Source organism: Ruditapes philippinarum, unplaced genomic scaffold (genome assembly GCF_026571515.1).
Source record: "Ruditapes philippinarum isolate M1 unplaced genomic scaffold, ASM2657151v2 ctg1336_1_1_1_1, whole genome shotgun sequence".
NCBI lineage: Eukaryota > Metazoa > Mollusca > Bivalvia > Venerida > Veneridae > Ruditapes > Ruditapes philippinarum.
The window spans coordinates 66,047-138,135 of record NW_026858572.1 but is presented as its reverse complement, the minus strand read 5'-3'; the positions used below and the strand labels follow the sequence as shown (position 1 = coordinate 138,135).

At 32.5% G+C, this 72,089-nt stretch overlaps 3 protein-coding genes and 2 long non-coding RNA genes across 11 annotated transcripts in view; 3 read left to right on the top strand and 2 right to left on the bottom strand.

Annotated features, from left to right (window-relative positions):
- Positions 1-945, bottom strand: part of LOC132753624 (sperm axonemal maintenance protein CFAP97D1-like) — a 13,645-nt gene extending 12,700 nt beyond the window's left edge. Inside the window, exon 1 of one of the 3 annotated variants that reach the window (XM_060744116.1) lies at positions 717-945. In XM_060744116.1, the coding sequence (XP_060600099.1) occupies positions 717-833 (117 nt within the window). In that variant the 5' untranslated portion in view covers positions 834-945. The remainder of the gene's footprint in view (positions 1-716) is intronic. The other 2 variants (XM_060744117.1, XM_060744118.1) reach the window with 2 other exon arrangements.
- Positions 946-14,062: 13,117 nt separating this feature from the next.
- On the bottom strand, positions 14,063-15,403 carry LOC132753627 (uncharacterized). The gene has a single exon (XM_060744124.1). The coding sequence runs from the start codon at positions 15,401-15,403 to the stop codon at positions 14,063-14,065; it is 1,341 nt and encodes a 446-aa protein (XP_060600107.1).
- Positions 15,404-20,745: 5,342 nt separating this feature from the next.
- Positions 20,746-42,010, top strand: LOC132753622 (A disintegrin and metalloproteinase with thrombospondin motifs 18-like). 5 transcript variants are annotated; one of them, XM_060744112.1, is made up of 23 exons: positions 20,746-20,851; positions 23,519-23,614; positions 24,175-24,217; positions 24,668-24,822; positions 25,195-25,281; positions 25,829-25,938; positions 27,115-27,246; positions 27,557-27,673; positions 28,531-28,607; positions 29,470-29,543; positions 31,048-31,158; positions 31,596-31,774; positions 32,210-32,270; positions 32,983-33,130; positions 34,331-34,515; positions 34,828-34,951; positions 35,529-35,618; positions 35,945-36,102; positions 36,830-36,899; positions 37,664-37,722; positions 38,147-38,212; positions 38,826-38,955; positions 39,856-42,010. In XM_060744112.1, exons 2-22 carry the CDS (start codon positions 23,570-23,572, stop codon positions 38,850-38,852), a joined length of 2,118 nt encoding a protein of 705 aa, XP_060600095.1. In that variant the 5' UTR covers positions 20,746-20,851; positions 23,519-23,569; the 3' UTR covers positions 38,853-38,955; positions 39,856-42,010. The 5 variants fall into 5 exon arrangements, with proteins under 5 accessions (XP_060600095.1, XP_060600097.1, XP_060600094.1 ...); XM_060744114.1 differs by lacking the exon at positions 20,746-20,851 and adding an exon at positions 21,001-21,134; XM_060744111.1 differs by lacking the exon at positions 20,746-20,851 and adding an exon at positions 23,013-23,157.
- Positions 42,011-44,398: 2,388 nt separating this feature from the next.
- Positions 44,399-47,196, top strand: LOC132753629 (uncharacterized). Its single transcript, XR_009628983.1, has 3 exons — positions 44,399-44,552; positions 45,613-45,801; positions 46,822-47,196. It is a non-coding gene; the product is annotated as an uncharacterized LOC132753629 (long non-coding RNA).
- A 12,418-nt stretch (positions 47,197-59,614) lies between these two features.
- LOC132753628 (uncharacterized) lies at positions 59,615-64,400 on the top strand. Its single transcript, XR_009628982.1, has 3 exons — positions 59,615-59,960; positions 63,124-63,312; positions 64,122-64,400. It is a non-coding gene; the product is annotated as an uncharacterized LOC132753628 (long non-coding RNA).
- Positions 64,401-72,089: the final 7,689 nt, after the last annotated feature.

The window sequence follows — 72,089 nt, the reverse complement described above, 5'->3', positions numbered from 1 at the left end:
CCAAAGAGTAAACAATAACAATTCAAATGAACAATTTGTTTAAACTTATCTATATATATTCATCATCCAATATATCGTGCTTCATCATCGTATTTCTCCACTAAGTTATAATATCATTAAAGCAAATACCATTATGGTTAAATTGAAGAGCATCTGAGAATAAATCATTCTTAGCTTGACACAAATTTAGCCCCATTACAATAAAGCGATGTGACATTTTATAAATTTCAATACATGCATGAATACCTGCCAAGTTGAGATATAGTACATGCTGGTATCGCCCAGACTTAACCATACATCATTTAAATAATAAGCAGTGATATATTTGAATTAACAAAAAAGATGGATATCCATGTATACCATGCTAATTATTAAACTGAATCAAAGCCAAAACAAAACATGTTGTTTTTTTTTGTCAATAAACTTTGAATACCATTTTAACTTGTACACATACATAAAAAACATGATTATGTATATTTTGTCTACTGAAAATGAAAAATAAAGACAAATTAAAGTTTTAATGTGTTATTCTTGTGTACATGTGTATTTATAATTATTTAAAACTAATAAAATGTCTGTGTGTATTTAATTACTGGTTTAAACACATCCTTGATAACACAGTGTAATCAAAAACCTATAAGTATTTATTAATACTAACAGCAAATATTTGAACTGGTAAACAGTAGCAATACAGTAGGTGGGGTAACAAAACTTACCAGTCTTCGGTGCTCTTTGTAGTACGTTTGATCCCATTTCATTTGTAAAAGTTTATTACTGGATGGTAAAATACTCTGGTAAGAGCGGAACATCCTAGTATTCCCCGTGCTATGCATCTTTTCTGATATTAAATTCACTCACAACTGTCCTTTTTCAGTCTATCACTGTAAACCTAGACACCTGTGTATATTATTGTACAGGTAACTGAACCACGTGATCAAGCGCGACGGATCTCCATAACGACGTTCCGAAACTATACGGAAACAGTCGATTTATCCCGTTCAACTCCGGTAATTCCCCGATAGACACATGATAAGTCCATGAGTTGAGATAACTGTAATTTTCTATTCTAATGAATGGTATTCGAGTTGCCTCCCTTAATTTATCTTGTAACAAATTTTTGTGTATGCTAAGAATATAAGTTGTCATGACATTTTAGTTAACCCATTGCTTCATGAGCATTTTGTGAAAAATGGCTGTTTTCATTGAAAAGTCTCCCGTTACAAGTTCAAATTGCTATAATACTCTAAAAACTGCTTCAACACTAATCAAACTTGGCACAAATGTTGACTGGACCATTGTCCTTGCAACAACATGCTCAGACTTAAATTTTCTGTTACCATGGCAACGAGGGGACATCTCAAAATTGCCAAAAATCACTATTTTGCGTTGATTTTTTCCATCAAAATTGATTTCAAAGTGCTGCAACTTATCAATGGATTGAGATAGAGTCAAATGCTTTTCAGCGTTGGTTACACGTTACCTTATGATCAATCTGGGGTCATTTACAGCCTCTCACAAGTCCAAAATTTTCTTGGCGATGAGGGGGACTCCGCCCCCCTTCAAACCCCCCAAAACAGAAGGGGGCACATCCCCCTTCTGGCAACCCCCTGATGTATCTTTTGGTTGGGGGGCCGCGCCGAAAAAGAGGTCAATTTTTTTAACAACATTTCTCAAACAAAAACAAGTGTTTGGGGCCTAAATAAGGCATTTTTTCATCATTTGAGACAACAAAAAAGGGGGGGGGTGAAAAAGGCGTTAAAAGGCGTGTATATGAAGTAATGGGTTAACTGAAAATGATGAAAATACTTGAAATTACCCTAAATCGCGTTTTTTCATGTTTAAACATGGCCTGTCATATAAATTTGAAGAAAAATTGTTGTTTTGTAGATTTTTTTATTTTTTTCATTAACCCATTGCTTCATGAGCATTTTGTGAAAAATGGCTGTTTTCATTGAAAAGTCTCCCGTTACAAGTTCAAATTGCTATAATACTATAAAAACTGCTTCAACACTAATCAAACTTGGCACAAATGTTGACTGGACCATTGTCCTTGCAACAACATGCTCAGACTTAAATTTTCTGTTACCATGGCAACGAGGGGACATCTCAAAATTGCCAAAAATCACTATTTTGCGTTGATTTTTTCCATCAAAATTGATTTCAAAGTGCTGCAACTTATCAATGGATTGAGATAGAGTCAAATGCTTTTCAGCGTTGGTTACACGTTACCTTATGATCAATCTGGGGTCATTTACAGCCTCTCACAAGTCCAAAATTTTCTTGGCGATGAGGGGGACTCCGCCCCCTTCAAACCCCCCAAAACAGAAGGGGGCACATCCCCCTTCTGGCAACCCCCTGATGTATCTTTTGGTTGGGGGGCCGCGCCGAAAAAGAGGTCAATTTTTTTAACAACATTTCTCAAACAAAAACAAGTGTTTGGGGCCTAAATAAGGCATTTTTTCATCATTTGAGACAACAAAAAAGGGGGGGGGGGTGAAAAAGGCGTTAAAAGGCGTGTATATGAAGTAATGGGTTAACAGAAAATGATGAAAATACTTCAAATTACCCTAAATCGCGTTTTTTTCATGTTTAAACATGGCCTGTCATATAAATTTGATGAAAAATTGTTGTTTTTGTAGATTTTTTATTTTTTTCATTAACCCATTACTTCATGAGCATTTTGTGAAAAATGGCTGTTTTCATTGAAAAGTCTCCCGTTACAAGTTCAAATTGCTATAATAATATAAAAACTACTTCAACACTAATCAAACTTGGCACAAATGTTGACTGGACCATTGCCCTTGCAACAACATGCTCAGGCTTAAATTTTCTGTTACCATGGCAACGAGGGGACATCTCAAAATTGCCAAAAATCGCTATTTTGCGTTGATTTTTTCCATCAAAATTGATTTCAAAGTGCTGCAACTTCTCAATGGATTGAGATAGAGTCAAATGCTTTTCAGCGTTGGTTACACGTTACCTTATGATCAATCTGGGGTCATTTACAGCCTCTCACAAGTCCAAAATTTTCTTGGCGATGAGGGGGACTCCGCCCCCCTTCAAACCCCCCAAAACAGAAGGGGGCACATCCCCCTTCTGGCAACCCCCTGATGTATCTTTTGGTTGGGGGGCCGCGCCGAAAAAGAGGTCAATTTTTTTAACAACATTTCTCAAACAAAAACAAGTGTTTGGGGCCTAAATAAGGCATTTTTTCATCATTTGAGACAACAAAAAAGGGGGGGGGGGGTGAAAAAGGCGTTAAAAGGCGTGTATATGAAGTAATGGGTTAAATCTCATATGGTTTTAAATTAACAAATAAACCCTTAAAATATATATCAGATGTACCAATTTCAGCCGCATAAAATGGTCATACTTGTGTCCTGGGAAAATAACAGCATTTTTGAAAACTTTACAAATCAATTGAAGTCAATATTCTTCTGGCAAAAATGCACCTTTTCTGTATTGTTAAATAATTAATCATGGTATAATGCCTCAGAAATGCTATCATTTTTATTTTTCAAAATCGTTTTATTTTTGTTATCTTTACAGTTTCCAAATGAAATACTCAATCGTCATTTAGATATATTTTGCTTCCTTTTGCTCTGTTGGCAATTTGTATAATTAAAGTGAATGGAAGTAAAAATACTTCTTTGCTTACATTTTGCTACATTGACGACAAATAACTGCATGTTCAGTGCTACTTACTTCAGTTGTTAAACATCAAATATGCTCTAAATCTACTGTAAAACATAATTAAACACACGTTGGCATTTCTATAGATTAAAAAAGCACGGATTTCTGTGACAAACTATGCCTTTAACGTTTATAAATATATTTTCAGTTCAGTAACAGTTAGTAAATTTCATGGTGCTTACCATTTACAATTCAATAACATTTGAATCCATGTCACTTTCTATTCACAGTTCAATGACATTTGAATTCACGTCACTTTCTACTCACAATACATTTGAATTCCAGACGCTTTCTAGTAAATTCAATGACATGCATTTGAATTCTAGACGCTTTATTTAAATTAAAAATGCAATGACGGCGCTCTCCTAATGAATCCATTGACGATTAAATAACATTTGGACGGATCAAATTTTTGTTGAATAAAGAGCAAGAAACAAATATAGTTACTTACTTAATAACCGATAACATTTTGCTCAAACTATATACTAGTAAAGTTAATTCATTATATCATGGAGCTTTATATTTAATAAAAGTCTCCTCTTTATTTCATCTTACATGAAAACTTTAACTTTAATCTACAAACTAAAATGATAATTTATTTATAATATTGTAAGCTTTTTTGCATTAATTACGAATAAGGACCTCAATGAGTAAACAATTATATTATCTTATCATATTAATTATATGTCAAACGGTTAACTTTACCGGATACTATTCAAAATGTCTTTACAGTCACTAACTGGAGTGAATTTAGAGAAGTAGTCATGTTATAGTCAATGCTCTCCTGGCAAAAAATATATGAACATATTTTTTGAGAGTTCCCAATTTACAACCTGCCATGCTTTATTCCGTTTGTTCAATATTGAGGTATCTCAAGAAATGAGGAATGAAGAAAACTTTAAATGTAAATTACATAAGTTTATTAAACAACAAAATTATGTGAATAAAGTGCAACATGACTGATTCATTTGTAATAATCTATGTACAAAATAACAAGATCATTCAAAGGCATATTATGCATCACAAAGGCACATTATGCAATAAACGTTTTCTTCTTTAGAAAGAGCCCACATTAGTTGTTTTTTACATTTAAATAATGGTTAGACGAAAGTAGAGTTGAATGTGAAATTATTTGTCATAAAATTAGCTAAATGTAAACAAATTAGTATTTTGAATAACATAAAAAACTAAATCCCTTTATCTGTATTAATTTCCAAAAAGCAACAAGAGCAAAAGTTACTTCAGATAATTAGCCAATGAGTACGTGTTTGATAAATATAAAACAAAAAAAACAAAAATTAAAGCTTTTAAGAATAGAAAAATAAAGCATTTTTGGACATAATTAACAATGTGTAAAAATGAAATGAAATAAAAGTATATTAACAAAATAAAAATGAACACACATGCACACGTACTAATGAGGGCACGTTTTTATGGTTCAGTGAGGACACTGGTTTGCAATTCAAAAAAAAAAGCGCGCGCACACACACGCACACATGCGCGCACACATGCGCGCACACACGCACGCACACATACAGAGGAAAAGGGACACAATAATAACTGTTGTTATCTGAATATAATACGTACACCTTATACTGTTTTGCACAAGTGCATTAACGTTCTTGTATTCTGGTTGATATGGAATATATATTCAAAATTATTACTGTGACACTAATTTTTTTTTTAATAAACTTGAATCATAATGTTAAAGGAGCCATTAATGAGAATGTGATATGTAACGTAAATAAAGAATTAAACATAAGTTCAGCAATAATTCTCAAAATCATAGTTAATATATGCATGTCTCAGAACAAATTTCATTGTATGGTAATGTATATGTGGTTTTCCTCATACATGATAACACAACATTTTATACTGGACGCTTCCATTTCAACTACGAATGTTCACACTTTGAGAAGGTGCAAAAGACACATGCATATATTACATGCAGTCCATGGGTAGTCGGTAAAATGAGTTTCAAAGGTAATTTTAGATTCAGAGATTGAATATTTGCACGTATGCTGTTTCTGCACACAATAGAGCAAATTTGGATTAACAGATGCCCAGTAGGAGAAAGAATTCTTTACCATTTGATGATATTAAATTGTTTTTCAAAATGTCTCTCTTGCACACCGACCTTAATAATATGTTAACATTATTTGCGTCGAAAAAACAACTGACCACGGTTTCTTTAATGTCCAATGACTACATATTTAACATGTTTACATTCAAGAAGAATGCCACGAAAGAGTCATGTTTTGTCGTCGTTTTTCTTACACCTAAAACACAATATTACATAATGGGGCCTCATCTTCATATTTTTATGTGCAAACTTTGTGAAAATAAGAAGAAAAGCATATCACGCAGTACATAATCTATCACCAATAGTGTTATTTAATAGTATTCAATCGACTTGATTAGTCAAGTTTAACAGTTTCGTCTTTAATACGAACACACCTGTCTATTCGTCGGTATATATCTAGACATGAAGCGCTCTCCACCACAGTAAAGAACTGTGAGCTTGTATCTCCCTCATACTCCCTGACTTTTGATGTATGCTCCAAGACCTTTTTTTCCAGCGCTCTGTAACTTGCTCCCGAAGAATTTTTAAGTGCCTCTGTCGAACGTTTAATGTTGCCTTTTAGAATTTTTAAAGATTTTGTCTGACTTACACTTGCTGTGGTTAACTTTGTACGGCGTGAAGACGTTTCTGATAAAACATCAGCTTTAACTCTTTCAAAGCAATAATCAAGATGACTTTTTAGCTTTTCCATACAATATTCTTCATCCTTTATTCCTTCTTCCAATTTGTTTAGAAAGATTGCTTCTTTTTCTAACAAAATGTCCACTGTTTGTTCCATAACTTTCAGCTGTTGTTTCATTTCAACATATTTTGAAGCTTTCTGTATTCCATATATCAACTTATGATCCAGTGATGCTTTGTTTTTCTTGTGGTGTCTTTCACACACCCTACAAAGCGTTTCTAAACAGTGAGAACAGAACACAGATCCTTTATATCGAAGACTAGCATTTTCTCTGCTACACGGATCACAATAAGAACTTATTGCACTCATTTTCCAATCTGTATTATTTATTATACGTAATTTTCAAAATTATTTTTGATAATTTTTAGTTAGCAAGCAATTGTAATATCGATTACGCTAAAATTTATATGTGAAACGACAAACGACACTGTTACTAATGTTTCCTAAACTTCCTTATCTAGATAAACAATCTAAGAATATAAATGTACAACTGAACAAACACATGCATTTACCAATCAGTCCAACTTCAAGTAATGTTATTTCTCACTTTATGAAAGCAAATAAAGTGATAGAATAATCGTTTTGCATAGACCAATAATAACTGAATATTGTAGGAACGGTAAGTCCGTATGTGTATTATACACGACAATTTTCAAGTCACAATTAGACCTTTGTGCAAATCAAATTGACAATTTCAATGTGGAAAAGTATTTAATAGGCCAACTTTCTTCTCTTTAGTCTGAAATAAAAGAAGCTTCTTTAACTATATATTATTGATTTTTCTTTAAGATTGCACTTGTAAATATATTTCTCATTGGGAAAATATACACAATCAAGGGCGACTATTATTGAACGTAACGCCGACAGCAGGGAAGATACACAGAACCATAGAAAAGGTACTTAATTAGAGGCCCCAACACCATTCATAAACACAAAAAAGGAAAGGTACTCAGCAGCTCTGATAGCATCCAGCAACAGAGAACCACCGGAAATGTACTACAAAGCCCCAACACCATCCAACACAAAAAGGAAAGAGTAATCAGCAGCCTTGGCAGCATCCATCAACACCGAGCCACCGGAATGGTACTCAGATGTTCTGACAGCATCCACAAAAACAGAACCATTAAAATTTACTCAGCAGCCTCGACAGCAAGTAAGCTTTATCTTTTTAAAACTTAAGTACCCAGGAACGACAATTCAAAATTTTGCTGAAGATAGAAATCATGTAAATCGCTACAATTTATAAAAATCGGATCACTATATCATCTCTTACATAAATCACTGTCCAACTTTTGCTTAATATGAAGTTTAAGTCTATTTAAAAACAACTTTTCTCATGTGAAGGCTGTCTCCAATGTACAACGATGATAATTACGTACGTTTCGAGTTAAATTAGGCTATTATGAGAGACCAGCACTTTTATATTCGTAATTATTACATTCTATTTATACATAAATACAGTTTATCATCAAACGCGAATAGTGTACATGTAATCCAAATACACACGGTGTCAAGGGTATACGCATCATTTTTCCGCGTTCCGCCGATAATTTATCATCCTGCGCGCAACACCGTATCATTCTTACGTAATCTTCTGAAAAGTGCCAGAGGTAAATTCAAAAATGCGAAAATTTCTTACTAAAATTGATTTTATTTAGAGAGATTGCATACATCACGGAAGTTTTGAATGATTCATCTATGTGTACAAAACATTTTGCAACAATATTTGTCTATTATAACCTGAAACTAATGAAAACACTTTTATACATGTGAAACATTTGTGTCCTTGATGCGAACATTTTTCATCCTTTTCCGAAAGTAAAGCTGTCGGAAGAAGTATCATATGTCAAATGATCACAAAAAGCATTGACCCGAGCTGATAACATACCAATTTTATACAAATAATGCAAAATAATGTTGTAAAAACAAGAAAACTTTGATAAACATGGTACCGTATCATGCAGAACCATGGCACCGCTTCTTTTTGCGCGGTAATGCTGCATACATGTACTTTAAAATGTGTTTAACTGTTTTGTTTTTTTTGTATTTTTATTTGGGGGGGGGGGGGGGTGTTATTTTTTATTGTAGGATTGACAAGAAGAGGTAGATGTTGGTTATCGGTTAGGGTAAGCGGGGCAGTGGAAGCAATCTGGACCACCATAGTTTTTTTAAAGATAATTTCATATTAAAATTCTATGCTTTCGTAGCGGTTGCATTTTATGTTTGTTGTGAAGTTGAACTTTTCTTTGGACTAGGGAATTGCATAGTATTTGCAGATATCAGTAATTAAAATTTCACTCTCAAATTTGTTAAAACAACACACAAGCAAGTCAAAACTCATATTTCTAAAATAGTATTTCTTTTTTACATTTGAATTTTAGTTACTTTACTAATTGACTGGGCTCGTAACTTACGCATGTTACTGAATTAAAGAAAGGTGGCAACTATGTATGGTGGCTGATTTGGTACAATGTGCATTGCGTTGTCGATAGCGACGACGCAACCTATATCGTTATCGCCTTTTCGTCTTGTCGCTAGCGACAATACGACAAAGCAACAAACGGTGCGTTGTCGCGCTGTCGCCTTGTCGTCCTGTCTCTAGCGCGGCACGCCAAACGGCGCGTTGTCGTGCGGCATGTTGTTGCGATGTCACATTGTCGCTCGGTTCAAATTGAAGGATTGGCTTATAAGCCAGCGACAGGGCGACATCGCGCCGCACGACAACGCACAGTTTGGCGTGTCGCGCTGGAGACAGGACCACAAGACGACAGCGCGCCGATTTGAAATCCTTCGATTTGAATCGAGCGACAATATGACATCGCGACGCACAAAAGTGTTCAAAATCAGCCACAATAGTAAGAAGACACTTTTTAAATAACCGTTACTTTCCACGTAACCGCCTCCGTGGTCGAGGGGTTAGAGTCGATGACTTCTAATCCAGTTACCTCTCTGGCGTGGGTTCGATCCCCGGGAGATGGTTTGGTAGTTAAGCGCTGATGAAGGTAGTCTAGTACTGGTGTAACTCTCCAGGAACGATAGTTAGGAAGCTACCCGCCTATAAGACTGAAATACTGTTGGTAAAAGGCGTAAAATGAAACAAACAAACAAACAAACTTTCCTTTTAGTGCAGTTGAAATATACGGTGTCCTTCTTGGGACAATTAAAGGACTGCTTTTGACATGTTCCATTTTTTCTTAAAGTTTTGTCCGCCTTTCTATATTTTTATAGATAAAGTAGCAAGATTTTACATTCTCACAAAATACTTTTCGCGCCATTCAACATTGAATTTGTCGAATAGTTGAATAGTTGACATTTACTGTACCCACCGGCCCACATACAAAAAAAATCAACTGCCATAAACGGCTGAACATTGCGTTAAGGTAAGCATGTGAATAAGGAAACTTACTAAATTTGGGGTCCAAAACGTAATCCATATAACATTGACGCATTACAAGTTAGAGACGATTTCAATGTTGACTGACATAATCGATTTTAGTAAATTTGACATTCTGTCAATTGATGACAGCCATTTCAACATTGTTTATCATAAATGAAAGTGAATTATGTCCGATTGACTAAGTGCACGAAAGTTCCGTGCGAATACAATTTACCTACACCCTCCACTGCCCAAAGCTTAAAGGCCTTGCAAATATTTTCTATAGTTTTATATTTTCAACGTGAACATACATAGATCTATTTATAATTAAATGTGTTTATTAATTTATCGGTTCTTTACAATTAAACGTCGTATAAGTCAGATACAGTTACTCGTATTTTCTTCAAAATTGTCTTCTTATGTCTGTAAGAAGACACTTTTGAAGGAAAACTCGTACTGTATCCATTACATATTTGTGTCGGCATGCTTGTATTTCTCCTTGTAGTTCCAGTTATTGATAGACTATTATAAAACTTATAGATAACTTTAACCACAACAATTTAAGATTCTTGCTCAAGGAAACATGGCGCCTCGACAAGCGATGCCAGAATTCCAAGTCCGCCGTTTCAGTCTAGAAGTCTCGGCTTCGATTCTTTACTCTTCCAATGTATTTACTCAAATTCTTTAGTTATAACAATATTTTATTTATAAACATTTCATTTACATGATAATTGACCAGTCTGTAATTGACAAATATTATATTGCACGGATTGAGTAGGAAGCTTGATTTTTTTCTTTCGAAACTCTCTCTGTAAGCACTATCTCAAAGAGTATGTATAAAATGGTAACAATGATATATGCATATTTGTGTTAGATATACATAACATTTTCATTATAAACTTGCTTCTTTACATGCATAATAAAGTCAGCAATTTGCACTCAGGTTGTCCTAATCGAACCGATCTTAATAATAAAGTAAAGGCTCAGATTCTTTCGATCCCATGTGTTTACGCCGGACACACAAAGAACCAGGTTTGCTTCTAGAACTGACTAGTATTCATGCATTTTCATCCGGTTTGTAAATAATTAATATACATCTACATGCTTCGGCCAGATGGGCAACAATAAAGAAATACAAATAAGATTATTCACCATTAGGTTAATCATCATGATGCGGGCAAGTCTAGCGCAAATGTATACGGTGCCACAATTTTCGGTGCGGACCCATGATACGGTACCAAGAACTCGGTCAGTTGTCACGCTTTTATGACTTTTTAAAGAAATTAAACAGCTTAAATTTGTGTGCAATACTTTTTGTATACATATCTTTGATGCTTACAGTTATATCAAATAAATATTTTGATTGACAACATAATTTTCTCCTTTTAAAATTTTTGCAAATGATCATTTTCCCCAAGCCAGCTCTAGCTGTTTTCATTAAAACAAAGAAATCGTACAAGTCTTTGATAAAAACTAGGTAAAGAAATAAGCTTCAATGATCATAATATTCCGTAGACACACTTTTATGAATACACTTACCTCAAAAGTGTGACTTTCAGGTCGTTTTCCATCATGCATGTTGTGTTTAAGTGTTTGTTTTGTCTAAAATGATACGGTGCTGCGCGCAGGATGATAAATTATCGACGGTACGCGGAAAAATGATGCGTATACCCTTGACACCGTGATACAGTGAAAACGTGCTAATGAGACCATTATGAAGGGACCTCTTGCATATTTGGTCTCAGTAGCGGATGTGCCATTAATGAGTGTGATCGGGCAGAAAACCAGGAAGGTCGTTTACAGGGTTTTATATACTAATAAATTGTACATTTTTTTACGGACTGAAGTTTTTTTAAGTTTATATCTAATAAGAAGATTCAATGCATATGAAAATCTACAATAAATAAACTCCCAAGTGGAGTAGTAAATAGATTCAGATTCATAACGGTGGTCATTCATCGGTTTTATTTTTGACAGCTATATTTCTGTTTCTCAAATAAATAATCCAAGTTCAGTACATGTAAATTGAAATTCTTTTTGTCTTAGAATTCACAGGTATAATAGTAGAAGCTTTCTGAGGCCATGCAATTTGCTATTCGCAGTGTAAGGAAATTCTTTTGCACGAGATATAAATCTTCCAGAAAAAGATATTCAAAATACAAAACCTCAGAAAGCTACAGCAACATAATATTCCGTATGTAAACTCTCACTGTCTGTCTTCAATTATCTAGTCATATTCTACTGTCACCCGTATAACCCGTCCTTTATCTATATCCCTTAATATCCAATTGGTCATTTAAAGGGATAGGCGACCTAGTACATGTAGTTTAAGCAAGTGATTATAGGTTAAGACCTCAGTGGGCTGATGTTAAGAACATATTTCAAAACAATCAATCTTTGAGGCATTTGCAATGGTCTTGACACTAGTGGTGATCGAATATGCAAACAGAACAATGCTGAGATATTTTCACAGTGTAGAAACGAAATCACCATATTAATGCGTATATGTTATTGTGATTACAAGCATCTTGCATCACTGTATCATTTACTGCAAGCTGACACATGAAGTAGATGTGTTACTGCACAGTTCTTTTATCAAACAATACAATCAAACAGTTTAACACAGACAATTCGGTTATGAGCCATAACACCCGATAGTGCTTAAGACACTAACAACAGTTGCGATAAATTTAATTTTCGAATTTAATGAGTTGTCTTCGTTAATCTAACTATTCTGCACACGCAGGTCTGACCTCATATTTTTCTTGACACATTTCTAGAACTGTCCTAATTCACATCTTTACTGTTCATATTGTCGTGTTTAGTATTAAGATTAAAGATTTGTGGAGTCGAACATGAGACAAAATCATTAAAGTTAATTTCCACATTTAAATGGGTTAAAGTAGGACATCTGTCACATTCTTTACAGTTTGCTCAATATGAAGAACACTATCAAAATAGTTTTCGAAAGATGCATATGCATTATCATAATTATACACAGATTTTAGTCAATTAAGTTTATTTCTCTTATACAACATGTACGTGGATTATGAAAATTTGATATATAATGGTATCCGATATCATAGACAGGTCTGTGTAACAAAATATACATTAAACATAAATTTAGCTAATCGCGGAGAACCATTAAATTGAATCAATTGTGTTGCAAGCTTAAAACAATCAATGTGTGTATTTAGTATTTTTGTCGCGGAGCATGTACGATGATGCTCCGCGACAAAAATACTAAATACACACATTGATTGTTTTAAGCTTGCAACACAATTGATTCATTGAAATTATATACAACATAATTGGGGCATTTTAAAAAGTAGGTATAATTATAAGTAATAAACACACACAAAGTAATTATGATCACTGTTGACCGCAAATGTGTTTGACTATTATACGCTGACATTATACTGTTTTGCACAAGTGCATATTATATATTATATTATATAAAAGCTGTATTTTTGTGTCCTCGTTTGTATTAAATATCTTCCATTTTCTTCCGTATAAACTGCTGTGAATGCCTGGCCATTATTTTCTTTTCATATGGGAATGTAACAGCAAACTTGACATTGTCTACCCTTGTGATTTCCCATGTCTGACTTAAACACACGAACCTCGGAACAAAAGCATCAGTTATGACATCTAACATATCCATTGTCCATTTTTTCTTTCAAGGACCCTATAAGGCATTTGTTTATCTAGGAGATGGCAACTGAATTCTTTTCTCACAGACAACTATCTGTACTATGTTTCCGACAGAGATTATCCGCACACGCACGTCTATATTTTTGTATGAAATATATTCTGTCATGTTCTATCTAATCTACAAACAAATATTATGTGACAACCTTAAAAGTAATGTTTTATAATACAGTAAAATATTACACTTGAAACATAACAATCTTAAGGAAAATATTAGTAAGTAAGAGAAATGTTACGTAAATAAAAAATTCACGATAGCTTAACTAATTACAAGAAAACTACATTTAATCATTGTTAGCATGTTCACATTCAAAAACAATGTCCACTCAAGGGGCTTCTGCTTTGTCGTTTTTCTCACACGTAAAACACAACATGTTATCATGGGACCCTCGTCTGTTTCTTTTAACAACGAATGTGCAAAATTTGTGTGAAAATACAAAGAAAAGTATATCATGATTTACATAATCCATGACCTATAGTATTATTCAATAGTATTGAATCGACTTTTCTGGTGAATTCAGAGTTTGAATATTTGCATGGTCGCTGATTCTGCAAATAAAAGAACAAATCTGTTTTTGTATTGGTTAAAACACATACCAAGTGGCTGAATGAACGCTTTTCCATTTGATGATACTACTTTGTTTTTCAAGATGCCTTTTTTGTTCAACTGATGGATGCATTGCCCTTTGTAAGATGTAATATAAACATTATCTGTATCGTCTAAGACAACTGACCAAGGTTTCTTTAATGTTTCTTCACTGTATTCAAATATGTTTGTTCCGTTAATATCCAAACAAACTACCTTATCAGGCTCGTGACAAGATGCGAACAGGTATTTCAACTTGCTATCGTATGTTATGTTGTAAATTCCACCAGAGCTGTTTTCAAGAAAAACTGCGCCATGTACTTTGCCCTGAACATCATACTTCTCGATATGACTTCCATCAGTCATAGATGCAGCATAAATTATCTGGCCCTCAGAGTTATAGGCGACTGCACTTACCTCAAAAGATGTTTGAACTGGCGTACTGCCATTTTTAATTTTCATATACTTGTTTAGAACTGTCATCAGAGTTATTGTCTTTTCATTGGGGAACGCAACGGCAAAATTTGCATTGTCTACCCTAGTGATTGCCCATGGTTGACTTTTCCACACGTATCTCGAAATAAAAGCACCAGTTATGGTATCAAACATCTCCAGTGTCTGTTCTTCTTGCAAGGACACAATGATGTATTTGTCTATCCACACGCAGTATCTTGGAGTTGTTCTTCTCTCCGGCAATTTAATTATTTTCACACAATCAACTACTTTGTCTCCGACAAAGTTTATTCTTGGTGTTTTGCGTGTATATAATTGCGTCATTTCAACTTGATATTCAAGTTCATCTGTTACGTTTTCAATACGAAAACACTTTTCGAGCCGTCGGTAAATATCAAGACATGACGCGCTATCCACCACGCAGAAATAAAGAGAGCTTGCCTTTATCTTATGCTTGTTGATCCTTGATTCATACTCCAAAAGCTCCTTGTCAAGCTCCCCGTACATGGCTGACCTTGGTATTTCATGTTGTAAGGAAGCATTTTCAAATACGTCATTCGAACGTGTTATCTCACCTTTCAGTTTTTCCAAATATTCTGTCTGACTAGTACTCGCGGTCGTTAACTGTTTACGTCGTGTGGACGTTTCTGTTAAAACATCAGTTTTAACTTTTTCAAAGGAATAATCAATGTGACCTTTAACTTTATCCATACAATATGCTTCATCCTTTTTTTCTTCATCCAATTTGGTTCGAAAATTTGCTTCATGCTGTAATAACATTTCCACTGTGTGATCCATGGCTTTCAACTTTTGCTTCATTTCGTTTGCATCATGTTTAAAAACATTCTGTTTTAGAGTAGTTTGTTTTAAGTTTATCAACTTATGATCCAGTGATGCTTTGTTTTTCTTGTGGTGTCTTTCACACACCATGCAAAGCGTTTCTAAACAGTCACTACAGAATACAGTTCCTTTATATCGAAGACGTACGTTTTCTCTAATGCACAGGTCACAATAAGATTTCGTCGCACTCATTTTCTGACATCTGCTATGGTATGCTATATTTGATAAGTTATTTTTAACATTATGTCATGTGGTCGATATTCGTGTTTTTGAATATCGTTTTCATGTATCATTTTGTTCTTGTATTTGTATATATATCTTTTGTATTTGTCTGTTTACAGTCCGATATACACTCCATTATCCCATATCATTCCTATATCATTCCATTTCATCATCTCATTATAACAACTAATTTCTCATATTTCATTCTGACATAATTTGCATGCCGGGCCTCAGTTTTTACAAACTTCCCGGAAAATCCACCTCACGCATGCGCACTTTGGTATAAATATTTCTCTTGGTTTGCGCCAGAAATTGTTGTCTTGTTTATTTATTTATTTATCAAGGCGTATGTTTATGTCCTTACAGGTAATTGTGTATTCATTATGTTTCATTATCATGCATATTTCCATTGATCGTTTATGTATTTCGGATCTGTATTTATGCACTTTGGTATAAATATTTCTCTTGGTTTGCGCCAGAAATTGTTTATCTTGTTTAATTATTTATCAAGGCGTATGTTTTATGTCCTTACAGGCATAAACAGACCATTTCTTACATTTGAAAAAGGACCATACGACATTGGTGGCCAGTGTGGGGGAGAAGATGTGTGGGCGGCCGTGTGGCTCAGTCGGTGGAGCCGCGGTGCGGTATTCCGAGGGTCCCGGGTTCGAGTCCCGGTCAGGCTGCACATTTTTCTCACCCTGTGACATTTGGCGCCCAACGGGGGACCGTGACTGAATACAGCTCAGAGTTTAATTCACATTGCTCTGTAACTCTGTGAAATTCGAGGACGAATTTCAATATAGCAGGGGAGTATGTCACGTTTCAGAACTGTTCACTATATAGGGGAGAAGATGTGTGGGCGGCCGTGTGGCTCAGTCGGTAGAGCTGCGGTACGGTATCCCGAGGGTCCCAGGTTCGAGTTCCGGTCAGACTGCACATTTTTCTCACCCTGTGACATTTGGCGCCCAACGGGGGACCATGACTTAATATAGCTCTGAGTTAAATTCACATTTCTCTGTAACTTTGCGAAATTTGAGGATGAATTTCAATACAGCAGGGGAGTATGTTCGGTTCAGAACTGTTCACTATATAGGGGAGAAGATGTGTTAGCGGCCGGATATATCAGTCGGTAGAGCCGCGGTACGGTATTCCGAGGGTCCCGGGTTCGAGTCCCGGTCAGGCTGCACATTTTTCTCACCCTGTGACATTTGGCGTTCAGTTAACCTATTGGTTCCCCGACGGGGAATTGAACCCCGGTCTCCCGCGTGACAGGCGGGGATACTCACCACTATACTGAAATTCGTCCTCGAATTTCACAGAGTTACAGAGCAATGTAAATTAAACTTTGAGCTATATCAGTCACGGGCCCCACGTTGGGCGCCAAATGTCACAGGGTGAGAAAAATGTGCAGCCTGACCGGGACTCGAACCCGGGACCCTCGGAACACCGTTCCGCGGCTCTACCGACTGAGCTAGCCGGCCGCTTACACATCTTCTCCCCTATATAGTGAACAGTTCTGAACCGTGACATACTCCCCTGCTATATTGAAATTCGTCCTCGAATTTCACAGAGTTACAGAGCAATGTGAATTAAACTCTGAGCTGTATTCAGTCACGGTCCCCCGTTGGGCGCCAAATGTCACAGGGTGAGAAAAATGTGCAGCCTGACCGGGACTCGAACCCGGGACCCTCGGAATACCGCACCGCGGCTCCACCGACTGAGCCACACGGCCGCCCACACATCTTCTCCCCCACACAGCGAACAGCCCCGAACCGTGACATACTTCACCACAATAAGCATTGCTCTGTAGCTTTGTGAAATTCGAGGACGAATTTCAATATTGTGGTGAAGTATGTCACGGTTCGGGGCTGTTCGCTGTGTGGGGGAGAAGATGTGTGGGCGGCCGTGTGGCTCAGTCGGTGGAGCCGCGGTGCGGTATTCCGAGGGTCCCGGGTTCGAGTCCCGGTCAGGCTGCACATTTTTCTCACCCTGTGACATTTGGCGCCCAACGTGGGGCCCGTGACTGATATAGCTCAAAGTTTAATTTACATTGCTCTGTAACTCTGTGAAATTCGAGGACGAATTTCAATATCGCAGGGGAGTAATGTCACGGTTCAGAACTGTTCACTATATAGGGGAGAAGATGTGTAAGCGGCCGGATAGCTCAGTCGGTAGAGCCGCGGTACGGTATTCCGAGGGTCCCGGGTTCGAGTCCTGGTCAGGCTGCACATTTTTCTCACCCTGTGACATTTGGCGTTCAGTTAACAGGGTGAGAAAAATGTGCAGCCTGACCGGGACTCGAACCCGGGACCTTCGGAATACCGTTCCGCGGCTCTACCGACTGAGCTATCCGGCCGCTTACACATCTTCTCGCCTAAATAGTGAACAGTTCTGAACCGTGACATACTCCCCTGCTATATTGAAATTCGTCCTCGAATTTCACAGAGTTTCAGAGCAATGTAAATTAAACTCTGAGCTATATCAGTCACGGTCCCCCGTTGGGCGCCAAATGTCACAGGGTGAGAAAAATGTGCAGCCTGACCGGGACTCGAACCCGGGACCCTCGGAATACCGCACCGCGGCTCCACCGACTGAGCCACACGGCCGCCCACACATCTTCTCCCCCACACAGCGAACAGCCCCGAACCGTGACATAGTCCATCAAATATTTCACAAAGCAATTCTGCCACAATACATGATTCTAACAATTGTATGTCAACTTCTTTTACAGGAACATCAAACAGCAAACAAGATGTCACGTCAACAACTCAAACTTCTTATTCTGTTCCAAATAAAACATCTCATTCTATTACAGGTTCTAAATATGTTATTCCTGCACTGAGAAATCCATCTAAGGACAACAACAACAATTTACAGAGACAGAAACGTACTAGAAAGAAACCCGGATGGATGCTAAATGATAACTGGAAATTAGATTAATGCTTTTCTTTTCTTTATAGTCTAGGTGTGTTTCAACTTTGAAGTTAGGCGTTGCTTAGTACCTGATGTGTTTCGTTTTATGTTTTATACCATGTACCATATATTTTACCTTGGTAATTTATAAATGTACTTTACAGTACTTTAAAAATAAAGGATTTATTGTTGAGAGTGCACCTCTTCAATGAATTCACAGTTCTACTGATAAATTAAAATTTTGTTTCCGCGTGACATATATTTTTCGCGATTTGCGGCATACGGTATTTTTGTGGAACATGCTTGAGTTTAAAGTATTTTGCCCGGGTATTATATATTTACTCACAGGTTGTAATTGCCTTCAGTATTTAGATTTAGTTATGTAGTACCTAGTAGTTTAGTTACTTTATGGTCTAAGCTTACTACTTGCAATGTCTGATTCAAGCTCTTCCTCTTTAATATTTTATGAATGTCGGGGCGACATTCCCCAAAGTGGGGAAGTATGTCATGTGGTCGATATTCGTGTTTTTGAATATCGTTTTTATGTATCATTTTGTCCTTGTATTTGTATATATATCTCTTGTATTTGTCTGTTTACAGTCCGATATACAATCCATTATCCCATATCATTCCTATATCATTCCATTTCATCATCTCATTATAACAACTAATTTCTCATATTTCATTCTGACATAATTTGCATGCCGGGCCTCAGTTTTTACAAACTTCCCGGAAAATCCACCTCACGCATGCGCACTTTGGTATAAATATTTCTCTTGGTTTGCGCCAGAAATTGTTGTCTTGTTTATTTATTTATTTATCAAGGCGTATGTTTATGTCCTTACAGGTAATTGTGTATTCATTATGTTTCATTATCATGCATATTTCCATTGATCGTTTATGTATTTCGGATCTGTATTTATGCACTTTGGTATAAATATTTCTCTTGGTTTGCGCCAGAAATTGTTTATCTTGTTTAATTATTTATCAAGGCGTATGTTTTATGTCCTTACAGGCATAAACAGACCATTTCTTACATTTGAAAAAGGACCATACGACAATTATTTTATTTAGTTTATTCGTTAGTGCAACACCAGTTACGATACAATCCAATATAACAAAACTGAATGTACAATTGTATGAGTTTACGTACCCTGTTATCTTTATCTCCCATCTTAAGATACTAGTAAACAGTTTTAAAAATACAATAAAACCCAACTTTCAGTAAAAACAATGATGAAATCCATGTGTAAAGGGTATTTATGTTCCTCCTTATGATACAATGATTGTTTTGCAATACAACTGTTTGTCTCTCAATAGCTCAACATTATGCTTTGTGTATTTTACACTACAATTTTAAAGTTACAGATATATTACAAAGGTTTTTAACTTTGTAATATGAGACTGTTTTTATAATGTATACATGCGCATACTTAAAAAGTAGTTGAGAGTTTATTTCCAGTATTAAACTTGTAGTCATACAACACACTTGTATATTTTATTTCTCATTAGAGTTATCAACAGGGAATGCGACATTCTCGACATCATCCAGCAACACAGAACAACCGGTAATGTAGTCATCAGGATGCCTAGATAAGGAACGAAACATAAAACGTCAAGACTCTATCTACTAAAATAAGAAAAAAGTAACAATTGATATGAGCCGCGTCATGACAAAACCAACGTAATGCGTTTGCGACCAGCATGGATCCAGACCAGCCTGCGCATCCGCGCATTCTGACCAGGATCCATGCTGTTCGCTTACAAACACTATTACAAGTAGAAAAACTGATAACGAACAGCATGGATCCTGATCAGACTGCGCGGATGCGCAGGCTGGTCTGGATCCATGCTGGTCGCAAACCCATTATGTTGGTTTTGTCGTGACGCGGCTCATATGTCTTTTGTCAAAACTAAACCAAAAACGTAATACAAGTTATATATCTCTTTTGTATTATTTCATGCTCACGGGACCCCTAGAAATTAAATGTACGTAAATTATAAGAAACTGAGTGTACATATAAATAACGGATGATTAATTTGAAAATTACACAAATCACATTGAAGGTATACCATAGAAATTAGAAAATGATTTACATTTTACCCAAGTAGTGTCATAGTATTCAACCTGCACGATGTGTGATTTAAATAGTACACTGAATCATTTAATGTTTTCTTGTTCGTAAAGTCGCTTTGTAAAGGCCCTATTCGTAATCAGAGACTTGTCATACAAATCGTAAAAAGAGGCAAGACTTATTAAAAACTTGATAAACGTCACTCTTATTCAAGGTAAATAATTTTTATTGTAGAAATTTTAGATACCGGATCATTTATCATTAAAATTGTTGAGCGGTTGTAAATGAAGAATATTATTAAATCTAATGTCATCGTCATTAAAAACCCCGATCTTTTTATTTAAATTTTCATAAACAAGTGTGGCGATTATTTGCTTCTGTATCTCTCACAAACAAAATATGTTATTCGGTATGACAGCATGAACCTGCCAATAACATGGCTGTTTAATAAATAATAACCATTTAAATTATAATTTCGTGGATGGAACATTAAAAAGGTAGGACTTTATATATAGAATAAAAATATATTGAGAAGATACTATTAATTTGGATTCTTTCATGTGTGAAACCCCGTCTCTGAATTAATACAAGGATGAGTACCTGAGATCTTCCGTCGCCGTAAAGCTATATAGTCGCCATATGACCTTGATCAATAGTGCCGGTATGACATACAATCCAAATAAAAACATTGATAGAGTAACAGAATGCGTGCTTGATTTTGGTTTAAATAATCTTTCAGTTAAACTTCATCGATGACATATTCGGGTACTTCCGGTACCTGTGGCACATAATATAACAAAGGGCACACTGTTTGACTCTATACTACTGCATAAGTCAGGTATCTGTATCATCCTGTGTTTCAATACCTAGTGATGATCCATCGTCACCATTATCACCTGTTCTTCATCTATATCCCTTAATATTTAAAGCGTCATAAAAGGGAAAGGTGATTTAGTGTTTAAGCGGCAAGGCTCTTGGGTTAAGACCCAACTGGGCTTTGCAGTAGGCTGGGGTCAGGATCATATTTTCTGATATAATGCAGGTACTGAACAGTTTCAGGAATTGTCTTCGAGAATGGATTAAATAAGTTCAAGATCAAGATTTTACTGTATAATAAATGAAATAGCCTAACGAGAAAACTACAATATTTGAAATTTCCGTATTAATCTTTTATATAACGCTGCCGGTGATCGATAACAATGCTGAGATATTTTACGGTGTTTAATCCAGTATCAATTTCTGCAATTCCATAAAATCAATGTGTATAGGTTATTTCAACTTATTTGATTACAATCACCTTTTACTTTCGATAATGATATCATTAATGGTATGGGAACCTGTTTCTTACAAATTAAAAAAAAAGATAAATACATGTACGTTATAAATGTATTATTTGGATATTCGTATAATATATTGCTTGAGAAAAAAAATGATAATTTCTAAGTGATTTGGAAATTGAATAATAATATTTTGTTTTTGGACATTTTTACCTGCTATATAAATATATATAATATCAGATCGCTTATCTAAGACTTACTAAAAGCACCCATACACGATTCTTTCTTGGTTTGTTGTTATGTCAGACACTAATTACTATCGCCGTTATTATTTATTGTATGTAAGACCTTCCATAATAGTCAATTTGCTTCAATTTTAAGGTGGCAGAACTCAATCTCTATCATAGGAAGTAAATGTTTTTCTAGTGCCTTGTACAATAAGATAGGGCTGTTTAACTTCGGAAGCTCGGTAATGAGCTGTAGCTCCACATGGCCAATGTCTTTTGGACGCTTTAGTTGATGAACTAATGCGAAATTCAATCGTGTTTCGGCCAAATTATTACTTTGATCACAAAATGTAATTCTTATTTAATTTTTTTAATTTTTTCTCACTACAGTGAATAAATTACCTCGCAATGCCCGATACTGCAGCCAACTAGTGTTTAAACCTATAAAGTACATAATGTTATTTCTATATTTTGTGAACTTATGGGTTTACAGTCGGACAAAATTCTGCGGTGGTTTGAGTGTATCATATTACAATACAAATGCTAACATACACTCGTCCAAGATAAACTCTTATTTTGTTATTTTGTTTTTTACTAAAAAAATCCAATGACGATGAAAAGACAACAGAAAATGAAAAAAGCTCTAACATTAGTATAACTCACAGCAATAACTGTAGCATCATCTTGCTCATCATGATCGTGACTATAGTCAAGATCAACATCATCATCAGCAGCAACAACAATAAGAAGAAGAACTAATGTTAAATTTTCACGCCTAATGGACTTTTAAACCAGCGTCAATATGCTTGTGATTCATCATATTTATTTTTCATTGTGCATAAATATAAATTTAATTTAATGTCTATTTACTCTGGGTGTACTTTAAACAACGTTCTCACGCATATATCATATCATTGTTTGCCAATAAATTAAACATCTTTTTACTCGACGTTACAAAATCGTCCTAGTCAAATACAACAGACGGTGAAATTTAAAAGTGTCAAATTTCTAACATGGTTTGTGATAAATTTAAGTTTTTCAAAAGACGGTTTGAATTTTTTATGATTTTAATCTTGTATGTAAGTGTTAAAAATGTTCATTAATACAGCATTGAATGATAATACACACTTTGATTAAAAAAATGACACGTTAGTGCAGTATATGAGGACTAAATTTCATACTTATAAGAAAGGAAATCGTTCATTTACTGATAAAAATATTGCTGTTAACTATATTTTATCACATTTTGGATTAAAGCAGACATTTACAAATATGTGTAAATGTAGACCTACTTGCATAAATTAAATACATAAGTAAGTGTAATACAGTGTTAAGTTAACATTAAGTAGTTACCATTGTTTTATCTGTGTTTACCAGGAAGTCAAGTTGAAACATTGTATATGAAGTTCGAACGCAATCCCGACACTGATGTTTATGTTCAAGTCTACTTTCCTGTATCTCTTCCTGTTAAAGGTGAGTGTATGTATTATCTCTGTAATGTTTTAGACTAATAATAAATTATGACATAACAATTTTAACTAAAGTTATTAAAATTTGGACCAAAGTGTCTGCAAAAATGCTTAAATATGTATCGTGTAGGGTCATTTATTCTTTCAAAGGTTATATTCCGGGCTTCTAACTCCCTCGTGTTAATTGTTGTTCAAACACGAAAGAACACTTTGATGTAATTATCTAGTTAAATAACATTTTTATTATATGAGAACGCAACGCTTATAGTAAATTTATTCAAAGTCGGCAATACTAAACACTTAATCGTGCAGGGTTTCATGTTTTATGTGCTTAAATACTATAAAAATATATCTCGATTATGTTGAATCTAAAACAGTGATTGTCTATTGACAGAGGATAAGTATGATGGCATAACATGTATCAAATTTTAAAGAGTGACAACTGTTACATCTATATTTTTGGTATATACTATGTTACGACCATTTTGTAACTATTATTGTGACCATTTAACATATTCACAATGCGAATCTCTGGTTTATTCCTGAACATTATACCTTTTCCAGATATACACCTTCAGTGATGCCGTTGATAAAATCAAAGAACAAGGTAAATGTGTTAAAATTTTATTGATTTATTCTTTTTGTAATACACGTTCTGCATTATATTAAGCATGAGTTCATTTAAATGAACGGATAAAAAAGCAAGATGTAATTTTTGCGTTAATACCCTTTCATAGACTGGGACCTTAAAGCTAAATGAATATTGACACCGATCGAGCAAAAAGATGGAATATATTATACGGACGGATTCTTTTCTTTTGTGAACAAGAGAGTTATGTCATAGTCTCAAAATAGATTATATTATTTTGATAGTGTCATTTTGAAAAATAAAAATCTAATTTGACATTTTTAGAAGTTTACAGAGGATGTAAAAGCGGACACAATGCGCTCAATTTCTTAATGAAAAGAAGACATGTTAATATTATTAACTTGTTAAACTTGACCATGGTGTGGCAGAACTTCACAAAGAAAAGAAAGATTAATATTTTCATTACAGATTCGGTAATTTCTGAAAGAGTTAAACGGAATGTGGAAACCATCATTATAGAAACTGTTGTTATTTTGGATGCCGACTATATATCTTATTTAAAAGCAAAGGGGCATAATACAAATGAGTCCTTGTACGAACTTGTTGCGCTAAAATGGATGGGGGTACGTAAATTTTGTTAGTATTGTTAGTGTTCTATTATCTATATAATGCACATAGCAATGCTAATTTATGATTACTTTTCACATTCAATCTGACCTTAAGTTAAGATTTTCTTACTTTTAACATGTAGCATTGAGAAGTTTAAGGGTAAAGGAGATTACTTTAATCAACAACAACAACAACAAAAACAACAATAATAATAAATAAATAAACAAAACAAAGAAAACAGACAAATATTAGATAATAAATAAATTTAAAACTCATGTGTTGCATGCTTCGATAAAATAATTAAATTTTACCAGGACTAATTATTATTAAAGATAAGTAATAATTGCAAAATAAATTTCACTGTTAACATTAAACATTGTTTACAGGCGCAAGCAGAGTGGGGTAGGAAAGATGTGTTTGGTTATGACGTACGGATAGCGATAAAAGATATTGTTCTATGGGAAACTAATCCGGTTTGTATGACTTATTCGGTAGCATTTGTAGTTTTACACATAATTAAGACAAGAAAAATGTTCTGTAAACTTTTCGTTAAATAATATTTCATCATTTTAATACCAATCTGTATTTATTTACAACACAAGAGTACATTATTCGCTGTCATTTATCCAAAAGGTGTCGGATAGAGAATGAACAAGAACTGATTTATAATCGATAGAGAGAGCAATTAAAATTGCTTGGTTTTAGTCTGTATGAAGTGTTAAACATTATCATTATCATTGCGACATATAAAGAATTCATAATGAATATGTAACGTTAATGAACAGAAACTGATATTAATACATACACACGAGCTGGAATAGGTTTAATTTAACGTAGCTGATTATTGAGAATATGTCTTTTATTATGTTGTCATACTGGTTTGAACATACGTGTAATATAAACAGATTATGCAACTAGTTGGCTTATAAGAATTATATTTCCGAATTTGTATTTTGTATTAAACATTGGTAACCGTTTGTAGTCATTTCATATAAATACAGTAGTACTTTTCTATTTTAGACATGGTTTGTGCCATCAACCGAATTAGATACAACATTATATCGGCTATGTTCTGGAACAAAGTCAAGAGGTCTATGGAAAGACTATGATCACATTTTTTTATTCACTGGGTACCATTTAAAATATTATATCCACAGATACAAAAAAAAAAAAAGATTTTAACTCTATATAGCCTTTGACAATGAATATTATTACATCAAGCGAAATATGACCCGCGTCATGACAAAACCAACATTATGGGTTTGCGACCAGCATGGATCCAGACCAGCCTGCGCATCCGCGCAGTCTGATCAGGATCCATGCTGTTCGCTTACAAACTCTATAACAAGTAGAGAAATCGATAGCGAACAGCATGGATCCTGATCAGACTGCGCGGATGCGCAGGCTGGTCTGGATCCATGCTGGTCGCAAATGCATTATGTTGGTTTTGTCATGACGCGGCTCATTATTATAATCTTTTATCATGCAATCTGGTTTTAAATGAAATATTTCGATACGAGATCTTTCTCATTATAATCATCTAAGTTTAACAACTAGGACTGTGTTTCATAGAAAGTCCTAAGTCTGGAACCAGTCTTAAGATCAAAACTGAGACAATTTTTGTTATGAAACTTTTAATTTCTGACTAGTAATGCTTATGGGCATTTACACATTGCGAATAAAACAGTCTGTCATTGTATTTTTTAACCTTTCTTTGGAGGATGTATATATTTGTAGTCTATATATTATTTGACCGAAGATAACAATGTTAAGTAAAACAATTGAAGATAAAAAAAAAGTTAATTAAAACGATCATAAGTTAGTCGTAAAGTTGGTTTTATGTTGTAAGACTTAAAATACACTTAGGACTTTCTATAGTTACAGTATATGTTTTCTTTTACGTACTGAATCACGTTCTCCTGAACTAAGTAATAGCTTATGTATTTAATAAATTTCCGGATGTATGAACCGGTTTTGTTGTAGCGACCACGTGACTCTGATATGCATATAGATTACGTTCAGTTTTTTTACTTCATGTATGATAAAATACACATTGCGCCCACTTCATTTCATTTAAGTAAGTTATGTTAAAATAATTCTTTGTATAGATCAAGACAATCTTTAAACACGTTTTTGAAAATTGAATATTTAACCCAAAAAAGGCTATAAACAATAATTTTATTTTCTGTAGTGCGCATGCACTGTTTATGGGCTGACTTTTGTACAACCGTTAACATATCAATTCGGACGGAACATACTTACTCTCAATATGTAAATTATATAAATAAAAAATCTTTGTTTTTAAGGAAGAAAAACACCGACGGATATTCTGGAAAGGCAAACACAGGAGAAATTTGTCAGGACGGGGGCAAATGTGCCTTGTCTGCTATTACTAGTGTGGTCGAATATGTTATCACTGCACATGAACTTGGACATAGGTTTAACACATTTCTTTCTCTAAATATACTCTTATAGGTTCTTTCTTAAACATGTAAGATCCAAGTTGTACTGACGAAATTCTGAAGTAAAGAAAAAACATTACATCACGTTCAGCAATTAATTTTGGTAATATGTATGTACATTTAAGTAACCAATTGTTATTATAAATGAAAACATACCTAGAGATATTGTCTCCATGGTAAAATTGCATTAATTAGATGATTATACTATCATATTTCATAAAAAATGAAATGTTCAATAATTTGTTTGACAGACTATACATTTAACAAATGATATTGGGTATTACAGTATGGGGATGGGCCACGACGGAGATGTTGGATGTCCGAGCCCCAATGATGGCATCATGGGCAGTAGATCATTAAGCTGGAGTCGCTGCAGTGTCGGTGCAATGGAACACCTTTTAAAGTATGTGAATTGTATCTCATTTTACTTTATATACTCGTTATAAGTAATTTATTGCTTATCCATATGGCAAACAAAGTGTCTCTTGTTTCAAAAGAATTGTTTGACTGCGAAATAGTAAAGCACTATGATGACACTGTACGCATTTTAATATCATCATAACGGCTATCTACGATGTATTTTTTTCATGGGTATAGAGAAGAAATAAAATCTAACAATTACTTTCCTGTTTCCGAGCAAGTAAACGCGTATTGAGACAAATATATATATCTCTATTTTTGGCGTATCAGTAAAGTAAGTAATTATTACCAACCAAAGTTACATAATACTTGGCTTCTTTTCTGTCTTGTTGGTTATTGTACTAAACTATATCAGAGAATGACGGAAGAGCAAGCAATCACCAAATAAGCAAAATTAGGGTATTCATTGTGGAGTTTGCGCTGAATTAGATTACCAACGTGCAAGAACATTTAATATTATTCGATTTCCCTATTATAATTTTAATTCATATAAATATTAAATTTCTTTGGGTATGTTGTTTTAAAAATAATAATAAAAGGGGGAAAATGTCTGTATTTTGCAAAAATGTAGTATTATATGTCATGTTAACAATTTGTTATCTGTTCTTGACAAAACATACATTTTAGTAAGATGTCGTGTCGATAAAGTAGGAAAATGCCCTTTTCTCCGTTTTGCATTGAAACGATATGAACATATTTTGCTATTTACAAGATTGTTCTGTAAAATACAGAAAGTTATAAGATATTGTTGATGTACCTTTAAACTCCGCTTAAAGTCCGAACTATTAAAATTAGGTATAAATATGAAATTCAAATTCGCAACGTGTTCTTTATTTGTAGAAAATCAACGGCGTCATGTCTTTTTACAACAAATATTCCTGCAAATGATAAAATAAATATAACGGAGGCATGGCCAGGTAAGAAATTTTAATATAGCAAAGTTATTCATATATCTCACATTTTTGCTTTATTTGAAAGTAGCATGGAGTACTACGGAAGCCTGGAGGGGACATCCCGATTTCTTTTTTCTCATCTCTTGGCCACGAGATAAACATATAAAAAATGATATGTATACAAAATGCGAGATATACATTGTAACTCAGATAAAAACACGAAAATCATCTGATTGGTCGGCTAAGTCGTGATCACGAGATAGCAAATTTTGTTAATTGATGTTTTTTTCTCTCTGAGTTATATCTCGTGGAAACGAGATATTTGAGTTTTAGCTCGTGGCCACGAGATAGCATTTTTTACCTCTTTATTACTGAGTTATATCTCGAAGGAAAGAGATCGCGATTTTTTCCGAGTTACATCTCGTAGGTACGAGATTTGATTTTTTTCTTAGTTGTATCTCGAAGAACAAGATAGCTTTTTTTTCGCTTTTTTCTGAGTTAAATCTCGTGGCCACGAGATAGGATGTGAAAAATAAATCGGAATGCTCCTTATATGCTTCCATAGATTACCACTAAGATGCCAAATGCTTTTAAAAAATTTGATTGAAGAAAAAAATATATCACGTTTTTCCATATGTAGGGGAACGGCCTTGTAATCGATAGCTTTACATGCACATAAAATAATTCTTTACATATTCATTTATGTAATAAATAACACCTTTAGTAAATTATTGCATTCTATTATAACATGTTTTTACAAAGAAAAAATATATTCAGGCGATAAAAAGTATAAAAGATTTTAAAATGCGATATCATTAATTGCAAACAAAAGGAAAATGGATGAGTATAAATTAAATAATTATATAAAATTTCTGCTACTCTTTAGGAATGGTTTACAGCAATGATGAAATCTGTGGGTTCAAACATGGACCGGGATTCCGGTACAAGGCCAATAACGAGGTGTGTATATACAAATATATATACATTGACCTTTAACTAACAATAGTCTATGAAGTCAGTAGTTAGTTAGTAAGAAATACAATATTTCATATCATCATGGTGCTTTATCTAAACACGACATTTTCATGCATTCTAAATAAGGAAGCAGCATCAATTAAAGCACGCCTACCGACGGCGCTAATCGTGGACAAGAAATGGTTTATGTAAATGGAAATGAATATATATCCTCAGTGTTTTCTTCTTCAAACTCTTTATAATATCTAAGTAAAATGTTTCAAATTCAATTAAGTTCAAGTCCTTAACAAAACAATTTAGCCGCCCAAATTGAAATAATTTTAGCACACCTCCTGGCGAAAAACTGCGGAGTCACCTTAAGACCTCAACAGACGGTAGGATTTAGTCGTACAACACTAATTAGAGATAAGATGTACAATTTTCAAAGCAATACAGCACTTGCATTCAGACGGTAATTCTGCATTGTAGGAATCATCTCAGGTTTCCCTAAATAAATTGATCCCTTACATCATACTCACTAAATTTTTTTGTTCTCCATGAGTAATGATTGAAACACCTCCATTTAAAAAAATTGTCGTTTTTTTTTAATGTGCAGCCTGACCGAGACTCAAACCTGGAACCCTCGGAATACCGTACTGCGGTTCTACTGACTGAGCTATCCGGCCGCCTATACAACTTTGGGTCTCCTGAAGAGTTTTTTCAACATCATTTTACCCCATCTTACGACTATGTTTACATTTTAGCTCTAATTGTTCTTGAATTTCATTCATTACACCCATTATCAGGAGATACTTTGGTAATCTGTTACTTGTCATTGTGGGAGGTCTGTAGAAATCTGTACGACAAGATTTACAAAGTAGAACATGTTCTATCTTAAGGTTTCCGAAATCAAGAAATAGTAGCCTTCACACATTAAGATTTGTCTGTACATCTTAGTTTTAATTGGTGTTGTACTTCAAAATCCTACCGTCTGTTTAGGCCTTTACACACACAATACTTTTATCCTCCTTCATGCGAACGTTATATATATATAGTTCGTATATGATTAAGATGAGTATAAAATAGGTTATACGGAACGACAACACGTTTAACAGCCAAATATTTACTCATTAAATAAGTTAATTCGACATAGTATTCGTCAGACATTTTTACTTTGCGTGATATGTATTGTCTATTCCGATATAAACTTCAACAAATATTTCTTTGTTATTGGCATGATTTTTTTCGCCCTGTTGATGTTAATATAACAGTATTATTACTTGTCAGTACAAAGATATTGATGATTGTGAATGTCTATATGTACACTAAGATACCAGTTTTATGTTTTAAATGCCTGCGTTTCAGTTTTTCTTTCTTTTTCGACATGGAGTTATTTCCCCTTACTATAAATACTTTTATATATCTGCTTACTTCATTTAATTACAGTTTTGTCCATCTGTTAAATCTAAACAGTTTAAAACTAATATCAACTTCTATTATCTGTCCTCAGAAACAATGTCCATCATATCAATGTGTGAATCTAAACACGACATCTTCATTTTATGGAGTCAGCTTCAGTTATATCACACCTACAGACGGCGGTAATTGTGGACAAGAAATGGTATGTTAACTTCATCATGACATGTTCTCCGTGTTTTATTCTCCATATCATTATAATACCTTAGAAAAAAGTTTCAAATTTAATTAAGCTGTATTCCTTTACATAGGAGAAAGTTCAGTCAGTGAAAAAAGTAAAAAGTTACATTAACCATTCATACATGTTAGGTTCCACATGATTTGCATAAACTAAGGTTTGATTTGACGTACTCGGCAGTTATCTTTATAATTTTTTTTGTCTTGAAAATATCATTTTATAATATCTGACTCTAATAAAATATGTAAATACTATTTGTTAAAAATGTGCTTAACATAAATTATGGTCATGATTCTTTAGGTTTATATTAAAGATATTTAAGCCATCATTCCTAGCGAGGCATTAAGTTAATATTTAATCATGCTTTTATGTTCACCTTCAAATAATTTATTGTTCAAACCCAGGTATGTGTTTCAAGAAAAGTAGATGGAAGCAACTGTATTAGTTGGAACTCTACAGGTCTGGATAGACTTCTATTTAAAACAGTTAAAGGAAACTGGTCACCTTGGGCGGAAATGACGTCATGTAGTCGCACGTGTGGAACTGGCGTCCGATATAGACAAAGAACTTGTAATAATCCAAAGTACGACATCTTCCATGTTAACGAAAATAAGATTTTTAATTCTTCTCACACTTAATTTGTCTTGTCTTGTCCTACTTTAATTTTGAACTGTCATTTATAAAATTTACAGTTTAAATATCAAATGTTATTCATCATCTACCGCCTAACAGCATAGACAAATAGCTAGTATGTACAGGATGTTGAGGTTTCAGTCTTTTGACGTAAGCAAGATAATTTTGTTACTAGTATTAGTAGGATTAAAACTTTTAAAAAAATAAAGCTATATACATGTATAATCAATTGTTTAAATACATGCCAATATATTCGGTGGACGGTGAATGTAAAAAAATGAAAAGTAAGCAAATAAATACTAGACAGTGCTGATTTTTTTTCAAATTCAAAGTAATGACTGACTAAACTTTTGGATAACCCCTCGGATGCTTTTGATATTTCCAGACCACAGAATAGTGTATGGTGCGAAGGCAACGAATATGATGCAGAAATATGTAATACTGAGGTAAATTTACTGAAAATGATTCTAACCATATCTTTGAAAACGCGATATGTATATACTAGCACCTTCAAATGGTAAAATTATGGTGGCTGATTTGGAACACTTTTGTGCGTCTAGTTGTCGCTAGCGACAGGACGACAAAGTGCTAAACGACGCGATGATGCATTGTCGTCTTGTCGTCCTATCGCTAACGATGCACACCAAACGGCGCGATGTCGTGTGGCTTGTTGTCGCGATGTCACATTGTCGCTCGGCTCAAATCGAAAGATTGGCTATTTGTATATTTATAAGCCAAGTGACAGAGCAACATTGCGACAACGCGCCGCAAGACAACGCGACGTTTGATGTGCTTCGCTAGCGACAGGACGACAAGACGAAAGTCAGACAACGCGCCGTTTGGCGCTTTGTCGTGCTTTCACTAGCGACAACACGACGCACAAAAGCGTTCCAAATCGGCCACTATATAAAATGGATGAATAGTTGCTGATATATGTTGCCTAGTACGGTACCCCTGATTTAAAATGTTATGAAAACTATCATTATTATATGAAATAGATTTTGCGAAACTAGTGAAACTAAAAGAAAACAACGTTGTAAAAGTTATTATGTAAACAAATTGTTCATATGTTCTTAATAGAAAGACTTTGTATACTAATTTAGTGGTCAAATAGTTCTCGGCGACGGCCAAAGTTTTATTTATGAAGTTTTGTTAAAGGTATGTGAGAATGATAGTTTGGTAGAATCACAGATTATAAAACAACGTGCTAGTGAAACATGCAGCTACTGGAAGACTAACAACGTTTATGCAGCCATTGAAGAGGATCACACCAATTACCTCAACACGGGCAAAAAATACAATAACAGTGAGCAATAATCTATCCACTCTGACAGTTTTATATGAAATACAAATTAACATAGGTACAAATAAAAAAGAAATCATAGTAATCTATTTTTATCACATGCGTCACGATTTAAGTTGTGACTATTAAAAGTTAAATTAGAAATGACCAGTTACAGTTTTCATAGCATGTTAAAATATGTAATTGCACAGAGGAATAGCAGTATCTTGGGGGATCTCATATATATAGTGTAATTAAACTATATATAATTGAAAAAATATCGTGTCTATGTTGCTATGTGTCTTTTTACAAAGCTACCCTTAAAGAACTTTGTTCTAATTAGTACTAAAGTTATTGCTATGCTTTTTTCAAATACTAAACATAATTACACTTTATTATTTCATGCTTTCCAGTGTTTTATTACAATATATCAGATGATTATATTCTGATAAACCACTAGTGAAATTTATAAAATATAATTTTCACTGTAGCCGGACTATATCTGAATGCGGATGAAAAGAAAATCATAACCAAATGGAATAACAGGCAGAGATAAATGCCGTCATACGTAAATTTGCTTATTTAGGAAAAGAAAGTCAATGTTATCATACATCATGTTAAAAATTTAACAAAATTAGAGAAATTTAACAGAACTATATTTCAAAACTTATGTTGTGACGTCATGATATAATGACGTCACAAAGGAGAATGCGCGACGTTACGCGGCAAAATCAGTAAAAAGATACTTAAAATCACTAAAAAAGCATAAAATAAAAAGAAAATTTATTTGTTTTACATATAAGATTGAAATATATTTCATTCGTGAACACCAGCTATTATATTTTCACTCGTGGCTACGCCACTCGTGAAAATATTGCATCTGGTGTTCACTCAGTGAAATTATATTTCAATCTTACATGCAAAACAAACAAATATCCTCTATTTTATCAATACTGAGCGATTGCAAAAAGTTCTTTTTTCAAGTTAGACTGATCACTTGCGGTCCACTAATAAGACAAGCCATAATGTCATGAACATAAGAACACATTCTTAGTATTGCTCGAGAGATAGACGCCGTAACTACTGGGCCAACACTGCCATTTCTAATACTAGTATCCACCATTTCATGAAATGCACTGGTATTTTATGTTATACAAATTATAAATACGTTACATTAAAGACATCTTGAACAACGACAAAATGTTTTGTTTGTTTGTATTGTAGATAATGGTCAGTGCGAGGTAAAATGCGACAGGGTAAGTAATTATACGGGAGGAAAAAATAAACGGAATGGTTTAATGCCGAACGGTACGCCTTGTTCACCCTTACAATTATCATCCTTTGTTGAGAAAAACAATTTACCGAGAAGATCGGGAATGTTCGGAAAATGTATCCATGGTCAGTGCTATGTAAGTCTTTTATTTGAAATTGTATATACATGTACGTTTCAATTTATGTTAATAAACCTAATATAGACATAGTTTAAACTGGCAGTTGGTTTATGAATGGGTTAAATTGCACTTTGTTTCAATTTATCAAATTGGTTGTCCAATTTAGGATTTATGAAATTGTTCGACATTTCTACGTATTATCTTTATTTGGAAACGGTCTTTACACCTGATTTTACGTTAATATGTTATAACTCAAGAACATTATCTTATCTTAAAGCATTTCTCAAACATTTATTTCCCCTTTACGTTTTTGTGATCTGAAATATTTAGTTATTTGGCTGTGATAACAAGACCGGAAATCCCCCACTAACACGTGACCGTTGTGGCGTCTGCGACGGAAACAACTCCACTTGTACAACAGTAGAAGGTGTTTATGAAATCATCGTAGGAAAAGGTAGTTTTATGCTTTTTTCTTCTTTTCTTCTCTGACGAGATCTTGCATACTTTATGTTTGGAACAGTCTATTGTTGCAATCAGGGATTCCAGGATAAAATTTTCAAGTTATCATTTCAACTGAAAAAGTCGTTTTCACGTAATTATGTCATGCAAACGTAATGTGGTAATAACAACGTCGGTGTTATTTGACGTTTTCGTCAATAACAAATTTGTATTGATAAGAGAACTGTGACATTTTATATGCATTGTATTTAGTTTATACATATGTTAATTTTGGTTCTTTCTGCTATAAGCCTCAAGACCTTTTTGCAACCAGCCATTGCTAAGCAACTTAAAAACGGCTTGCCCTGAACTAAGTTTGAATACATATGTACTTGACCTGCGATCTTTAGATTATTAGTCAGAAGCGTTAAGCACTCGGCAATGCTGCGTCATGAAAATAAGTTAAGGGACTTGTTATAAAGACATACATATCATATGTTTTGTTTAAAAAGTTATTAGAAATTGATACATATAATTATTATAATATACACAGTGTTATTATTTTATAGACATATTATTTAATTTGTTTGCAGGTCAGCGAGGTATAATTGACGTTGTGCCAGCAAATGCATCTCTTATACAGTTCTACTTTACATATGGGACTATGAAAAACCATTTCCTAGGTGATAAATGTTCTATGAATTTGAAAATATATTAAACACCCAACAATGAAATGATGCAGTCTAAATAATTGTAGCACAGATCGAGAAGTTTTCTCAAAATAGTTAATTGTCAGCAAGAAGTAATTTTTATTTTGTCTTGGACATGGCGTTTCTATTTAAATGTATGACGTAATTCATGAAGCTGTTATTGTGTGTCTACTCTTTTATAGATAAAATGTCAATTTTCAATTTGTTTCCCTTATAATCATAACTGCTCGGAGGTTATATGTAGATGCTTTGAAATTGTATGATAAAAGGTAGTTTCATATTAAATATTCATAATTCAGAACTACGTACACCGGATACGGACACGGGAGTGATTATATTCAGAACGCTGGACACAACAAAAGATCCAGTGAAATTTGCAGGAACTGAATGGTATTTGTTATGGTCTAAACAATACTTATATGCAGAAGGACCTTTAACCCAGGATGTCGTTATAAAGGTATAAGGATATCTTAGAACTAGTATATACTTGAAATAATGTCAATTAATTATATATGATTTATAAAGGAAAACAATTTGTTCGATGATAACTACTTTGTTTGCAATAAGAAGTGAAAAATTAGTTTTATTTTAATACTAAAGATTTAGAAGGTTTTTTGTTGTTGTTTTTTTGCTGGGGTTTACTTATTGTGACGACAGAGAAAGGGAAAGCGACAGATATATCATATTTAGATGCTCGTCCATTGGTTACTTTTTTCTTGGGTTTCATATTGTGACAACAGAAAATGCTACGCCCCTCGTTAAAATCAGATAGCCTCGTGTTTCGGTGCTCTTTCTATTACTTACAATTGAAGTTTAAAGAACAGATTTCTCCGTTCTAGAAAGCAATGCTCTTTGATAACGTAAAGCAATATTATTTTATAACGTAAAGCAATACTCTTTGAATATTAAAATATATGTAAAAGAAACAGAGGCAACATTATTTTAAGATCTCATCTGAAATACTATAAGAAAACTTACTTTCTGTACTGGGAGATTGAACTCGTGACACATGATGTAATCAGCCAGTGTTACCACTGGATTCTTGCAGATAGTCTGATGTCAAATTATATAAATTAAATTAAGATAGCGACGCGTTCATACATACACTGATATTATCAAAACCGAGTTTGAAATTGCTGTCCAGAAAAGTTCTTTTTAATAATTCTTTAATTTTTGTAATTCAGCTGTACAATTATGGAACGTTCAACAACACAGGAGTCAAGTTCGCTTATTCTCTTCCTAAACCATATGAAGGTAAACTTACATAGCATTATCAATCATGAAAATAGTCAGTAAAACAGAACCTGCAATTGTGGGGAGTGGGGGTGTTTGTTATTGTTTTTGTTTTTATTGCTCACGAGTGATCTCCCCTGTCCAGAATTTTTTTATTCTTACAACAGCCGCCGCCAAGTGCTGTATAGCAACTGTAAATGGAATATTATTGTTATATAACAATATATTATGTTTCATGTTGGGATTATTGATTTTCAGTTATTGATTTTTTTATTGATAAGCCGTTGTTAGGAGACGTGAGATATGTTTTACGTATACTTTACTTTATATCTCATGAACAGATTCAATAAACAAAATGGACAACATTTTTTTTAACAAAATTGCTGTAGTTGTTTGTTTTTGTTTTTCTACATTTCCCTGGAAGTATTTCCCATTTTAGAATTAATGCTATACAAATATTTGTTATGATTGTTCGATTAAAAAACGCATTGATATTTGCGTCAGAATACTATGTCTGTAAAATAAGCATTACATACTTTAATAATACAAGGATGTACTTTTTCATATTTTTCATTTATCAGCTAAAAGGGACATTCTGAAACACGGCAGTTATATCTTTATAACATCTCAGTTTTTGCGACGAAAGATAATGCTTGCCTTAGTTTTTGAGTTTGGAATATGTCAACTATGTTGACAAAACTATATCACTTTTGAGTATATATATGTTTTTTTCAATTTTCTAGCTGCATCAATAATTGTATATCATTTCTCGTTTTTTACTTAAGATACAACAACAACAACTTTATCAACATCAACATTACCTACAACCACTCAATCAAAACAGGTATGCTTGTATTATTTGACTCACTAGTTTCAAGATAATATACATAACTCATGAATATAACTTTGATATTAATATTTATGCGAAAAAAAGAAAGCTCTCATTTAATTTATGCAGGACTTTGTACATATGTATAACGTTAAAATATGATAAAAATGACCTCAGCATTTTTTAATCAAATTTAAGAGCAGTTAAATCAGAAATGAGATCGGCAACTCACTTTTCTAAAACTGTTTCGTTTGTCATATTTTATGATTATTCAAAGTTTTCGTCAGTCTTCATTCTATGTGAAAACTTTAAAACAAACGCCTAATGGGTTATTATTACAAATACAAGAAAAGATAGTTCAGCTAATGATATAAAGTCAGGTTGTGCATAGATTGATCTATTATAATGTTCACATAAACAATAAACTTTTCTTTTTTAGCAAAATTTCTCATCGTCAACATCAATACCTCTGAGTTCTTCTACACATATTTCACGAGCAGCCAAAGTAAGTATATACAAGTCAAACTAAAGATTCACCTTTTTATTGCATGTTTGTCTACTTCAAGTTTTGAACCATGTAGAAAAACTTTAACGAATCCCTTTTTCATTTAATAACTTACCTGTATGGAGCTTTTGCCACTAGTTGAGAGCCAGGTCAGGTCTGTCTTTACGTACGGTAGCCGGACAAGTTATTTTTTTAGAAATTAAGCAGGTTAGGGGTTTACATAATTTTGATGTATGTTTACATTTTGGAGCGCGAATAAATACAAAAATGTTCAAAATCATCTCAAATTAGACACAATATAAAAATCGTTGTATTGGACTAATAATAAAGTAATTTTCAGTTTATACGTACACGTTTATTTTTCGAAATAGTTTTCTTTACTATAATACCGAGTTTTATGTTCATGTTTCCGTCTTTATAGCACAGTGAATATTTGTAAAATAAAACTAGCTATTGGCGCTTGAGAATTGACAAATTATTCAAGATAATGAACAATGGTAAAACATGTTTCAATGCGGCTAATTATTGAAAAATAATAATCATATTGTTTTTGCTTTTTTAAACAGGTTTGAATATTATTTATAAAAGTGTACTTGTGTTTTATTATTTCTAGGTATTGAAACGACAGAGAGTTCGTTAAACAATGATAATAGTATTATAATAGGTGTTGTTGTTGGAGCTTCTGTTGTTTTTGTCCTCGTTGTTGTTGTTGTTGTTTTGGTGGTGTTAGCCATGCGACGCAGGTATAGCTTTTATTACATGTCCGTAATTATAAGTAATATATTTCTAAAATAAAAAACAAAACCACGTGATATTTTCGTAATGTTCAGAAAGAGCGCTTTCTGATTTGTACGAGTATAAATCAGGTTGCCGAGTGTTTTGATGTTCTTTCTCGTTTGTATCATAGGCAAAAATAAAAACACGTTCCCTGTTGTCACAGTATAAAACCCAGAGAAAAGTAACCAAATAACAAGCATCTGAATATGATATTTCTGACGTTATCCCTTTCTCATTCGTCACAATAAGTAAACTCCAGAAAAAAAATAAGCCGATCAATGAGCATGTTCTGGAGGCTGGGTAACTAATACCTGCACTCCAGTTAACACACTGTGCATGTTTGTGTATACAATTTAACTCACACATTTTCAATAGAAAGTTCCCCAAACTATGATACAAGTTTGCCTTTCACAATGAACAACATTTCTGTAAATCAATAAACGTACTTATACCGAATAAAATGTAAATGAGACAGAAATTTGGATGTTACCACAGTTTTTCAGCAAAGAACAGCAGTTCAATATCTTTTAAACAAAAGATGTGCATGCAGTTTTCATTTTAGACCATTTTAGTTTGAGTTCTGATCAAAGAATTGTTTTTGCTGTCAAGGCTTTGTTTACTGAGGAAAGCATATTCTTTGTTTGTGATTTATAGAAACACGGGTGTATATGAGAAAGCATTTTGATAAAGGTATCACTAGAATCTTGTGATTTTTATGTGTGCGTTTTACGTAAGTACTGTCAAAATAAGTCACCCTGTATGTTCAGGAAAAGCAATTTGAATTTTTGCTGCAACATAAAGCATTAAATCATTTATTTCTATACATATTTTTAAAAACATATTTCTCTTTTTTTCCTATTTTACAGGAGAAACTCCTCACACTCTTTTGACTGGGCTTGGAAATAATACATTCAGCACGTAGATAGAAGATTTCCCAAAGGTGCTGCGGTCGAAGATTTGAACATTGCCGGGGAAAAAAATCAGTTACACGTTAAACATAATATTTTATTTAAGCAACTTTTCAGGACACCCTCCGGATAAGAAGCTTGAGATGAATTTACACAGATATTATCTTAAAGGATATATTCCAACACTTGGTGTTTTTTACCGACATACTGTATTTTTATACATGTACAAATGTAACCCTGGTTTCAGTCATTTTAATATTCAAATAACTTCATCCATGTTTGAAACGATGCCGCCTAAAAGATATTACAGATAAGATTTATTATCCTTTTAATACATCATTTATGTATGACTGTTCATTTATGTATGACTGGTTATGAAAAATGTCAATTATTTTGTATTGGGTTCAAACGTTTAGACGCAATATGTTTTACTTTTTTAATGTTTAGTTAAACTTATCGACCATTTCACTATATAGGGCATTATTTTGAGTGGACACATTATCAAAATGTTTATTTCAGATATAAAGCGCAAGTGATGAGACCAAAGATATATTTTACCCTGTTTCACTTTCATATTTTTCTTTGACATGACACAAGACAATATTTGTTAATTTCAAAATCGAGAAAAAAAGCAACAAACAAACGAATTTGATAAGAAACTAATGCGCATTTGTTAGGATTGGCTACTTGTATGGCAATGGAAAATTGTTTAAAAATAAAAATCATTAATTTTATTTAAAATATTAGTTCAAGGGGGACAATCGTGATAATGATATTTCAACAGTTTGTGTAGTGTTTAAGTAATTTTATTAAAATACATTAGGATAATATGAAATCATTTTAAAAGTGGCATTATTTCAAACTAATTTTACATGTTTATGGATACTTGAGTTGGAAAGACGAATGTCGTCCTTGCCACGCCGCCATCGTCACGAGCACAATTCAACATTTGAGCCGTGTCACGACAAAACAAACATAATGTGTTTGCGACCAGCATGGATCCAGACCAGCCTGCACATCCGCGCAGTCTGATCAGGATCCATGCTGTTCGCTATCAGTTTCTGTACTTGTAATAGGGTTTGTAAGCGAACAGCATGGATCCTGATCAGACTGCGCGGATGCGCAGGCTTGTCTGGATCCATGCTGGTCGCAAACCCACTATGTTGTTTTTGTCGTGACGCGGCTCAATTTGAATAATGATAGCTAATGACGTATTTCATTATTTTGTAACAATTATTAAAATGTGTTCATATGACCGATTTAAATAATGATTGGGGTCCAAACATTAACGATTATTTTAGTACAAAGGATTCTTTTTATCAAAATTATGCAATATTAGGTTTACATACTGTTTCGATCATTAATTGATATTTGTTAACCCATTTTTCATTAATGATAACAGATAAATTTTCAAAGATACTAATATAATAATGCTTCTCTTTCATCAAACTGTTTAATATTTAGGTTCCAAGATATACTGCCTCTATAAAATTCATTGTAATAAAGAAACATGTTTTGTTTAATGAAAGTCTTCCGTCACCAACCAAATTACTTTCCCTGTATTAGGTTTGATTAAAAAGCGATTGGTCAATAATTATTTGTATTGCTCAGGCTCATATAAGTAAGCAAGTAAGACTATACCACCCCTTTAATCTTTGCCTCAGTCACCACCCCAACTCTACCGAGCTTTGAATGATTTTTCAACTCCTTGAGTTTTCGACCTCCTTTAAAATAACTGATTTTTAACGTTTTTGATTCTTTAAAAGTAAAGAAATTATATCTTAAATTTGAGAAAAACATTAAAGCAATTATAGTTTCAATTGTAGAATCGAACTTTATAGCACTAAATACAAAATGAAGTTTGATATGCACGGAAGTACACGAGACAATTTCCTGGTGGACAAGAAAAAGTGGACATGGAAAAAATAGATACTGGCTTGAAAAAAGTGTTTACTACATAACAACTGATAAATATTTATTTGACTTTCAAAATTATAGGGTACATATATATTATTATTACGCATGTGTATAAATATAATTTCTTTTTCACATCAATTTTGTATATATGCCTGTGTTACTGCTTTGTATGAATAATAAAATAACGACTGAATATTATCTCACTTATTTTTCAATAAAATTATAATTTCAATAAAACTCAAGTTAGTTAACTGTTGACGGGTAAAAAAAGCAACAGCTTTTTAGTTAGTTCCTGTTTTTGTTTATTTTGCCAGCATCTACATGCAAAGGGCTTGTCATTGTACTTTTAATACAAAAATTTGTAGTAAATACCACTATTCCTTAAATATTCAATAAGTCAACAAATTAAAATTTCATGTTTATATATATATCTAGATTGTACTTTTTGATAGTAACAGTCATACTTAACCCGGATTTTAACGAAAATCCATAGTCATTCTTAAACTATTGTGAAAGGATCTTGCTTAGTTTTATACGGAAACGTTAAAGGGCCTCCATTTTGTACGATCATGAGGTGTAAGACGACTGATTATTGTACGATTTGAGTAGATGTTTTTACACAATTCAATTAATATTACTCACAAAGACTAGATCATTTTTTTGTTATTCTTAGTCACTTTTCCCAAAATGCTTGAAGTTTTTTGTCTAGGCGATTTTTATGTCAAAAAGACAAATGTTTTACGGAAGCGTATCAGGGCCTACAGTCGGTAAGAAGTTTTGCGCCAAGTAAACTTATTTTTATTCGCATTGATAAGATGTTTATGCATTTCTCAATAAAATTTACTAACAAATATGAGAAGCTTTTAGGCATTGCAACTGAACTTTTCTCGATTTGCTTGAAGTTTTTGTCTATTCGACAAAAATCCTGTCGACACTTCTTGATTTCACGAAATTGCTGAAATATTTAGTAAGACGCAAAGGCGTTACTCGCATTGACAAGTAGCTCACGTAATTTAACAAAGTTTTTTGCAATGATTAAAAACTTGTACGTATTACGTATAAATCATAACGTCTTCACGGAATGTTTTATGCATTACGTATTAATTAATACAATTTCATGGAATGTATTTGGTCAAAACGAGAAGAAACAAGTTGACATGACGTGAAACTTTTAGATAAGTATTGGCCCTGATAAGCTTACGTAATGTTTTACGAAAGATGAAAAGATACATTTTCGCCTAGACAAAACCTTCAAGCATTTCGGGAACTTTTCAATTTTTGTGAAAAAATAAATTGATTTGTGTTAACACGTCTAATTAAATGGAATTAAAAGCAGTAGACTAGTAAAACCAATAGACCAGAAAAACCATTAAAACCATGATCTCAGTTACTTGAGGCCCCTTAACGTTCCCGTAGTTTTACAATCTTCATGATACGAGCCAGCACAATATACTTAATTACTATGATAAAAATGTATTTTCATCTTATGGTAAAGTAAAATTATTGTTAGGTTTAAATGTTGTTATTTATTGAAACTATTAACTACCAAAATGTTTGCACTTTTCGAGAGAAAAAAAGTACTGTGACAGGAAAATGCATAAATTAACTTAAACTTGTAACAGAGAATGATGATCATTGGATGGTGACAAAGCAAACTTTCGATTGGTTAATTTAAACCAAGAATTTAGCCGCTTCAGTTAATGTGAATATCAAAAAACTTATACCTTTTGTTCGCCTGATATTGATACCGACAGTTAATTGATATATCAAATTTCATTAATGTTATAAAAAGCACTTCAACACACCTGGCTGAATAATAATGAACATGCACTCTTAAGCGTTAAAATACTATTAAATTATTGACTAATGCAAATGTCCACTGCAATTCATATTGCATTCTTGAATGCAATCAGGCAAGTTAACTTAACAAACACTTGTACAGTTTTGTTTAGTCTCGAGATGATGAACATAATCGATCTATAATTCTAATATTGTAGCTATTACCTCTTTAATTTGATATACAGCCCATCCGACCATTTCTAATGACCATTTTCTCTATTGTGCCCACTATTTCGAGCAGACATATTACCCGTTCGTTTGTATTCAGTAGTATCTTTTCTCTTATTTCATTACTTCAAATTTCACATCATAAAATTCACAGTTTTGACAATACTGTTCTAATAATAGCTTTAAATATATATATTTAAAGCTATCATGTTAAAAAATATATAAAAAAATGACTCATTTGTTTTGCCCTGAGTCAAATATTTTCTCTAGGATGCGTTTATCCGTCGGACATTAATTTATAGTATATGTAGGTTTAAATGAAAATTGTTATATGGAAACAAATACAGATTCTTTAGATTTTGAGGAAACTTTCAAAATGCGGATGTGGCGAGAAGGGGGCCGAATTTACATTCAAATGAAGTAAAAGATGCTGTCTATTGAAGTAGATGAATAGATGTTTTATAGCCTATCAAAATTGTGAACTCTTGTAGGGAGAGTCAAGTTCGTGGTGGGCTCAATGTTAAAGTTCCTATTAGGTGTGACTTAACAAATTCATGAACGCCAGCAAAGTGCGAGCGACAGTATAAATACCGTCATCTCAGAAAGACTTTATTATAATCTTAAAAGTAACAAGAACATAATACTTGTCATCAGAATTACTGTTAAGGTAATATTCACGGGAAAGTTGATAAGGGTAACGAGTTAAAGAGATCGTCAATTATTACTACAAGGTAGGTAGATTATGATTATTTTCTTTAAAAGATGTTTTAAAATCTCACTTTTCTCTTTTTTATATTTTATACTTAGACAATTAAAAAAAAAAAGGATTTACAAATTATTCAACTTGATTCCTTTTATTTTTATGAAGAACACGCTTTTCGATCAAGTTTATAAAATGCACAAGAAAGAGCGGTGCTGTTTAGAATATCAGTGACCAAAGAATAAGATATGTTTCTGTTGTAAACAACAATTTTCATGGGTGATGTTTAAAGATGTGCTTTTTATAGGAATTAAATAGAACGCACGTACCTTGACAGTGAAATAGATATAATAGACAAATATTGATGCTTATATTTAAATGTATAAATCAATGTTTTTTTTTATATACAAAATTTGTTTATCAAATGAAAATGCCGTATCATTTATTGTATTTGTACACGGGACATTATGCTCATTTTCGCTGTCGAGTTGAATTAGCAATATATTTTTTTCTAAAATTGACAGTTATAATAGTGTCTGACCAATAATTGAATATGACCATTGTTTGTGATACAAGTAGTACTGATACAATATAAAAGAACTACATTTATACCTAGATTTAAAAAGACTGTTCAACTCTTTTTAAGAAGTAATCTTTACCTATACATTCTGAACAATATTTGAACCGTGTCATGACAAAACCAACATAATGGGTTTGCGACCAGCATGGATCCAGACAAGCCTGCGCATCCGCGCAGTCTGATCAGGATCCATGCTGTTCGCTTACAAACCCTATTACAAGTAGAGAAACTGATAGCGAACAGCATGGATCCTGATCAGACTGCGCGGATGCGCAGGCTGGTCTGGATCCATGCTGGTCGCAAACCCATTATGTTGGTTTTGTCATGACACGGTTCATTTATAATAGAAATTTCCGTTGATCATATGTATTACAGGTTAGTTGTTTTTCCATTGTAATATATAATATATGATATAATGTCTACTGGCCAGTTACACTTAGATGAGCATAATGTTACTATAAACTAAATGTATGATTATGTTTGTAATATTGAAATTATTGAATACTTGTAGATGGAGTTGATGAAAGCCGTTCAGTTATTTGCCATAATTTGCACCGTCCTAATTCATGTGTGTTTGTGCAAAAGTCACAGTGACGAGTGTATCTGCAAAATAAATAAAGATTCGACGGCATGTGAAATTGTTCCAACTGGCTCTAGAGCCACTATCAGATGTTGTTGTGCAGCAAAATTTAGGAGAAGGGTTAGTGTTTAATACAGTCTGATTTAATCGGCTTTGAATGCTATATTACTTTCCTGACATACTATTGTACCAATAGATTAATCCTTTCATTTTGACTCATACTAAAGTTTCGACTAAATTTGTCCTTTTGTAGATAGACAATGATATCAGTTCTTATAGATAAATGAACACAAAAAAAGTTTTATAAACCTAACTCTCAATGTTAAAAATTACACCATTGTCCTTTTTTTTCTTTTTTTTAAATTTTCATTATATTTATTCAAATAAATAAGTGTATGTTTTTCGAACTATTCTTCTCATGTAAGTTTATATAAATGTTGAGTAGCATTAATTCAATTCTAATTATTTACATTAAATATTCAAACTTTTAATGTTTTGATAATAGGGAAGTGATAATTTGCCAGATTTGTTCTACAATCAATTTTATTTTACTAGGTTATGAATAACATACTTTTTTTTTAACTTTTGAAAAATTAAAGCGACATTACGCTTATTTACTTCCTTGTGAAGTTGAGTTGAATAAGAAATATATCATAATGGTGACTGACCAAACATTGATATTGAAAATATTAAGGATAAAATATAAAAAAACTATCCAAATTATAAAAAGACTATCTCACTTTTTATAAATATTGAACGTTACAGATACATTCCAAACAGGATTATTGATTATTTTTGCATAGTAAAATATAAAATTGAATACAATTCTGGCAAAATGTAAAATTATTATTGTATTTTCTCTTTGGTCCCATTATTTACACTTGGAAAGTTATTAATGTCACTTTGAATAAAATTGAACATTTCTTATAAAAGATCAAGAAAAAATTATATTACTGGTACGCAACACGGCACACTTCTCTTTGTTTACCAGTAAATTACTATTGACACACACACAAAAATCACAAAGCAAACAATTTGTACTTTATTTTTTTATCTATTTATTCCATTTTTACATATGTTTTTTATTAAACTGAATACTAAGACCATTATTTATTTCTCTTTATTTATATATATTTACAGGGTAACGGCTATAGGGTCAATGGATGTTTCCAGGCACATAACTGTCAATGGTTGACTAGAGTATAATACACATCACCGATTGCAACAGATGATTTGCTCAATGGCTTTTATTAATTTGTATTTTTGTTGTGTTCTTATGAGTTGTAATATACTCTCTCTGACACTCCCTGGATAAAAACAGATTTATTTTTATTTTTGGGATTATAAGTCAATGTGATATGTATGAAAAGTATTGGCTGTAGATGCTTTAATCCATTTATTTTGGTATTGTTTGTTACAGCATTCTTAAGTCAAATTGTTTTATTTCTTTATTTTATACGTTTATGTTTTTACAAAACAGTATATTTATTGCATATAATAAAATATTTTATGTTATATCTTTTTGTTTATCTATGAAAGTCATGTTTTCTTATGTATAACAAAAAGGGCTTCCTCTAATTCAAAACCACGGAGATAAGCCAGAAAAAAGCAATGCAAGAACGTAGACAAGTATAACTAAAGGAAAACAACTATTTTTGATAACCATTTAAGGTTTATTGCGTTGAAAGGGTTGAACTAGACTCACAAAATCATGTCAACTCGAAAGGACACCAAGAGCAACACAAGTTCAACATATAACGCATTCGAAAAATAGGAAAATATGAGAACCTCTACAGAATGATACTAGGGCTTTTTATGGCTACCACTGGCTACAGACAGACAATGCTGCTCTGTAAATATGATAACTAAATAAGATCCCGACAGTAGAACATTCAACTGTTAAACATTTGCACATATTTACAGTCATGAGTTAAACTGTATCTACTACTTCCCGTAGTGAGCTATTTCATATAGATTATATGAGATTACACGATTAATAAATAAGTTTCTCTGTTCAGTTTTGTTCACAAAATCGTACATGTAAAATAGAATGAAATAATAAAATGAATAATAATTACTCAGGGTCTGTTCATGTATTTTGCTTTATTATTGATGCAATCACATAAAAAAGTGATTTTGTCCTCTGAATTTCATATAGCCAAAATTGTCAAGTTACCTAAATATAATAAAAAACATAATTATGTAATTCTCAATGAAAAAGGCATTTAACCATATGAGCCGCGTCACGACAAAACCAACATAGTGGGTTTGCGACCAGCATGGATCCAGACCAGCCTGCGCATCCGCTCATTCTGATCAGGATCCATGTTGTTCGCTATCAGTTTCTCTACTTGTAATAGAGTTGGTAAGCGAACAGCATGGATTCTGATTAGACTGCACGGATGCGCAGGCTGGTCTGGATCCATGCTGGTCGCAAACGCTCTATGTTGGTTTTGTCGTGACGCGGCTCATATGGTTAATAAACAATTTATTGCACCGGAGAGTGCTGTTATACAACGAATGCTTATTATCAATCAAAACGAGGGGAGAGCCTAGCGTTGGATGTGCTAAGGCTATATCGTCTTTTCACTATAGAGATTCTGACTGCACGTTCGGCGTGGATCACATTTTTTAAAGTAATTGTGACTGATGTCTATCATTTCGTGTCTTCGTGTCTTCCCTCCTCAAAGTTCGAAGGCGAAAACACGATCACATGCTGACATCGTGTCTTCGCCTTCAACGTTTCAGGGCGCCGACACGAAGACACAATGCAATTTAGTCAAAATAACAATAGTTTAAGAGGCGAAGACACGATATATTCTTCTGTAGAATTCACAGATGCAAGTTATCAGCAGAATTTATTTGTAAATAAAAATAAAAAATGTTCTTGTTTTGGTTAATTCATTTAACTTAAATTTGAGAGCCCATAGATTTTACACTGTTCTAGGGTACATGCGGTGCATCTTGACTACTCCTTTAGATCTGGTGCTGGTGATGTCGAAAAATATATCATGTGTTATTTTAGGGAAAATAGCCAGATGAATGCTTTCAAGGTTGATAACATTTTCAAGATTGATAACATTTCCAAGATTGATAACATTTTCAAGATCGATAACATTTCTAGGATTGGTAACATTTCAAAGATTGATAACATTTCAAGGATTGATAACATTACCAAGGTTGATAACATTTCCAAGATTGATAACATTTTCAAGATTGATAACATTTTCAAGGTTGATAACATTTTCAAGATTGATAATATTTCCAAGACTGATAACATTTTCAAGGTTGATAACATTTTCAAGGTTGATAACATTTTCAAGATTGATAACATTTTCAAGATTGATAACATTTTCAAGATTGAAAACATTTTCAAGATTGATAACATTTTCAAGGTTGATAACATTTTCAAGATTGATGACATTTCCAAGATTGATAACATTTTCAACATCGATAACATTTCTACGATTGATAACATTACCAAGGTTGATAACATTTTCAAGGTTGATAACATTTTCAAGATTGATAATATTTCCAAGACTGATAACATTTTCAAGGTTGATAACATTTTCAAGGTTGATAACATTTCCAAGATTGATAACATTTTCAAGATTGATAACATTACCAAGGTTGATAACATTTTCAAGATTGATAACATTTTCAAGATTGAAAACATTTTCAAGATTGATAACATTTTCAAGGTTGATAACATTTTCAAGATTGATGACATTTCCAAGATTGATAACATTTTCAAGATCGATAACATTTCTACGATTGATAACATTACCAAGGTTGATAACATTTTCAAGATTGATGACATTTCCAAGATTGATGAACATTTTCAAGATTGATAACATTTCAAAGATTGGTAACATTTTCAAGGTTGATAACATTTTCAAAGTTGATAACATTTCCAAGATTGATAACATTTTCAAGATCGATAACATTTCTAGGATTGATAACATTTTCAAGGTTGATAACATTTTCAAGATTGATGACATTTCCAAGATTGATGACATTTCCAAGATTGATAACATTTTCAAGATTGATAACATTTCAAAGATTGATAACATTTCAAAGATTGATAACATTTTAAGGATTGATAACATTTCAAAGATTGATAACATTTCAAGGATTGATAACATTACCAAGGTTGATAACATTTCCAAGATTGATAACATTTTCATAAATGATAACATTTCAAGTATTGTTAAGACATTCAGGATTACTAGAATTGATTAAATTTCCAGAATTGTGAGCATAACCAGGATTTATAAGATTTCCTGAATTGATAAAAATATCAGGATATATAAGATTTCCAGTATTGATAACATTTTCAAGATGGGCAAGATTTCTAGGACTGATAAAATTATGAGACGTGATGAGATACGAATATCTGTTTATACTATGATAATAATTAAATCGTCCGATGTAACTAAAACGAAACAAAAAGCCATAAATAAATGCGTTTGAATAGTAACATTATCGAAACAGTAGATTATAACTTGTATGCACTGAAATGACTGTAGACTCTCAATTATCAATATTTATGAAAAATGGAAATAATTTTGAATAACTAAAATTAAATTGGCTATACTATGATTAAAAAATATAAAATAATTGTGATAACTCAACAAATTCTATTCTTATACATTATTACACACATTTGTCTATACAATACGATAAGTTTTTTCATATACTCGTATCAAGGCATCTAAGCACATAATATTTGATTCTACATAGGTTTTGCTGATTTAAAAAAAATAAAAAATTGTTCCTTCAAAATATTGACCTACAACAGATATACAAAGTTTTTGTCTCCCCATCCACCCTTTGAAGGCATTTTCATAGTCTTTATGGTATACTACTAAGAAGACACTGTATTATTGCAGAACCGTGTTCTTTGCGATGAACAAATTTTTCACGTGAATGGTATTTACATTAAATTTAGCTTTGAAAACAAAAAGGAGCCGCAAGGGGCACTGAATACGGAGGATGGGAGACATTTTCCTGCTTCAGAAAGTCTAGGACTATAGACGCCTTTTGCATTGATGTGTTGCCATGCATCAATTTGATATTGGCCAATCCTATTGGGGGTCTTCGTTTTCTAAAGTATCTTTTTAATTTTCTCGGAGAAATTTTGTCTTGTAAAAATTTTCATTAACAGATTTGCCTTCAGGGAACAGTAACCTATATGACTGAAGCATAGGTTGTAGAGAAAATGGCATACATTGCCTTCTTTATACAGATGGACGTTTTCCAATGCATGTTTTTTCCACATTGTATGTAGCCGAAATTGGTGATGTTGTTTTCGTTTTGTCCATGTTTGTACATTCAGAGGCACTTTTATTTCGACACTTACATATTTCTGTATAAATAGATTTGAGAACGAATTTTGTTCAAATTTGAACTTTACAAAATTCAACAAATCATACTTACTTCTTAGAATTATATTTACAATTCATCGATAAGAAAATAGAAAAAATAGGAAAACAAATAGGCTATTGTAAAGAATGACTGTTAAATCGTAACAAAATGAATCCCACTAAATATGTATGTTACTTTGTATGCCCCCTCAATTCATTATAGCAAAGTAAACACCGCTGTCTCACAGTTTTCTATTCCTAAACAAGGGCTTGCTCAAGTTTCAGCAAATTGCGAGGGGCTTCTGATCGCTTTCTCATGCCTGTTCAATTCAGACGTTAAGTGTGATGTTTAGGTCTAGTGACATGGGATGCAGGAGTTGCTGGAACTCGAGGAATCCCTTATTAAGGAATGAAGAAATATTCCCCAAAATGTGATCAACAAGATCAACAAGGAAATGAACGCAACCTTTAAACGACCTAGCAACAAGAACCAGCGGCAAGGAGCCCTGGAGGACCTCAAACAAATTAGGACGGGGCGCAAGACAGAGCACGGACAGGATAATCACATAAATGATACTTGATGCTTAAAAAGGAAATAATAGTAATCGACAAAGAGGTTATAGAAAAGAAAAAAAATTGATAGATTATAGGTCCACAAAATAAAAGGGCACAGGGGAAGGGGACTCGAATTTCGGGAAAGGGAGAGGCAAAAGATTAAAAAATAAAACAAGTGGCAAAAAGGAGGATACCTTTGAGTAAACAACAAGGGACACAAATAAAAGTTTAACAAAACAGTATGAAACAGCAAAGACATACATATGAGAAAGACAGAGGATGCCGCCTTGGAACGGTCAGCAACATAAGCACTGCTGGGGAGTTTACACCGGTTAATGGTACACCCAACCTCACTCTTAGCCTCACTATGTTCCCTTAAATGAAAAATCGTTAATAAAATGAATCCCCGCCAAGTGTTATTCTAACAGTTGTTATGGTTACAAAAGGTGAAGTATTTTGAGCAACAAGAAAATCACAAGGATCCGACTGAGCTAAATAGAAGACGAACATTAAGACAATTCAGTTAAGACAACACTTCCATTATAGAGTCTCCCACTTGGTCCGTCAGATGTAATAAAAGAGGAATGCGTAGTGTCCAACTGTAAAAGGGTTGAACACTAAGCTTGCAGTATGTCTTAAAATAGTAGGGTCATAACATCTTTTTAAAAAATATTTAATGATTTAAGTATAAGAAGCAGAAAAATTACCATGCCAAAATCTTACAAAGTTTGTAAATTATATCGCCATAAAAACAGGTTGGGTAATCCCTTGTCGCAGAAGTGTTTTTACTGAATTTTGAAATTGAATCAAAATTACGATTGTAAAATTTTACGAATCTAATTAACTGAGAAACATATACCCCGTAAGATGTTGCATAGGGTACGTCTCCATCAAAATGTGGATAATAACCTATACAAAAATCAAAGTCATCTCTTTTATCATAGATTTTCGTGTGAATGGAATTGTTGTTGACAGCGATATGAAGATCCAAAAATGATGTACTAAAATTTCAAGACTTCGTTTTCTTATGTTGTAGTTCATGGGGATAAAAATCAAACACCATTTGATCAAAATAAGAATTATCTAAATTAAGAATATCATCAAGGTATCTGGAAGTAGTATTAAATGCTATTATAACATCTTGTTGCATATCTTCAGAGAGACTTAATTCTCTTTCATAGCAGTACAAAAACAAATCGGCGACCAGAGGTGCACAATTAGTACCCATAGGAATTCATATGATATGTTTAAATTTTTAACACCAAACCTGACAAAATTTATGGCTAAAAGAAGAGAGTGCTCTAAAAACTTCGTCACAGGTCCACATATTTAAATCTTTAACAATACCGTTAGTAAATGTTAGTAAATCAAATGCAAGAAAGGTAACTTTTTCCCTTGCATTTCTTAATTTGGGAAATTAGTTTATCATTAATTAATTTATGTGGCAAATTTGTATAAAGTGTAGAAAAACCGTATGCATTGTCGGTTGAAGTTTGATAGTTTTTGTTTTTCACTTTATCCAAGATTTCACCAGAATTTTTAATAGACTTTCTGTGTTTTCATATACATTACCACAATATCTAATTACATGTATCTTAATGACAGTCAAACAAGACGTCAATACAATAGAAAAGTTTACTTGTTATGTAGCAATTGGACACTACATCATAACCATGAGACAGGTGTCTACACTTTGTTATAGCCACGGGAGGACACACACAGTATACGAACTAGTTGGCATACAAATCTAGTCCGATTAAGAGACTTTTAATTCTGTTACGATATTTACAGCCATTTTGTGATTTTTAATTTTGCAGAAGCATATTCGTTTTGTTATTTTCTCTATTTTCTTGTCTATGAATTGTAAATAAAATTCAAATAAATAAATATGATATGTGAATTGGTATGTTCAAAAGTTAAACAAAATCCGTTCACAAAAAAAAAAAAAAAAAAAAAAAAAATTATACTGAAAATTGTAAGTGTCGGATTTAAGTGCCTCTTAGTGTAATAGTTTGTATAACAGTACACGAGAAGACAATGCACAGTTAAAGTGAACGAATTATTAATATAAGGCTGCAATGTAAATTTAGCCGATAACTTTCATTTCCTCGTGTCATATCTGTTAGTGTTATGGACGATTTGTTTCATTGTGAAAATGGCCGGTAAGCAAACATTGCTAATTTCTAGAATTGCATCTGCAAGCAATAGCAACATATCGACTATTTCCGTCTGTCTCCGGATGAGCTCTTATTAAGAATAATTGGTGGGGTGTTTCAAATTGAAGCAGCAGCGAAATTTCAGACCGGTAGGAAGCATTAGCAGTGAGCAGTAGCAGTAGCAAATTTATAATACTTGAAGTTGGCAGAAGTAGTAGCAGAGCAGTAGCGCAGCAGTAGCAGTAGCAAATTATAAAATGTTAAATTGGTAGTAGCAGTAGTAGCAGTAGCAGTAGCACAGCAGTTATAAAACGTGAAGTCGGTAGCAGCAGTAGCACAGCAGAAGCAGTGGCAAACATTTTAAAACGTGAAGTTAGCAGTAGCACAGCTCATAAAACGTGAAGTTTGCAGTAGCAGTGGCATAGCAGTAGTACAAATGTAGTAGAAAATTATAGAATGTGAAGTTGGTTGTAGCAGTAGCAAAATTATACAACGTGAAGTTGGCAGTAGCAGTGGCACATCAGTAGCAGTAGCAACATTATACGCACGTTCAGATAATTTTGCTACTTCTGCGCTACTGCTATTGCCAATTTCACGTTTTATAATTTTGCTACTGCTCTGCTACTGCTTCTGCCAATTTCACGTTTTACAATTTTGCTACTGCTCTGCTACTGCCAATTTCACGTTTTATAATTTTGCTACTGCTACTGCCAATTTCACTTTTTATAATTTTGCTACAGTAACTGTTACTGCTACTGCCAATTTCACGTTTTATAATTTTGCTACTTCTACTGTTGAGCTTCTGTCACTGCTGAATTCACGTTTTCTATTGCTACTACTGATACTGCATACTTCCAATAAATGTACAAAAAATTCGGTACTCGGTTTACTCGATCATGTAATAGTGCTTGGCGATATTGTAGCTATAACGATCACTGTCACATTTTGTTCGAAACATTTAATAGTACAGTTATTTCATATGTAATTTGGAAACAGTCAAACTGTTGGCCCGAGGTGGAGAGGGAAGTGTTTTGAACTGTGCCCAAGGCCGTAGGCCGAGGGCAACAGTTCAAAACACTATCCCCGACACCGAGAGACAACTGTTTGACTGTTCCCAAATTACATATGAAATAACTGTTTTATTAGCTGATCAATTACTATTCTAACAGTACTTGCAGAAGAAAAAAAAGGAACAAGAAATAGTCTTCCACATATGTTCATAATTAAACTTAATACTTTAACTATGTCACGTCACGTGGAATCTATATGACGTCAATGACGTAAGAACACGCGAGGGAAACAGTCGAAACTATTGCCCGGTCAACAGTTCGCAAACGTTGACGTTTTTAGAAATTTAGAAAACAGTAAAAAATACCAAATAACATTTATATAAGGGTTGTCATGCGTCGCGTTGCTGCAATATCGCCCTGTCGCTTGGCTTATAAGCCAATCCTTCGATTTCGTAAAACGCATTAAGAAAACAATTATCAATTTCTACAGTTTAAAGGATTGAAAAGGCAATTAACCGCTGTTGGTAGCGTTAATTTTTATACTATTTCGATGTTAATTTTTCGTTAAAGTAAAGTCGTATTTTGAAGCGTAGCAAGCGCATAAAACAATTTTTGTAGAATCGTTCTAATAATTTTTGGCCTTAAATGAGATTCATTAACTTCGATTTAGATGCCTTCGGCAATCATTCTCAAATCACTCCAGTAACGTTCTAGAAGTATTCATATTTGCACACTTCTCATTCTTTATTACAAAATGCATCACATTGTTTATACTTATTTAATATTTTAAAACTTCTTTTGCATATCTATTTAATCCGTTTATGAGATAATATAGTTGTAAAAAGATAAGCCCACGTGTTTTATATATGTTATTGACTTTAAATAACCAAAACATATGTACCATGTGTATCATTTGCAAAATATTCCACAACCCCCCACCCCTCTCCGAAAATTATACATACAAATGTATATTCAACAGCTTTAAGATGCATATACCTGGCATACTTTAAATGCCTATTATTTACCACATGACGACCTTGCGGTTTTATATATTATGCAATTATAAAAAAGGGATAAAGATTCTTCCTTAACCTTGTGTTAATGGTTAATTAATAAACGAGTCCCACATAAATACCTCTGAACCTACTATAAACCGCAACCTTCACTTGCGGTTACACAAATAAAATATACCAAATATAGCATTTTATACGGCTTAATTCTGAATGATTAATGCTAACAAACCAAAATCACTCCTAAGGTTTCTATCAATTCATTTTTACCTGATATTTGATATAGTGTCATTCATCAAATAGCTAACGAAATATTTTATCATGTTTTTATCTCGTAACAGTAAAAGGGTATATAGGTATATCTAATGAAATAATTTCATGAAATTTATTAACAGTAAAATTTGTTTTTCCATAGATTCATGGTAAATTCTAAAACAAATTGTTACATAGAATGTCTCTGTTGCATAGTAAACAGAATAAAAAGCTCCAGTGTACCATTAAATTATGACCTCGTTGAAAAACATAACTCTCAACATTGAAAATTGAACCTGGGTGATTTTTACACACATTTTTATCATATACAGTATTGTAAAGCCGAGTGTAAAATTTAAGAATCAATTTTTAGATTATGTTAAAATCGCGGTTGGAGATTCAGAGTCAGGCAAAGTCGCCGACATTTTTTCCCCTTATTTATTGAATACATTGAATCGTTTTTGCATCCGTGAAGAATAGAATCAAAAGACAAACTTCATTAATGGTTAGACCATCTGTATTATCTAGGTTAAAATTTGATGATACGACAGAACAAATTATTAAATTTTAAATAGGTTTTTAATCGTTTAGCTACGAGTCCATGCATGTACCTGTCTCTCTAAGAAAACATTTCCTTCAAACAAGTATTTCGGAATTATTCTTTTCAAATTTAAATATAATTCTTTAACTGCATTTTAACCATTTGAAATACATTTGTTCTCATTTTCATATTGAAATACATTTAACCTAAAATAAAATATTCAATAACAAAAAACAAGCCATGTCTATCATATCATTTCAGCATGGACAGATTTTTATAATAAGTAAACGTGAAGTGAATACATAAATATACAATTAAAGATAACGTCAAGCTATGTCAAGGTTTCTAAAAAAGTAAATTACATAAATCAAAATAAACAGTAGTATCTTTAAAAAAAGATAATCGGACGAAAAAATCTTGTTAACTAGCATAATGTTAGTTCTTAGTTTTCAACGCAAAGTTGAACGCATATTTTATGTTATTTATCTTGAAAAATTGAACATTTAAAGACGAATGTGTTTCTAGACGAAACTATCATGTTTCGGTAAGTGAATTCAATTTCTAACTCCAAGAGTTACGCAGTCGGTAGGCAAATACATTTTTACAAATGCATTACACATGTATTTAAATTGAACACTTCAATAATCATATAATATACCAAACACTCATTGGACGTCATAGACTAAACGTACCTGATAAGTTCTGATATTATTCTCGTTATTTTGGACAAAATTTAAAAATCAGATCTTCTGTAAAATAAACTCAGTAAGTTCAATTGAAATGTAATGAGATCTGAATGCAGTGTAAAATGTTTTGTGGGAGGAAGTATTGTTAACTATCCTTTATATTTTATTTTATAATGACAAGAACAATCCTTTACATTCAGTTTAGAACTTTCTGGGAATGACAAAAACTCTCCTTCTTGTCTTATTTTAAAATCTCAGATTTCATTTTGTAATTTTAAATAACCAATGGAAACTCTTCTTATATTCAGTTTTTCCCTGTAAATTTTACAAAAAGTCAAACTGATTTTAGATCGGCTTTCGGTTGGAAAAATCCCCAACTTCTTAGATATTTATTATAATATAGAGGAAAACGGAAGTCCTTAAGAACGCCAAAAACGGCAAAATAGAACATGTTGCAAGCTCGGGTTTGATTAAAGTTTTGTTCACATATTTTATGACATAAAATATCTTTAAATTTTAACCCATTTTTAGATATTTATAACAAATTGCTTTGCATAGAATCCCCTTTTTTAGCCACATTACGTCATAAGATGTACTAACCGGATTGTGGTTTAATGTACTCCACTATGATACGAATTCAACCTTAAATTGTCTGTTGATATCACTACAATGGACATTGTTAATTGTAAATTTGCTAATAATATCTTACTGTAATAATCTGAGTTCACTAGACAAATAATAGAAAACAAGGTAAAGAAAGTAACAGGACCTATCTGTTCTATTTACACACAAAAAAGAAGAAAAAAAATAAAAAAATACCCCGACTTTTTACTTTATTTCACATACGATACAATACCAGTTTCAGACTTAATCATACCACGAGCAGTAACTCAAACTTAAGTCAGTTCAAATAACTGAATATAAAGATACATATACCGTGATTAAAGCCAATTAAACATTTTGATATAAGGTAGTGGCGACAAAGGGTCTGATTTCAATTATATGTAGGATGTTTCTATTGAGAAATAAAGGTCTGCTACTAATAAAGAAGAAAGGCTTGTCTAGTCAAACATTAAACCCAGTCGTTGAGTGAATTATTTCAGAAATGACTTAACGAATTTTTGAATGTCATCAGCTTAAATAAAAAGCTTACACGTGACATGAGTTGTAAAATGAGCAGCTTTGATTATCACTTATTAGGTTTATTAATCAGTTGTTGCAATACACATTCGGTTTTGCAAGCTTCACCATGTACCGTAAAATTGCTTTGTTTATCTTGGAGTTGGGATGCTGAGGAACAAATCATGTACCTCTCCACTTGACAGTATTTCAGGCACATGAAAATTTAATGAGATATGGTACCTGGGTAACATGACATAACCTAAAACCTTAGAGTAGGCATTTAGCAGAATTTCCACGCTTCCTATATTGTGTTACATAATGTAACTGTCATCAACAAGAACAAAGAGATATAATCTCCATCTCAAATTATTTCTATTTAACTATATCTTCTTAACACGTGATGATATTCCCATTTTTTACATTGTTTTTGTCTTTTATTCATATTAATTTTACCGTATATTTTATCACATAGTACATTTATTTAGTACTGATATAAGGAAATATGTTCATAACTCCGGTATGGGTCGAACCACCAATCCATGGGATGAGAATCAGACACCTTAACAACTAGGTCACTGATATCCTTATTAATAGCATTATTAAATCTAAATATCAGATTTCATATCAATTTGCCCAGGAGTTTTAAATGATATCTTTTATATTATTACATTATCAGTTATATGTGTACAAGATTAAATACTTTGCATACTTTACATAGCTTACATAAAGACTTGACCTTGAATGCAATAAAATGATTCAGAAAAAAGGCACATCTTTAATATTCCTTGCATCATTTTCATTGTTTATCAATGAGAATAAAATATCCCACATACTGCCTTTATACCGCAACATTCATTTGTTGTGTTGCTTGTTTTACTTAATATTTTGCCGATCTTAACACATTTTTGGTCAAATTTCTGGATCCTGGGTTATTAATTCGACGCTCTCTCTATTGAGCTAAGCCGGGTAACATACTTGTGGTGTTAGAAATACATTATATTAATTAAGACATTCAATATGGAAAAATCTGGAAGCTTGAAGCTGACATGGCGGATAATTTTTTCAATGAGTAATAAACGTATCTGTTAAACTGACAAATAAAGATAAAATATATGATACATATACCGTGAGCCAAGTCAATTAAACATGATCACGACGCTGCATTAACTTAATAATAGGCTCATTGACAAAGGTGATATAGATTTAGGTACGCCTTACACTTTGAAGAAATAATACATACGGATATGGCGACAAACGGGAGGGAAATGGATATACACTTAAACTTAAAGTAATTGTATGATGATTTTTAGTTAACAAAAATACAGTTTGATTGGAGTCAATAATAAAAAAACAACAGAAAATAAATAAAAACTTTATGCTGTGCTTAAAGAACTCCTTTGGAAAATGACACAGCAACTTTATGAATATCGTACAGTCAACAAAGTGCATACACCTCTATATATACCGACTTCTGAAAAAGAAGTCTTAACAATATTTGAGTTTGGACAAGACCCTTAACTTAACGTGCTGTGAAGAACGCTGTTCAGAGGATTTTATAAAAATTGCTTGTGATACTTCAAGGTATGTCGCCAAAATTAATGTTTATGTAAAACTTTTTAAAATTTTGATAAATAAATCATATTCCTATAATATCATAAATGAAATAAACTTATTGAAAATGAACAAGTAATTCAATCGTTTTAACAAAAGAATGTTTTGTGATTTGCGAGAAAATAAGTAGCTTTAAAACGTTGGGTTCGGAGCACCTAAAATGTCCTTCCGCTGAATTCGTCGGTCGGTTTTATATTGACAATGCGGATAAGACACAAACGGGCATCAAGGTTCCTTCCTTAAAAAGAAAAGCTAAATGCGTCAAAATTAAATATAAAAGATTTTGGTAATATTCTAAAGCTGTATTTAGCTTAAAGAACGTCTAGATTTTCCATGCATTAATCTTGTTTTCATAACCCTAGCCGTATCTCTTTACCTTTTGTTGCAGTCTTCCTGCAGTACATAATATGGAGTTTTGTCGTGTATTCATACAATTCTTACGTGTTCATTTGATTATTTTTACTTTATAAAATGTATGTATTTATTATCGGAATCCACGTAATATAAATTCGTGCGGAATCATACACCTAACTTTGTATTTCATTATAAGGAAGTAATCGGGAGTTATGTTTTTGGCGGCAATATTGCAAGAGTTTCTTGTCATTAGTAAAGCGGGCATTCGAGGTTTATTTGTCAAGCAGTTTAGATGTGAAATTTCCGAAAATATTGAAATATTTTCGCTTATACTATACTGGCATGCGAGCAGTTCCCGTACAGAAGCAGTACCCGTATTTTTCATTTAAACGCTTGATTTTTACATGCATTCTTCAAAAATTCATTTCAAATCAAGCAGATACATAAACGAGACAAAATCTAAGTGTCAGTTCGGCAGTACGTATAAAAAGTCTCATTTTAAATCACTTTCACCTGTGCGTTGTCAAAACGTGACCTTGTTTTATCTGGGGGAAATTCCGTCTTTGCGCGCATGCGCAAACATACTTACACGTGAGGCATGTTAAAGGGTTTTCCACTAATACCACCTGTTTACAGATAAGAAGGCAATGTGATGAAAACTTGTTTAATTATCAGAATTTTGACCAATATTACTATATAAAATAATTTTATGGCTTTGATGCGTAAAATATCATGCATACAAGCAAGCTATCGCATTTGAATGCGTTGGGGGTAACGGTACCGGGTAATAGATACACGCGTTTAGTCTACTTTCTATTTTCTGAATTACATCTATTTATCTCTTAGAAAATGGTCTGTTCAACAATTATAAATGAAAAATAGGTCCGATATAATAAAATTGTATAATTATAATGGGTTAAATTTTATGTACGGGAACTACTTCTCTTCATACAAAATAATGGATAATTTCGGTACCCCATATGAGGCCTCATAACTAAGGGTTATTCTATGTTTAGAACATCATGGAATTTCCATGATTTGTGTGACGAGCCGAATATTGATGTGTAACATTCAAATTTTGGTGAGTGAGCGTAATAAAAAATAATGATTAAGTAACTACGATTTTTGTACGGAAACTGCTCGCATGCCAGTACAGAAAGTTTGGTAAATGTTTTTACAATTGTTTTCTTTCTCAGGATTATGCACAGCTCGGAACAAAGTAAACATGTGTCTTAATATGCAAAATAAATAATATCCATTGACTTTCAAAATCGATGAGGCATATTCATTTAATTCTGTTTTGATTCACTGTGAATTATTATTCTAATTGCATACAATTATGTACATGAAATGAGTTTATTTCATGGAGAAATTATCTGTGTTTTTGCCTATTTGTAATTTTCAAAATTCGTTTCCTTTTCCCATTATGACATACAATTTCTGACCGCTTAATTTGGGTTTTATGTCAGGTAGGTTCGAAGGAGCCGCTGGGCTTGAGCCTGGATTCATCCTTCAACAAAACCCACCCCTCCCCCGTTGGAGTAGGGTTGGGTATCCCGCTCGCAGCAACATGACTTTTCGAGCATTTTCAAAAACTTCTGTTTTTTATGAAATTCTCATATTCAGTTATATTGGATAGTTTATATTTCTTTACTTTACTTTATTTGGCATATTTTAACAGATTAATTTGCTTAGAAAATTTCTTACTCGTATAAGTCATGTGGAAGCTTTTTTGGACTTTTGTCTTAACAAAAAATGATATGTAGTTTTATATCCAGAATTTTTTTATGCTGGTTGGGAAAATAAGTGGAGACGGCTTAGAAATACTCCCTCTAGCCTCTTTAAACTCTGTGTTGTGTTGTTTATTTTTTCAAAGGTGTATTATTAAAGTTACATTAAATAGATTTCATAAAAAAAGAAATAGCGACATTTCATTAATAAATTGGGTTTCATATCGACTCCAGATCTTATTTTGGTGTCCAGGCAACCAAAATGAGTTTAATGAGCATACAAATGTGCAACCTCATTGTGGCGAATTCGGAAGTACAATTTCTGTTTGCATGAGAAACTCCGCCTTCAGATCATCCGTACATCAATATTAAATCAACAAACATGACTATAAGTAGCAGTCCTAATTTAACGGTATATTTCCGCATTGTAACGGATATTTTCATACAAATTTAATCTTTTTTATGAGATGATTATTTTTTCTGAACCACAGGCCTAGTGCACCGTGAAGCTTAAACGGTAAAAGTGTGTTTTGCACAAGAAAATCTTATATTTGCTGTTTTCCGGATAGCAACTATAACTCCGTGACGTAGCGCATACACGAGCTGATTATAGTCTTCATTTGCATGTTAAAATTCGTATACGAACTTTAGTGTTACCGTGGGGTTTTCCATTTAAAATCCTAATTTATGAACAATATTTGATGAGATTTACAACGATACTGTTAAAAAGGTTAATGAAACTGTAGAATGCTTGGTTTTTAGGCCGACGGCAAAAATATTTTAACATATTTATTTAATGTAACTTTAAAGAAGGTAAATGATTTATGCTCGTTTGAGTGTAACGAATAAGAGCATAAAAAGTAAAACTATGGTAACATTGAGAATGTGAGAAGGTATACTGATGACATGTAAGTTTGTGACCAGATGAAAGTTACAAATTTATTAAAATATATTTTACTGACGCAGGTAATATACGAGTATATTGTTTAATTTCTTATATTTTTTTAATTAGTTCTGTTTGTAACATTTATCTATTTGTATACTTGCAGATGAAATACATGAAAACAGTTCAATTTCTTGCCCTAATGTTCGCCGTCCTTATTCACGTGACAATGAGCACTAGAGGCAGCAACAATTGTACGTGTAGAATAAGCAGAGATTCCACGACATGTGAGATTGAAACCTCTGGTCCTAGAGCCACCAGTAGATGTTGTTGTGCTGCAACATTTAGAAAACAGGTAGGTCTCTGACTATAATATTATTTAACCGGTTATGATATATAAATACTGCTCGCTAAAGTAAAGTTGAAAGTTGTTTTTAAAATTTCAAACTAAAAAATTATCTTAAATACATGTACTTAACAGTAAATAAACCAACTTTATAGATTACAGTTCGCATTTGGCAATATTAACACCAAACAATTGTAACATAGGATGTCTCTGTTATTTATAAGAATTGTAAGTAAATAGAATAAAATGTTTCGGAAAAAAATATTATTTTGCAATTTTAAATATTTTATCCGTTAGCATTGATTAGGTCTATGCACCATTCGCTTTTACTACCATATTCAATATGCTTACATTGTTTACTTATTGTAAACATAAAATGGAAATAAAATTTTAAAACTATAAAATAAAATGTAAAAAAAAAAATTGGAAGTAATATTTTGTAAACTTCAAACAATAATTTGTGCAGCAGACATATAGTTATAAAGCAAGTTTGTTGTTATTTCTAATTTTATCCTGATATCCTGATATTGTACATATTACACGGATGCATCTGGTGTTATTAAGTTCATATGTAAGTGTTGATATATATTTGATCTGACGCTTATGTTTTTATATAAAAAATAGATTATCACAATGGTCAACAACAACAAACATCCTTGACGAACACTGAATAACAAAACAACAAATTATGTCAAATAAATTTTATCACTTCCATCGATACTAATTTAAAGGACTTTTGCGCTCCTTAAGAGCATCCGTGTATTAAATAAAATTTAAAACAAGATATGTATTTAAACCATTACTATTATTATACACAGGGAAACGGCTTCATGGTAAATAGATGTTTCTCACCTGAAATTTGTCAAGAGTTGAGAAGTATATAAAAAAAATTACTTCATCTCCACGTCAATGGATAGGCAGCAACAGCGAATGACAAGATAACAGAAACAGTTTTTGATCAATTTTATTGATAATTTTGTTCTCCTGTTTATGTGAAATTTACTTATACATGTTTAGAAAGATAATGCTCACTATGTCAATATTTTATGATTTTGAGCCTGTGAAATATGTGTATTTGATAATTTTGTCGAAATCTTAATAATTCATTTTTTTTCTAACAATTTTACAATATTAATATAGATATTTGAAACTAAAATGTTTCCTCCTCTTAGCATTGTTAAAACTATAAATTATTTATTGTTAATAAAAATATAATGAACATAATTACACATTTGTTTGCTTTGTAATTTGAGGCAAGCTCTACATTTATGGATAGATTCAATGAAACCGAGTCTTCAAATTCTATGTAATTTTGCTGCTTTTGAGGGTTCACTTTTTGTCCGAGATCTGACAGAAATTTTGTAAATGAGTGTCTCAGAGATGTTAAAATTTTTCAGACGCAGCTTAAACGTCGCGTCTGCTGATAGTCTGTGCTTTTAATCAAAGCATATTTTATCATTGTCAATTCACTCACCCGTGAATCGAAAGTCTGGATATGAAACAATGGATGGGATTGCTTTACATCTACCACCAGCACACAGTATGGTAGCTAGTATACGACAAAATGACTTACCCAATATAAATGGCCATGCGTGCCCTGTATCCGTCCCACATCCTACACATTCATCACAGTTGCCCCACGTTCATCAAACACGGTTGCCCTTCCTTTAGATCAAAATAGTTATCTCTAGTTAACTGGCCAACAACTCTTTTGTGCTTTCATAGATTTTACTACAGCTTTTAACTATATTGTATGATAATTTATGTGGGATTACGTGGTATCATTTAAGATATTTTAAAGTCTGTGTATACAACAGTTAAAGCAAGGGTAAATATTGTAATAGATCAAGGGACTCGGTGTAAAACAAGGAGAGTGTTTATCTCCATTTCTCTTTTCCATGTTTCTAAATGACATTGAATTTAAATTTATAAAAAGTGATATTGAAGGTTTTGATGTTAATATATATTTAAAATCGCCTTGATCTTATATGTTGATGATTTTTTTTACAAATATTAAGACGAACTACAAAGGGGTTTAAATGTTTGTGAAAGATGGAATCTTTCAGTGAAAACATCTAAGACGGAAATAATGATATTTATTTAGAAAGAGGGGAAATTGCCTAGAAATATGCATTTTTATAACAAGAAAAATTGTATTGATATATAGTTAGCAAATTTACATGTTTAGGATTGTTTTTACATCAGGGGGGATCTTTTTTAGAAGCTCAAAATACAATTACTGGACAAGCGTTGAAAGCTACATTTAAAATGAACAAATCCCTATATCAATTTGTTTATATTTCTACTTTACATATGATAAACTAGTTAGTCATATACTTTATTATAGCAGCGATGTCTGGGGTTTTATACATGGTAATGTAATTGAGAGTACATATGCAATTTTATAAACGTACGTTAGGTGTAAAAATAAACAACCCAGAATGATTTTATACATGGCGAACTAGGTAGAATATCTTTCAAAACAATGCAATATTATAATATATTATATACTGGGTTAAAATATTACATACAAGTGAAAATATTTTTGTCAATAAAGTTAATAGTTTATTAAAATTGATTGTGAAAATTTCTAAAATAAAGCTAATTGGTGTTCATTAATGAAAAATATTTTATGTTCATAAAGATTCTATGATGCATGGTCATGCAAAGTGTTAAAGCCTAATACAGACCTGTTTTTATACCATGAGAAACAACGACTGAAAGACCAATTTGTACAAAACTATATCAAGTACATTGTAGATTAGATAACTCTAGTAGAGCTCTACTTTATAGACATATTTCTGTTTTTAAGTTTAACCATATCTAACTATTATCAACGTTGAACGGTTTGGTAAGGATCTAACTAGAGTTAAGAGTTTCGTCTTATACGTAGATTGCACATAGAATCAGGTAGATGGACTCAACCGAATAGTACACGTTTAAATGATAGAAAATCTTTTCATTGTAACATCTTAGAAGACAAATACCATTTCATATTAGAATGTAATGTATATAATTATTTAAGGAAACGTCTGATACCGGTATATTATTAGAGATGCTAAACTTAAATTCTGAAAATGTATGTTCAGAAAAAAATTGTAAACAATGATTTTGTACTAAGAAAAGAAAAATTATACACCAATAATTAGTAGACATTATTTTTTAGTTGTTTCTATTGTTGTATAAATATTGTATGACAATATCGCTATTTAATTCAGGTCATACATCATTTATATTAGTTAAACATTATTGATAAGTTCCATATAGCTTTTATATCAATTTTGTCATTGCATTAGGTATAATTATTAGGATACTACTACTACTTAAAATAATTTTAAAAAATTGAGATGGCGACATATTAAGAATACATAATACACATAATTCTTATTTCCAAAAAGGCCTTATATACATATGTACAGCAATAAACAGCAATATAATAACGGCAAAAACTCTTACAAAAATACATAGTATTTTCATGGAAAGTAATAATTTAAAATAAAAATTAGTATCTTAACTTCGTAAGCATATGTAATCACCCATCAATGTTAACAAAAATAAATAGAAATAAAAAAGAATGAAATAAAAAGTTGCCTATGGCACGCATACCTTGACCTGAATAGATACAACATTTTTCAATTTTTCAATGATGCACTTATTCGTGTCATTTGAATAAGAATGTGGTAAAAGTTTTCAATAGATATAGGTGCGACTTATCAAAAGAAAAGAGGAGAAGAAATTACTCTAAATATAATGTAGGATATTTTCATAATGACAGAATGTAAAACAAATGTATTCAAAACGGCGGAAATCATTGTTGCGAGAGAAATGCAAGGCGTTTGTCTTTTGTATAGGCATTGTCAAAACAACTGATAATTTAACATGCATTGATAAATTCGTAAATAATAGATAAATGTCATTTTGACTAATGTTTCTGTCATTTCCCTTATTGAAATGCCCTATTTTAAAAAATATTTTTATTTACTGCTGCCTTTTGATATATCAATTCATATAAGCTGATGATATGTTTTTTGTTGTTGTTGTTTTTTGTCAATGAAGAAATAGAAAAGATTACACCTTGAATTAAAAAAGGAGTTTCGTTTTTAACCTTGACTTTAAATTGCTGAACTTCTTAAATGGACTTGTGCAAATGTTTGAAACTGACCTTTATCAATATTTGAAAATTGAAAGTGTGTCAGTTAAGTGTCACAACACATAATCTGGCTGATCAGTCTCTATACTCGAGGTGATGGCTTATCATTTTCAGTTCTTCCAGCAGTGTAATGGTCGAATTGTATTGTTTCTCGCAAAAGTCCAGAACAAAGGATGTCTATATATGTATTGGCCTCATAGGTTACCAGGTGGAGGATCCGATTCATCTGTCATTTAATGACGTGTTTAATGCTTGGATTATGTGAGTGAAAACAATAACCCCCTACTTTGGGCCATATACAGGTTCAAATAATTACTGATGACACAAAATCCTATTATATCACTTTCTAAAAATAAAATATACATGCTTATTTTTATGGCACATACATATTTAAGTTGTACTCCGCCTAAGAAAGAATTTAGTGAATTTCCAAATTCTCGACGATGCTTCATTGCTGGAAGATTTTAATTTTACGAAAATAAATAACGTTTGTTATATCTTCTACTGTACAACTTTTGTACAACAATATTAGGAAGTTTTCAACATGGAAAGATGAAAACTACCAATTTTGAATACATTCGCTGTATATAAGTTTAAAGTAAAATCGAAAATCTGAATTCACATTGACTATAGTTGGATATAAAATTGAAATTATTGTATACAATTATAGGTTCTTCTGCACTTAATTAATAACACCGTAGTATAGTATACAACAAAAAACCCGAACAATCAATTACTGGTATTGCATATATACAGCGGAATTTCTAGTTATTATTTAAAAAAAACCTAAACAATTAAACAAACTTTTACAAACTCGATGACAAAAATGAAATATTATCAGATTAACAATACACTAAATATTTGGAATAGTTTGTTTTTATTTAAAACCTCTACGTTATAAATAAGTAATCTCAATTATTAGAAGAGTGTTTTCCAATTATTATGACATCTTGTTTACCTAGATACGATTGCGGTCAGCGCGTCATTGATAAATCTATGTTAGTTAAATAATCATTTAAATCTCTGAGTCAGATAAATTAATCTGATTGGTTGTGAATACATTAATTCAAATTATAACTCATGCATATTCAACATATTGTATTTGGATATACATGTATATAATTACATATTGCACATTAAAAAACCCGGAATAATGAATTTCGTTGCTGTCATTATTTCTATCCGTCAAAAATTTCTTTCTTACTTTGAAATATTCCCATTTGTTTTATTTCAAATTAATACTATCTTATTGCAACTACGTTAGATAACAATAATGATAAAAACTTTAAAGAAATACCGGTATTCATAAAGAGACATAGTGCCAATTTGTCTGGCTACAAGTTAAATTAATATTAGCAACAACCCTTCCTTCAATTAATGTTATAGCAACTAATGATTCACATAAACTAAATGCTTAAAAAATTAATATGATTGATATTATAATTAGTTCGCATGATGTCATGGTTATGTCACAAGTCCGTAAAGACTCTTCAATGTTAGCAAGCGGCATAATGTAACTCGACCATTCTTACAAGTTCATGACAAAAATTAATTAAAAAAACAGAGAGAGAAACAACAATAACAACATCAGAAGGCAGTCTATAACACAAATTCACGTGTTTAAGTATAAATACATACTTTGTTTCTTACTTTAAAATTGAAACAGATTTTAAACTTTTTTCCTGAACGTAAAAATGATCGTGTTAATTAAAGTTTATGTATGCCTACAAACTCATTTTCCTAGGTATGGTCAATAGTAGCTGTGTGTATGATTTTTAAGTAAAATTAGTCCTTACAGGCATAATATGTCTCAGTTACATAGGTATTTTTACATCTTACTAAGGGGCAAACATAAATTTTATGAAGTTTAAATAATCATTTCAGAGCATGCTTGATGTTTGTATCCTGAAGAAAGTAGAGGTAGACGAATCATAAAAGTAGCAAAATATAAACAAAGTAGTATTAAGACTCCCATACTAAATACTAACGTGCATTAACAGTGTCAAAAAGCAACAGATGGAAATGATGGTTCAGATAATTGGCCAATGAGAAATTTTTTGGAAACTATTATACACAATACAAAAGAAGCAATTGATAAATAAGAAAAATATGCCTTTAAAATCTTTTGCGGAAATATTCATTCTTTCTTTTAACATTATTTTCATGACAGTATAAATTAGTTGTCCTCATTTTGTGCATGTAATACAAGATATTTGATTGTATATGTATTATATTAAGAAATGCAAACAAAAAAGAAACAACAACATTAATTGACGCCGATGATGAGCTATAAGAATGAAATCTCCTCTGCCAGTTTATTGTATTGAAACAAAAACAGAAGTATTTATTTGAAGTCTAAGTAAATGATGGATAAAATGCGAAACCTATGTTCGTTTAAACTTTTTGCACTTCATGTTCAATTCTTTTCTGGTCACCTGGCAGAAATATACAGCTTTCTAAGAGAACCATGATTTAAGAGAATTTCTTCGTTGTTCATAATTTGTGAAAATATGCAACAATTCAGTTAACAATACTGGCATGCGAGCAGTTCCCGTACAAAAATCGTAGTTTCTTAAACATTATTTTTTATTACGCTCACTCACCAAAATATTAATGTTACACATCACTATTCAGCTCGTCACACAAATCATGGAAATTCCATGATGTTCTAAACATAGAATAACCCTTAGTTATGAGGCCTCATATGGGGTACCGAAATTATCCATTATTTTGTATGAAGAGAAGTAGTTCCCGTACATAAAATTTAACCCATTATAATTATACAATTTTGTTATATCGGACCTATTTTTCAATTATAATTGTTGAACAGACCATTTTCTAAGAGATAAATAGATGTAATTCAGGAAATAGAGCGTAGACTAAACGCTGGTATCAATTACCCGGTACCGTTACCCCCAACGCATTCTCATGCAATGGCATGCTTGTATGCATGATATTTTACGCATCAAAGCCATAAAATTATTTACTATAGTAATATTGATCAAAATTCTGATAATTAAACAAGTTTTCACCACATTGCCTACTAATCTGTAAACAGGTGGTATTAGTGGAAAACCCTTTAACAGGCCTCACGTGTAAGTATTTTAGCGCATGCGCGCAAGGACGGAATCCCCCAGAGAAAACAAGGTCACGTTTTGACAACGCACAGGTGAAAGTGATTTAAAATGAGACTTTTATACGTACTGCCGAACTGACACTTAGATTTTGTCTCTTTTATGCATCTGCTTGATTTGAAATGAATTTTTGAAGTTTGCAAGTAAAAATCAAGCGTTTAAATGAAAAATACGGGTACTGCTTCTGTACGGGAACTGCTCGCATGCCAGTACTGTAACGATATAAAGCAAATATAAGAGTAAAATATTCTTGTAACTTTAGCTTTACACATTCCTTAACATGAATATTATAGAAATATATTATTAAGGAAAGAAATATTTCTAATAAATGAGTAAACATATCATGTTTGAATCTTATTTTATCCTGTTATCATGTATTTTAACTTACATGTATATTTTGCAGTTTCATTACCTTGGTTTAGATAATTTATTTACAGTCGATTTATATTGTAGCACATTGTAATTCGATAAAGTAAAACCTGAAACGAGACAGTCATTTAAAATGGGTAATACACACGGAATGTTGCGACAAAGGAAAATGTGGGAGACACACTCATGTAGACAGTTACTATTGACTCCAACGGAAATCTGTCAGAATGTGCGGAGAGAAGTGCAATGTATTGTGCTCATAGAAATGATTAAAACATATTCAGAAACTTCAAGGTCAACAAGGTGCAACAATATTAGCCTATAAATACGGTCTTCTTTAAAATGAAATCTTTACCAAATCTGAAAGTTATAGTGACACGAACCCATATTTTAATAAGAATTTCTGTGAAGATACTTTGATAGAAAACAATTTAAATTAGGAATAAGGAGGATTGATGCAACATGGTAAGTTAAATAAGGATCATTTACAAAACTTGATGAATAATTATAAGGAAAGTAGCGAAATACTTAGTAAAAGGTCTAACTCTATTTACAATTAAAGAACATTGTATTCTTAGTTTGTGCACAACCAATGACATTGTATGACATTTCTTTCTTCTAAGTTATTAATATTTGTAATCAGTATTATTTCTTTTCTTTAAATAGGTAGACCATTTGAGTTACATTATCTAATAACATTTCCTTAACTATATTATAATGTCAATCATTTTTTCCAGGATAAAAATTATATTATATGAAATATGTTAAAACCATATTGCAATCATTTTATTTTGTGATCTACGTGAACCATTGAAACACTTCTAATTTAAAGATTTAAAAGAAGTGTTTATATAGATATGTTATTTATGTTATTATTATGACATGTACACATATCACTATAATAAAATATTTACTTACTTATACAAAGTCAAACACGTGCATGGGTTTCTTAATTACCGTAACCCAAAGCTCATAGCATCATCATATATATGTCATACACATTTCACAACTCTTTTGCTTTATTTTATTTTATCTATAATACGATATCTTTAATTCATTAGATGACATTGAACTTTTTGTATACTTTTGCAGATGAAATACATGAAAACAGTCCAATTACTTGCCATAATTTT

Coding starts and splice junctions, on each gene's coding strand:
- LOC132753627 (XM_060744124.1), bottom strand. CDS start 15,403: ATGAAGCAAAAGTTGAAAGCCATGGATCACACAGTGGAAATGTTATTA.
- LOC132753622 (XM_060744112.1), top strand. CDS start 23,570: ATGTTTATGTTCAAGTCTACTTTCCTGTATCTCTTCCTGTTAAAG. Junction 27,674..28,530: donor GCAATGGAACACCTTTTAAA/GTATGTGAATTG, acceptor CTTTATTTGTAG/AAAATCAACGGCGTCATGTC. Junction 32,271..32,982: donor CAGAAATATGTAATACTGAG/GTAAATTTACTG, acceptor GTTTTGTTAAAG/GTATGTGAGAATGATAGTTT.